The 72,089-nt window shown below is 38.5% G+C and overlaps 1 protein-coding gene across 2 annotated transcripts; it reads left to right on the forward strand.

The window, feature by feature from the left end:
• The first annotated feature begins 11,269 nt into the window (after positions 1-11,269).
• On the forward strand, positions 11,270-41,112 carry KLHL31 (kelch like family member 31). 2 transcript variants are annotated; one of them, XM_020993969.2, is made up of 4 exons: positions 11,270-11,498; positions 16,606-16,726; positions 28,519-29,722; positions 32,113-41,112. In XM_020993969.2, exons 3-4 carry the CDS (start codon positions 28,551-28,553, stop codon positions 32,843-32,845), a joined length of 1,905 nt encoding a protein of 634 aa, XP_020849628.1. In that variant the 5' UTR covers positions 11,270-11,498; positions 16,606-16,726; positions 28,519-28,550; the 3' UTR covers positions 32,846-41,112. The 2 variants fall into 2 exon arrangements, with proteins under 2 accessions (XP_020849628.1, XP_020849627.1); XM_020993968.2 differs by lacking the exon at positions 16,606-16,726.
• The last annotated feature ends 30,977 nt before the right edge of the window (positions 41,113-72,089 follow it).

The raw sequence follows: 72,089 nt of genomic DNA on the forward strand, positions 1-72,089 counted from the left end.
AAGCAAAGTAAGAGTCGAAAAGAGACTGAATCAGGGTGGTAAGGAAAAGATGGATGAGAGAGAGAAAGAAAGAGAGAGAGAGAGAGAGAGAGAGAGAGAGAGAAGAGAGAGAGAGAGAGAGAGAGAGAGAGAGAGAGACAGCACATGGAGTTAGAATTTTAGAATTAGCAGGACTCAGTAACTGATTTCTTTTCTCCATATATCCAAAGTGGACTTCGAGGTTTCAAGCCATCCACAGAATAAGGAAATCAGAAGGAAAGCCTATGTATTAAAGGGGAAAAAAGAATAGCAACTGAGGAAACCTGCTTGATCTGAGCTACCATAGGTAAGGCCTCCATCACGTTTAGGAATTCTTATAAATACTCAATAGATTGAGTATTTATACTTATTCCCCAAAGGCTGACAAAGTTATGTTTGCTGTAATACATTTTTTTCAAAGGCAATTGGGGCTAAGTGACTTGCCCAGGGTCAAACAGCTAGTAAGTGTCAAGTGTTTGATCTGAGGCCAGATTTGAACTCAGGTCCTCTTCACTTCAGGCCTGGTGCTCTATCCACTGCACCACCTAGCTGCCCTCAGGAGGCTAATTCCAAAGCCATGACCAATATTTGCCAGTTGAAATACTTTAGCTGTAAGACAGTCAAACATGAAGTGTCTACTAGGACTACGCATAAGACCCTAGGACAAATAGACATGTGCCCTGCTTATGATCTAGTAAGGGAGACAAGCCCTTATATAAATAGCTAATATAAAACAGAATGATGAATACACTAGAGGTAGGCCAAAGTGCAATGAAAGTTCAGTTCAATATTTTTTTAATTTGGACTTTCCTCAAGAAATAATTTGCTTCAACTATCTGTCATTTTTTGTATAAAAGCACTAAACAAAAACTTTCACTAAAATCCATGAAGGCTATCAAAATGACAGAGTTGTTTGCTTTTTTTCTTTTATTAAAATAGCTCAAAAATCTCCAGACACAAGCATTTGTTATTTCTTAAGCTGTTAACAAGCTGTGAAGTTGAAGCATGTTGTGAATGGAAGATAGTTCTTTAATTCTAGATGGGAATCTAGAGTACCTGGAAATTTTGGCAACTTTTACCCCTGACTTATTACATAATGTACTGTCCATGGAATAATCCTAGTTTCTATTATTTTCACTAGCCTTTAAAATGGTACCATATTAAATTTTCTTTGGCTTGCTATTCTTTTTATATTAGCATGATGTTGTTTTGAGGTTTTCTCTCTCTTTTTTTCTCAATTATATGTAAAAAATTCAATAGTCTTTTTTAAAATGTTGAGTTTTAAATTCTTTCCCTTTTTCCCATCCCTCTCCCTCATGGAAAAGGCAAGCAATTTGATATAGATTATACAATTATGCAGAACATATTTCCATATTTGCAAAAGAAAATAAACCCCCTCAAAAAAAACCAAAAAAATAAATAAAGGGGCTCACATTCCTAAAATCTAGCCACTGCTCAGATTCTTAGAATCTAGCCAATACTTGAAGACTCCTAGATTCCTCAAGGGTCTGGCAATATGACGGATCTTTAATAAACCTTGTTTTTGGCAGGAAAAAAAAAAACCAATTAAATAAATAAATAAAGGGGAAAAACGGATGCTTCAATCTGCATTCAAACTCCATCAGTTATTTCTCTGGTGATGGATAGTATTTTTCATCATAAATCCTTTGGAATTGTCTTCAACCATTATATTGCTAAGAATAGCTAAATCATTCACAGTTGATCTGTGTACAATATTGCTGTTACTGTGTACAATATTCTCCTGGTTCTGCTCACTTCACTTTGCATGAGTTCATATAAGTCTTCCCAGGCTTCTCTGAAAGCATCCTATTTGTCATTTCTTATAGCACAATAGCATTCCATCATAATCATATGCCACAATCTCTTCAGCCTTTTCCCAACTGATGGGCATCCCCTCAATTTCCAATTCTTTGCCAGCACAAAAAGAGCTGCTATGAAGATTTTTGTACATATAGGTCCTCTTCCTTTTCCTTTGATCTCTTTGGGATTCAGAGATAGTAGTGATATTACTAGGTCAAAAGGCATGCGCAGTTTTATAGCCCCTTGGGCATAGTTCCAAATCGCTCTTCGGAATGGTTGGATCAGTTCCAACTGAAACAGCAGTGCATTAGGGTCTGAATTTTTCCACAACTCCAACATTTGCCATTTTTCTTTTCTGTCATATTAGCCAACCTGATAGATATGAGTTGGTACCTCAGAGTTGTTTTAGCTTGCATTTCTCTAAAAAATAGTGATTGAGAGCATTTTAATATGACTGTAGATTCATTTATTTATTTATTTTTCTGAAACTGCTTGTTCTTATCCTTTGGCCATATTTCAGTTGAGGAATGATTTGTCTTCTAAATCTGACTCAGTTTTCTATGGATTTGAGAAATGGGGCCTCTATCCATTTTATATCCTGTAATGTTCTCTATCTCTTGTATGGTCATAAATTCTTCCCTTATCCATAGATCTGACAGGTAAAATTTCCATGCTCCCCTAATTTGCTTATATCACCCTTTATGTCTAAATTATGTACCCATTTTGACCTTATCTTGGTATACAGTGTGAGATGTTGGTCCATACCTAGTTTTTGCCAAACTGCTTTCCAGTTTTTTCAGAAATTTTTGTCCAATAGTGAGTGCTTATCCCAAAAGTTTGGATCTTTGGGTTTATTTAACACTAGATTACTATCATTTACTACTATGTATAGTGTACCTAATCCATTCCACTGATCCACCATTCTATTTCTTAGCCATTACCACATTGTTTTGATGATTACTACTTTGAAATTCAGTTTCAGGGGCAGCTAGGTCATGCATTGGATAGAGCACTGGCCCTGAAGTCAGGAGGACCGGAGTTCAAATACTGCCTCAGACCAAACACTTGACATTAGCTGTGTGACCCTGGGCAAGTCACTTAACCCCAATTGCCCCCCCCAAAAAAAGAAATTCCATTTCAGATCTGGTACTGCTAGGTACTGCCACCTTCCTTCACTTTTCTTTTCATTGATGCCCTTGATACTCTTGACCTTTTGCTCTTCTGTAATTTTGTTATTATTATTTCTAGCTCTATAAAATAATTTTTGGTTAGTTTGAGTGGCATGGCACTGAATAAGTAAATTAATTTAGGTAGAATTGTTGTTTGTATTGTCTCAGCCTATGCATGAGCAATTAATATTTCTCCAGTTGTTCAGATGTGACTTTATTTGTGTGAAAAATGTTTTGTAATTGTGTTCATATAGTTCCTAGATTTGTCTTGGCAGGTAGACTCTCAAATATTTTATATTATCTGCAGTTATTTTAAATGGAATTTCTCTTTCTACCTCTTCTTGCTGGACTTTATTAGTAATATGTAGAAATGCTGATGATTTATGTGGATTTATTTTATATCTTGCAACATTGTTTAATTATTTCAACTAGTTTTTTTATTTGAGTCTTTAGGATTCTTTTTACTATCATTTTGTCTGCAAAGAGTGATAGTTTTTTTTTCATTGCTTATTGTAATACCTTCAATTTATTTTTCTTCTCTTACTGCTATACCTAGCATTTCTAGTACAATATTGAATAACAGTGGTAATAATGGTCATCCTTGCTTTACCCTTTCTCTAATTGGGAAGGATTCGAGCTTATCTCCATTACAGATAGTGATTGATAATGGTTTTAGATACATATTACTTATCATTTTAAGGAATGCTCCATTTATTCCTATGTTTCCTAGTATTTTAAACAGGAATGAGTTTTTATTTTGTTTTTTAAAAAAGCTTTTTCTGCATCTGTTAAAATAATCATATGATTTTTGTTGTTCTTGATGTAGGCAATTATGCTAATAACTTTCCTAATATTGAAGCAGCCCTGCATTCCTGATATAAACCCCACCTGGTCATAATGTATGATCTTTGTGACATATTGCTGTAATTACTGTAATCTCCTTGCTAATATTTTATTTAAAATTTTTACATCAACTTTCAATAAAAAACACCAAATTGAGAATCCTGAAACTCAAAGGAGAGATCAATAAAGTTGAAAGTAAGAAAAGCATTCAACTAATTAATAAAACTGGGATTCAAAAAAATGAAACAAAGGAAAAAAACAATAAAATAGATAAACCGTTGGCTAATTAGATTTTGGGAGATTTTTAATTAGTTCTTTTTCTAGTTTTTTTAATTGCATACCCAATTCTTTGATCTTCTATTTCCCTATTTTATTGATGTAAGTATTTAGAGATATAAATTTTCCTCTAAGTACTGTTTTGGCTGCATCTCATAAATTTTTTCTATAATTTATTATTTGACCTACTCATTCTTTAGGATTTGATTATATAGCTTCCAATTAATTTTAATATATGTTTCCATGGCCCTTTATTGAATATAATTTTATTGCATTATGGTACGAAAAGGATGCATTTAATATTTCTGCTTTTCTGCATTGGGTTTTGAGGTTTTATGCCCTAATACATGACCAATTCTTGTGAAAGTGCCATATGCAGCTGAGAAAAAGGTATACTCATTTCTGTTCCCATTCAATTTTCTTCAGAGATCAATCATATCTCACTTTTATAAAATTCTGTTCATCTCCTTAACTTCTTTCTTATTTATTTTATGGTGAGATTTATCTAATTCTGAGAAAAGAAAGGTGAGGTCCCCTTCTAGTATAGTTTTACTGTCTATTTCCTCCTGTAACTCATTTAACTGTTTAACTTTAACTGTTAACTTTAAGAATTTGGATGCTTTGCCATTTATTGCAGATATGTTTAATATTGATATTACTTCATTGTTTATGGTACCCTCCAGCAAAATGTAGTTTCCCTTCTCCCTTTTAAGTGGGTTTATTTTTGCTTTTGCTTTGTCTGAGATCAAGATTGCTACCATTGCTTTTTGACCTCAGCTGAAGCACAATAGATTCTGCTCCGGTCCCTTATTTTTACTCTGTCTGTGTCTCTGTGTTTCAAGTGTGTTTTTTGTAAACAACATGTTGTTGGATTCTGGTTTTTAATCCATTCTGCTATATGCTTCAATTTTATGGGTGAGTTAACATGATGTTTTTAATAGAACAGTTAAATATCAATACAAAAAATTGGTAAAGGCAGGCTGGTACAACGGGAGGAAAATAAGTGATGAACTTGAGTCAAAGGACTTGGGCTCAGTCTTGGCTCTGCCACTTATTACATGGGTTTTTGTTTGTTTTGGTCAACAGCTTTGGTAACATCCCCCAAATTTTGGTCTATAGACTCATTGTTATTATTTATTGTTCCTATGAATTTTTTCCCTTTAACCCACATAAGATTAGGTTATTTTAGTTTCTAGTTGATTTTAATACTTTTTTCAGTAGCCTTTTAACATAATTTCTGTTGCATTATGGTCAGCAAAGGATTTGTATAATATTTCTGCTTTTCTGCAGAGTTTGTGAGGTTTTTATGTTCTAAGACATGATCAATGGCTGTAAAGGTTGCCACTTACTATTTACACAACTTTGAACAAGTCACTTAACCACTCTGGGCCTCTTTTGTAAAATGAGAGGGTTAGATTAAATGACCACTGAGGTCTCTTCCAGTTCTAGATATATGATCTTATGGATTAAATTTAGTAACTATTTATATTTAAATGAATTTCAATCTATAATCTATTATAACTTTTTATTGTTCTAAGTCACCATCAGAATTCTTTGTCTGTTCTTATTCCCTATAGATTATGTATATGTCATTCTTTTGATTCTGTGTTCCATTTTTAACTTTGCATTATTTTATAAAAGTTCTTCTAGATTTCTCTGTATTCTTCATATTTGTCCATCTTAAATATGTTATAGTAATCCATTAATATACCACAACTTAACCATCCCATATTGTCAGACATGTAGATTACTTCAATATTTTTTGTTTTGAAATTACATATAAAGCTTTCATGAACATTTTTGAATAACTCTTTTGTTTACCAATACTTTCAAGTTTCATATAGTCCTAACAACATAATTATTCCATCAAAAAGTCAAGTGATTTCTTGAGTATACAACATCTGCACATGTTTGGCAAGAGATTGGCAAACTTTCCTATAAAAGTATTGAAATAGCTAACAATAATGGTTCCCATCAGTACTGTAGATCCCTGTATTTTAAAAGATTAGCCTTGGAGCAAAATTTAAAGAAACTCAGAGCATGTACTTATGATTTGTTACCACAGCTGATTTTCAGGGCTCCAAATAAATGAGGTAGTCTAATACTAAGCTGTTTTCTGAAAGAATTCATAAGGCTTTAAAAAATTTATTAGAATACAACTTTAACAATTATTTCTGAGGGATTTCTGAAGGAAAATAGTTTTCAATTTTCATTAGGGTTCATTTAAACAGTTGTGGGCTTTTTAAATTTTTGCTTTGGTTTTTAGAAGGATGTAGGTATTCTTGATGATCTCTTTTCTAATTAGGGCAGAATACTAGAAACCATTGTACTTTCAAGAGTACAACAGCACTAACCCTTTTTTTAAAAAAATAAGAACATGGTAGAAAAAAAGAATAATGATTGAAACATTATTGAAATTATTATTTCATTATTGAAAAATTATTGAAACACATTATTCCTTTTGCCTTTTAGAAGTAATTCCTGATACAAAGCATTGCTCATGGCAAAAATAGAGGACTATTTTGTTCATCTCAAAATCTAGCTGACAAAAAACTAGATTAGCTCTCAAGAACTGGAGAAAAAGATTATTTTTAGGTGGAAAATGGAAAAGACTAAGATATAATATTAAGAAGGGATGACTAGGAGATCTTTTGGATAATGGAAACACAGAGATATTTAGTCAAGCCCATAATTTAAGGGAACTAGAAAAGAAACATTGGGGGCAAATAGGCAGCTGTACAGAAAGGAGGCAGCAATTCAAACATGAAAGACCTAAAGATTTACTCATTCTCCCAAAGAAGAAAAAGGAAGACTCCAAGGAGGTGACTAAAAGTCAGAAGTTATATCATATCTGCTTGATACACAAGGAATGTGTGGTTGCTTAAAATCTAACACTATCATAAATCAAAGAACTTTGCTCACCAAGTAAGTCCTCAGTATAGAAGGAAAGCAGAGAGCTTCCTCCAAGCATTACTACATCCCATACATCAAGCAAGTTTAATTGTTCATTTTCAAAGAAGAGTTTAGCTCCAGATGGGATCTTGGAGAGCTAATTCAAAAAAAAATTTTTTACAGAAGAGGAAACTGAGGCCCAGAGCATTTATAACTGGCCCAAACAAAGGTAAATAGTGAAAGAACAGTTATCACTAACAATTTTGATAGCCAAAGTAAGATCCACTTGAGATAAATTCTATTGAGGGTGAAGTGGGAAAGAGACAGGACCCAGGCACAGGACTTCAAAGGAAGCAAGAAATCCTAGGATACCAGTCATGGTCGGTATAGATCCAGGTAGACTGAAAATATAAAGGGAAGAAACCCACTACCTGTTAACTTCCTATTATACTAATTATTCTTGCTACCTAGGTGTTCAGCTTAATTGTTTTGCTACTAAAGGATGGTAAATGCTATTAATTCCCTTCAAGTATCAGTGTCCTGGGAAAGAGCCTCTGTGACCTAACCCTAGTCAGGACTACCTTGACTAGTTAGAGCTACCCAAGTCTCCTCATTCACAATCCAGGGGAGTTTTCATTATGCCACATTGCCTCCTTGCACATGTAGTTAATATTTAACATTAACACCATCTAAAATTTATAATATTAATAACAACCAATATTGATAACAGTGATTTAAGGTTTGTAAAGCTATATAACATATTTATCATTTGATAAACACAATACTGTTAAACAGGTGCTATTATCATTCCAATTTGAATATGCTAAGTATTTGGGGAAACTGTACACTTGACATTCAAATAAATTTGATACAGATTCAGCACGTTTATCCTATCCCTTCCTGCTTGGGTTAAATAATAATAATAATAATAATAATAATAATAATAATAATAAAATCTTCAGGAAGAAACTTACAAGTGGGTAAATACACTTATGAAAACCTAATAGCATTCAACATGGACATAATACAGTACTGACTGGCTCCATTTGGAGATGTTATATGAAAAATTGAGTGAGTTATAATTTCTACAAAGCTGACAGATTTGTTAGTTGGCTTCATTTAGTTTTCAAAACTAAAAGAGTGACTGGTGCATTGGAAGCATCTGCGATGTGTATGTGCCTGAAAATGGTAAGCATAGATGACCTTTATCAATCATAGGATTCAGACCTAAGAGGGACCTTGTATATCATCCAATAAGACACCTTTATTTCATTGGTGAGGTTAAAGACCAGAAGAGGGTAACATTTTTCCTAAAAGTGTAAAGTTTAACACAGAAAATTCAAACGAAGCAATGTCAATCTGATATTGACTAAGATGCTATCCTATTAAAAATAATTCCTTGGTACAGATACTCTGATAGAATGTAAGCTCCCTGAGGGCATGGACTATTTCGTTTTTTTCCCCTAGTATCCCCAGAACTTAGCACAGTGCCTGGCACATGCTTAATAAATGCTGATTAATTGATTAATTAGGTTAATTCCCATAACTAATGCAGGTGGTTTTGTATAATCATAATTGCTTTTCCATCCAATGATCCCCAAAATTCAAAATTTTTATTTATACTTTCATATACAATGCCCCACTGGCACTTTTCAATATTGGCTCCATACCCCAACTCCATAGAACTCTTTCTTTTTTCCTGGATTCATTCCAGAGAACTCCCAAGTGAGGAAATGTCCTCTGTCACCACAGGCTGGCACCTGCTCAGTAGCTTATAGTCTGAGAGACCTTCCTTTCTTATAAAAAAGAAAAACCATTAAACAAAATAAATTGTAAATTATTTCTCCTGGCTTCACTCTCCATCTGTTCCATACTGGCTTCTTTCAAGTTCAGTACTGACGCTGCACCTCATGATCTGCGGTACATATCCTACGGTACAATCCTCCCCACCCTCAATATGCTATTTCAAAGAAGAAAAAAAGGGAAAAGTATAATACTTATAGCTCTTATTAATATAGCACTCTAGAATACGCAATGCACTTATAAATATTATCGCATTTGATTCTCACAACAACCTTTGAAGTAGCAGCTATTATTAGCCCCATTCTGATATGCAGCATATTTTTGGGAACTATATGCTTTATATTCTAAGCAAGCTGAATACAGGTTCTGTGCATTCATTCTCCTCTCCACCTGTTCTGGACCTAAATTAGTTCGGCACACACATCCCAGCCCTAAAGACTTATTACATCGTAGCCTATACCCAGCCTGGGTTCTCTGAACGGCTCTTCAAAGATTAATGGTAAATTAAGGAAAAGAGTATCAACCTCATTCTTTAATAGGCGCCTAGCATCTCCCACACCAACACCACCCCTCCTCTCCTCTTCGCCACTCCCCGAATAGATCTAGGGATGTATCTGAGCTGTGGAAACTTCAATGTCCACAGTGAAACACTTTGCATAGACCGATCCCACACAGAATGCTGTTTTCTAGTCGTCATTTAAAAAGTAACTTTAAGCTTGTTTTCTCAAACTGAAGACCATTAGTTGTTCCCATAATTTGAGGTCACGACTAGACAGCCGTGGTTAACTGTCTAACAAAATACCCGAGACCATTCTGAACCGAACATCCTTCCTCCTCCCCCACTGTAGTCGAATAAAGCACAATAGTTGGCACATAATAGGTGCTTACATGCTTGATGACAGACTGATCAAAGTAGTTTCAATACCGCAAACCTTACCCGCGGCTCTAACCATTTACTTATCTGGGCTTACACGGTCACCTCCCTGGGGAGATTTCAGATTGCCAACATGAAACCAAAAAGAAAACAGCTTTCTGGGAATGACATTATTAAAATACATCCTGTACATTTCTCACCTCTATCTCCTTCATCTTCTCCTAATAATTTAGCTTGCCAACAAACTTCCCCTAAGGGTCCAGACAGCATTCAGGATTACTCCACCAATTTCTTCATCCACCCAAAGCTACCCCCAAACCTCTTCAATACCACTCTGCTTATTAGAATTATAGAATCACAGACTTAGAGCTAGAAGGGACCTCCAAGACTCATATAACAATGAGTTGCTGGAGCTTAATGCTACTTGCTTCTTGTATGTTGTCTCTCCGTTAGAATGTAAGCTCCTTGAGGTAAGGGCTAGCACAATGGATAGAGCCCTTGTTCTGGAGACCTGAGGTCAAATATGGCTGCAGAAAGTTATTAGCTTTGTGACCCTGGGCAAGTCACCTAACTGCTGCCAGTTGCCTCAACTGTGAAATGGGGATAATGACACCTATTTAACAAGATTATCGTGAAGATTAAATTTGTAAAGCACTCAGCACAGTGCCAGGCACTTAATGATTGCTTTGTTTTGAGTTTTTTTTCCCTTTGAACCCTTAGTGCTTAGCACAGTGCATTGTATGTCAATCAACAAACATTTATTAAGAGTGTTCATGTACAGGCACCATACTAAATTCTGAGGATGCGAAGAAAAGCAAACTCACTGTTCCTGACTTCAGGTAGTTCGCATTCTATTAGGACAGAGAATATGCAAATAATAATATATATTCAAAATATATACAGTGTAAATGGGAGGTAATCCTGGCACATAGGAAGTGCCTAATAAATGCACTTCAATATTAAAATATAAAATAATAAAAATTAAAGCTAGCACTTTAAAGTTTGCAAATATTATTTCATTTTATCCTCACAATGACCCTGAAGTTCCAAAAGATAGGTGCTATTCTTACTGCCATTTTCTTTAGATGGGGAAACTAAGTCTGATAGAAGTTAAATGACTTGCCCAAGGTCACACAACTAGAGTCTGAGGCAGGATTTGAACTCAGGTCTTCCTGACTCCAAGTCCAGTGATCTATCCATTATGTCACCCAGCTGCCTGGTGACTAATGACAAAATGCCATGGAACCAGTAAACATCAACTATTCTCCTAGGTCTGTCTAATCTAATTTATGACAGATAATATCTTCCCAAAGAGCTTGGGGTGATCATTTTGTATATCTCTGAAAAGCAATTTTTTTTAATCCATGGGCCATCCCTCCCCACCTCCCACTGTCCACCCCTGTCCTGAAACCTCCACATCCCCCTAAAATGTATTCTTATCGACAACTGAAGTCAATTGATCCCTTGACTTTTAAAAGTTGGACAGGCAGAGAAATCCAACTCCTTCCTACCAGGCCCAGTCCCTCCCTCTGGCCCTGGGTGGCCAGGAGGGGTCATGTTCACTGTCCCAGCACGCAGTCTCCAGGCTCCCTTCTTCAGAGTGACAGGAAAGAGTCACACTGGAAATCGCTGCAGCTGGGGCTTGTCAGGTGGCTGTTGGCAGCTCAGGGTGGGATTTTCCTTGTTCCCTCTTTCCTTCTTTCTCTCTCTCTCTCTTCCACTTTCCCTCTATCTCTCTCAGGTTGCACACGAAGAAGAGTTCAGTGCAGAGGCTTCGTTTTGAAACCCTGGGCCAGTACTTGGTAAGAGCTGGGGCTGCCCTCTTAGGGGGTCTGCCTCTTGTGTTCTGGGTGTGTGCCTAGATGGGGTTAGGACATACGAAGAAGTTTCACGTTTTGTTTTTTGTTTTAATTCTATGGAGGGGAGACTACAGCTGGTGCAAATTAGTCATATCCGAGATCTTAAGCTACTGTTCAAGCCGGAGGATTGTTTCATGTAAAGTCTCAGGAATCCGAAAATTTTCAGGAAACATGAAAGGTGTTGAAATGCAAGCTGGTTGTTATTTGAAAGACCAAAACTAATTGTGATAGCATGGAGACGGGGAGGGAGGAGAGAAAGAACGGTATTTTAGGGCATTTTTTTTAATCCCACATTTATCATCTAGTTTGAAATTCCTGTGTTTGTTCATGGTGAATTTTTCTTCATGGTTTAATAGGAGAGAAAAATAGACCACCATTCTATTCACCCCCAAAGTATAGAATCCTTACCTCTATTTAGCAGAAAGCAGAGTTTATGTTTAATATATACAGCTAGATATAGATATCTCAGAATGCAACTAATAGAGTACCACAGGACTCACACTTTGGATGACTGTCAAAAGCACCCTTATCAAAATGGAGAACAACCCAACTCCTTGGTTCAACATTTATAAAACATATTGTCTTTGAATTATCATATCGTCTTGTGCCTATGTAGGTTCCTTAATTTAAAGTGTGAAGACACACTGCAAAGAGGTACACGAGACGTGTAAGAAGCAAATGCACCTTCAATGGAACCTAACTTAAAATGGCAAGCTGGGCCAGGCCCCTCCTGTCTGTTACTATTCCTGGAGCTAAGTCTGATAGGCTTCAACAGATGCAGCCATTGGAATGTGGAAGGGAGGGGGCAGAGGGAGCAGCTGATTCACCTCTCCAGCCATAAGACATTTTGGGCACCCAGCTAGCTCAAGCTTGGGAATGACACTGACACTTTAGCACACGTGGCTTTTTTATCTTGCCCTGAGAGGAGTCCTATCCCAAGGGGCCTCTCCTTCTTCTCTCTTTCCCCCCCCCAAAAAAAAGCCTAAAGGTAAACTAATAATCCCTTCCACTAATGACTAGAAATAAATACAGGCATGTGAGTTCATGCAGAATAATGTAATGGACAGGAAGTTGTCCAGGAAGACCTAAATTCAAATCCTGCTTTGGATCACTATTGGCTGAATGACTTCAGCAAGTCATGTAACCTTTTAGTGCTCTAGCATCTCCTTAAGACTATGAACTGGAAAGAAGGTATGGACTTGCATTGATCTCGGAAGGAGTTTCCTCACATGGGAGTTCCCTATCTCAATTAAATCACAGATCTACTCTCTCTCCCAGAAATAGACAAGAGATTTTTTTGTTGTTGTTGTTGTTTGGAGTCATTTCAGTCATATTTGACTCTCCACGACCCCATCTGGGGTTTTCTTGGCAACGATACTGGAGTGGTTTACCATTTCCTTCTCCAGCCCATTTTACAGATGAGGAAACTGAGGCAAACCAGGTTAAGTGACTTGCCCAGGATCATACAAGTAGGAAGTGTCTGAGGCCAGATTTAAACTCAGAAAGAAGAGTCTTCCTGACTCCAAGCCCAGCCCTCTCTCTATCTAGCTGCTCATAGAGTGCTACATAGATGCATAGAAACATAGACAGATGAACAGACATATTCCAAAAGCCTTTACTGCTATTAAAGCTTAGAACTGTTCCAATATTTTTGGGACACCTTATATATAGGGGTACCTATGTGAAACATCATAGTGTAGTGGATAGAGAGCTGATCTCAGAGTTAGACAGAATGGGGTTCAGGTCCCACCTCTCCAGCTTATTGGCTATATGATCCTGGGCAAATCACTTAACTTCTCAGTGCCCTGCGGGCAGCTCTCTAAGACTCTAATGTTCAGAAAAGTTGCAGATCTGCATAGGTCTTCATTTCCAAAACTGATGAAACCACAGATTGTTAGGATTCTAGATCTAGAGTTGGAAGAAATCTTAAAACACCATCTAGTCCAACCTGGCACATACTAAATACTAAATAAATGCTTGCTTATTGATTGGTAAGGAAACTGAGGCTCACAGAGAGTGTGACTTGGCAATTACTTTGCTAGGTTTCAGACCCTTCCAAAAGGCACCATGTGTTACTAGAGTTACGATAATACTAAGAGCTATTATCAGAAATGTGTTTAAAAAGGGAAACTGTAACACGCACAGTAGCTACACTCTGATAAAATCATCTTGGCTAAACTAGGTTGAGGGTAACCAACAGGCCTCAAACCCATCATCAGGTTAGAGGGATGTCTACCCCAACCAGGCAAAGACTTCCCCTGGTGGAATGGGTGAATGAGAACAATTTGTTCCAATGACCATTAATGACTGTGAGGTGCTTAAAGCTCCATCAGACAACAGATGCCAAGTCATTGACTGCATCCCAAGCCATTACCAGCAGTCTTGACTTTTGTCTTGCCACTGGACTCCTATGACTCTGGAAGAGTGAAGCTGGTAACTTGGTGCAGCTCTGCCTCACTTAAATCCAATTCAAGCACAAGTCGAGACATCATTCTGTGATGTCATTGGTCCTCTACAAAAATGAAGGACAAACAACAACAACAAAGAGGGGGCAACTTGGCTTAGGTGGGATATATGAATGTTGACCATTCATTTAAGCGTGAAAACTAGAAAAACTCATTTTTTTTTGCAGGGTGATCTTCTAGGACTACTAAGTCATACTTATGATAATTCCCTTCAGTTTCACATCCTAAGGATACTAAGAGCTCGTATTTATACATAGCACTTTAAAAGGTTAGCAAAGCACAAGAGCCTTCCCTTTACTGGGCCTCAGTTTCCTCACCTGTAAAATGATCAAGGTAGACTAGGTGGTCTCTCAGGTCCCTTCCAGCACCTAAATCCTTGGATCCTTTCCCATAATATGTCTATTATTATCACCATTTTATTTCTCTTCTCTAAAATATCTGGAGTTCATGAGTATGTAGATGTTTTCTCCACTGGTACAGATAGCAACCTCTCCATGACTTAACAGATGATCTTCATGACCTGTTGTGGCAAATAAAAAGATACATAGACAAATAAGCAAATAACCAGAGAAGTAAATGAATAAATAAACCAGTAGACAGATAGATAGATGAATGGATAGACAAGTAAATAAGCAAATACATTGAACAGACAAATAAATGAATAAAGTAGATAAATGAATAGGTAGATAGACAATTAAATAAGCAAATACATTAAGCAGAAGTAAATGAATAAACAGATAAATGGATGGATGAATAGATAGACAAGCATATATAAGACAAGTAAATGAGCAAAGAAATAAGTAGATAAATAGATGGAGGGAGAGAGAGAGAAAGAGAGAGAGAGAAAGAGAGAGAGAGAGAGAGAGAGAGAGAGAGAGAGAGAGAGAGAGAGAGAGAGAGAGAGAGAGAAAATCACTTTGAGACCAATCTTTTTGAGACCTGCTTCTTCCAACTTGGGCTGGTCCTCCGATAAGCATATAGTCAGTCATAGTAACATGTCAGTCCAAGCCTTTTGGGGGAGGGATGCAGAAGACACTGCATTTCCTCCTTATCTTGCCCAGACTGCAAGTGCAGCTCAAGGCCCAGTCCTACTACTGATCAGCACAGGAGTTTTAATCTTCTCTGTTTATTGTCTGGACCAAGGCATTCCCTGCTCCTTGGGCAGCCTGATTGCCTCCACTCCCGGGGGCTCACCATATTGGTGCTGGACTTAGTATGGAGACCTGATCGCTTTAGCCCTTCTGCAGGTCAGAGCTCCCTAACTTCAGTGATCCAGCAACTTCAGCCTCCCCAGAAGCAGGGTCTATAAATGGGCCACGAGCCCCAGCTTTTCTGAGCACTTTTTCTGCTCTGGACTGCCTCCTTAAGCTTATCTTAAGCCTACTTATGGTTTCATCCTGGACAACCCCTAGGAGTTATATACATTAACTTCTCCTGAAAGAACTATTTCTTTTTATTTGTGCAAGGACATTTATAGTGTTCTCTTAGTCTCATATTGTGAGATCTGGGTAAAAGGTTCATTTACCTTACCCACATCCTTCATGATATTATAGACTTTGGTGAGAGTCCTCTCATTCTCTAGCTTTCCATATTGATGAGCCTTAATCTCTTTAAAGGAATGGAGGAAACATTTCATCCAAGGGATAACTTGCTGTATCAAATTACATCTAGGACACAAGTGTTAGCATAAATTCAATCTCAGTGATTTATCTTTGGGGAGTTCACTGGGAAAAGACAATGAATTGTGGTCAGTGATCAAACCAAGTAATCTTAACAATGTGACAATATATGTAAAGTCATGTCTTTCATTGGGGTTTCTAATATATTGTGATGCTAATAGAGCTGTAAATGTTAGAAACAAGGCCAAAATGTCTCTATGGCCTACAGCAGGGATTCATGACCTTTTGTGCACTATGGACTCCTTTTGGCAGTCTGATGAAACCTAGGCATTGCTTCTCAAAATAAAACTTTTAATTGCATAAAAATAAAATAAATGAATAATATAATATATTATGAATATTCATATAAATGTAAATAATAGAAAATAAATAAATTATAAAGGAAACAATTATATTGAAATATAGTTATAAAAAATTTAAAACAAGTTCATCCCCCCTGCTCTCCCCAGGAAGAACTAGAGTGAATTTGGCCTGTAGGCAATGAAGCAAAAATCAGCGAGTGAAATGATGTCTCATCTATGCCATGTATGCCTGATATCCAACAGGCTCTATTTTATATGATCATAGAATTAGAGCTGGAAGGACCTTTAGTGGTCATCTAGGCCAAGGCTTCTTGAAACTGTGGGTCTCGACCCCATGTCCTGACCCACAGTTGAAGAAGCACTGAAGGGTTCGTGAGTGGAAAAAGTACAAGAAGTCCTGATCTAGGCCTACCTCCTCATTATATGGAGGAGGCCAAGCAGAAGAGTCAGGATTCAAGCCCCAAACGAGGATTCTTTCCACTGAATCCATGTTGTCTCAAATAGAATCCACATCTCCTTCATTGAAAGACTTTAAGCACTGGATAAATCATACAGTTTATGTCAATGTAGAGATTTGATTGAGTCCAGCCCTTTTATCTTACAGTTGGGAAAACCAAAGCTCAGAGATGGAAGATCACACCAGCTAATCTGGGAGTGGTAAAGCAGAAAAGGGAGAAATTACAAATGGTCACAGACCTGTGAAGAAAAGCACTTTGTATGCACAGGTATGGAGCAGCCCTTCAACACAGAACTCCTTCTGTGCAAACCCTGTTCTGGTAGCCCAGACATGCACGTGTTGGAGTTGCTCCACAAGCATCAAGCAGTCCTTGACATACATCTACAAACAGCAGCTACGGCCACTGTAAAGACTCCCTTTACCACATTTCCTCTACCATTTTTGGAGTTGTGTAATAAATGTGGGCAGCAAAGTGGCACAGCGGATAGAGTGAGGGGTCTGGCACCAGGAAGACTGATCTTCCTGAGTTCAAATCCAGTCTCAGACACTTATGAGCTGGATGACCCTGGGCAAGTCACTTAACCCTGTTTACCTCAGTTTCCATATTTATAAAATGAGCTGGAGAAGGAAATGGCAAATTACTCCAGTATCTCTGCCAAGAAAACCCTAAATAGGGTTACAAAGCATCAGACACTACTGAAACCAGTAAATGTGGATGGCTCAAAGTCATAGTAGCTATTTATTATGAGGATCTGGTTCCTTAAAAATAAAACTGAGGGGACTGATCTGTAGCTTCGTTGGTAGAGGAAGCTCCCAGCTGCAAGTCAGTCTCAGTGAGTTACCTGGGACACCAAGAACTTAGGTGATTTAACCAGTCACATAACTAGCACTATGTCACAGGTCAAACTTGAACCCAGGTCTCCCTGACTCAAGGTACACTGTCCTACCTCTCTTTTAATTAAATTATTTTATGTTATAAATTACATAATTTTAGTATAAACATAGTAACCTTAAAATGACATGAAATGAGGAATAAGATCCTACGTTGTGATAGTTGCTATTTTTGTAGCATTTTATATATATTGTACCTCGTTGAGCCCCCATAACAGCCAAAGGAGGCAAGGATAGGTGTTATCCCCATTTTACTAATGAGGAAACTAAGACCCAGACAAACAAAACCCTATACAATAGCTGACATCTTTATAGTTTTGAATGGACAGTAGCCCATTCAAGCCTCACATCGACCCTATGGGGCAATAACTACAGGTGTTATCATCCCTACTTTACAGATGAAGAAACTGAGGATGGGACAAATAAGATTATAAGGAATCAAGCCAATAAATGTGGCTCCCATTTATGTAGCACTGAATAAACATTAGCTCATTTGAGCCTTGTGCTGACCCTGGGTAGTGGGTGTTATGGAGAGAGAAATGACTTTTCCAAAGTTGTACAGCTATTAAATATCACAGGCAGTGATATTTTAACTATTTTTAACATAGCACTTAAAGCCCTTTACAAACATTATCTTTTTTTTTCCTTCATAACAACCCTGGAAGGTGGGTGCTGTTATTATCCCCATTTTACAGATGAGTAAACTGAAGCAGACAGAGGTTAAGTGACTTTCCCAGGGTTCAGACAGCTAGGACATGTCTGAGGCTGGATTTGAACTTAGGTCTTCCTGACTTCAGGTCAAAACCCTAGTCCAAAGCCAGGTCTTTCCCTCCCCAAGTCCAGCACTCAAACTATTATGCCAGACTGCCTCTCAATCTTACAGACTTCAAAGCACTTGCAGTTTGTTAAAAGGAAAAATATACATGGAAGCTTTAAAAATATCCCACTTGTTTTTGCACTCTCTTCCAATATCTTTTTTTTTTTAAATATGCTTTGTCAGTTGCTGTTGCTGTTAGGGGTCTGAGTCTAAACATTGGAAGCACACTGCTGGAGCCTTCCTGAGGGTAGAAGAGAATCCCAACCCTATTGTGCTTTAGAAAATGAGCTTCTGGACATCTATCATGGATAAAGATGTCCCTTTAATCCCCCTCTTTTTTAAAGTTTTGTTGATACTCAATGACTACAGTCATTTCCCAGTATGCATATTCTATGCCCTGCACTGATACCTCTCTCCTAGCAAAGAAAAATGCTAAGTAAAAATGACCACAGTTGACAGTGTATTTAACATTCCATTCCCATAGTAAGCTACCTGCCTACTCAGAGGAAGGAAATGTGATGAAGGAAAAGTTTGAGAGACATAGTTTTGAAGTAATTAATCATTTTTATTGATTATTGTTAGTGGATAATTAATAAAAGGGTCATTTCACTGTCTCTCCTAAACGAAAGATCCCTCATGAAACCCACTCAATGCTTAAGTGTCCTTGGAAGAGTGGGTGTTCCTGAGGGTGGAAATCAACTCTGATTGGTTAACAAGGAATGAGAGAATGAATATTAAAATGAGAGGTGAGCTTACTCTAAAGAGGGGCTAAGGGAAGTAACTGATCCTTAGTCTTGGTCAAACAGACTGTTTAGGGTAATCAATACAAAAGGGGAAATCCACTTTCACCCAAACCTGTCTGACTAAAACACAATGGATCAGTATCTACCAATTCACCTAAATTAGAATTTCTTTACTTTTTTATCAGATCTGAGTTTTCCCATTTCATTTTATCATGAACCTTGCCCTTCAAAGGCCAACTAGATAACCTACAGAGGCTGATTTCTGAATGAGGAAATAAGAAGGGGAAAAACCTTAGTCCTAATTCAATAATTGGTTATCAATATAAACGAGAAATAATCATTTTTCTCAGAGGTATGTGTGATCTTCATTTCTCTGGTTGCAACCAAGAGTAGTCATTGAAATTCATCTGAATTTGCCTGCTTTTTAGTATTGTTTTCACCTATATTATTGTAGTCATCATATATTTTCTTCCTTCCTTCTTTTCTTCCTTCCTTTCTTTCTTCCTTCCTCCCTCCCTTTCTTTCTCTTTCTTTCTTTCTTTCTTTCTTTCTTCCTTCCTTCCTTCCTTCCTTTCTTCCTTCTTTCTTCCTTTCTTTCTTCCTTTCTTCCTTTCTTTCTTTCTTTCTTTCTTTCTTTCTTTCTTTCTTTCTTTCTTTCTTTCTTTCTTTCTTCCTTTCTTTCTTTCTTTTCTTCTTTCTTTTGTAAAGAACTTTGATCTCCTAGTAGAGAGCTCATTTCTTCTACCCAACCAGACCAACAACTTTTCTGTAACCTCTAGTCTGAGAGAATTGCCTGGGACCCTGAGAGGTCAAGTGAATTGCCTGGAATCACAGAGCCAGTAGATGCAGGAGACAAGATCTCTTTACTTTAAAAAAGTACAAAAGGTATATGGGATCTAGCCTGAGATCAGGGGTGTTTCTAAAGTCCACTCAATTGAGGCAACTGTCTTGGACTGCATCCTTTGGGAAGCTTGAGTTACAGCTGGTCAGTAACTCAAGGAGGAAGCCAGCTGGTGCTTAAAAAAGAGGAGAGGCTGATATGTATGCATATAATCAGTCCATAAAACCCAACAGCCTCGCTGGTGCTAAGCAAGGAAATGCCACTCTCCTCTTTCATACACCTCTCTTGGGCTGCCCTTCTGTGACTGCTTTTCCCTTCCAAAGCTGCCCTTAGTATTCACGTCTGATTTCATCCATATACAAATGTTCTGGCATTATTATTTGTATATATGGAGGTGTTGGGAATGGCAGGGAGGGCAGGGTTATTTTTTGCTTGTTTGAGTCTGTATTCCTAGGCATGGACTTATTTAAGGTAATTAGACAACCAGAAAGCTAACAAGTCCTACCCATCCTATATGGACAGAGGTCTCTGATTTTGTTTTTACCAGAACTTCTGATCCCTCAGGTAAACAGGGAGTCCCCACTGCTGACCCTGGCCCACTGAGAGGCCCTCTGGCTTCCTTGGCCTGTTGCCTGATTGAATTGAGCAAGGCCATGGGATGAGGACAGGGGAAGTACTAAGATGATGCAGGTGATGGGAAATGAGGGGAGAGCAGGGGTAAGAGGAAAGGAAAGGAAAGCAGAGAAGGCTGTAACAACCATTCAAGAACAAAAATATGCATCAGGGCTCAGTGCAGGAAATTTTGTACTTCATGGGCAAAAACAGTTATAGGGCATATGGTAATGACTAGAGAAGAGACCATTTCTCTTTTCCTACAAATATCATAAGTGAAGGAAAACCTGAAGCTAAAGGATTTAGAGCTAAAAGGGAGCTTAGTGTCTACCCCCCTTATTTTACAGATGAGGAAACTGAGGCTCAGGAGGGTTAAGTGACTTGGTCTGGGTCACACATATGGTAATGCTATTATCTAGTATTTATATGGCACTCTAAGATTTGCAAAGCTCTGTACAAATATTATCTCATTTGATCCTTACAACAACCTTAGGAATTAGGTTATTATTATTATTGTAATCATCATCATCATTATCATCCTTCAATATTATGCTCATTTTACATATGAGGAAACTGAGGCAGACTGTGTTAGGTGAGTCACCCAGGGTCACACAGCAACTGAGGTTGGATTTGAACTCAGGCTTTAAATCTTTTCTTAAACCTCTTTATTTAAATTTCTTTAATTACCTACTTATTTAACCTGTAATCTCCTTATTTTAAAAATTAGGACACTGAAGCCTAAAATGGTTAAGGAAATTGCTCAAGCTCACACAAGTGAGTGGAAGAGTAAATTCTGATCCTCTGATTCCCAGCCCAACTGTGCTCCTCAAATATCCCAGCATAGTTAATAATAATAGTGATAGGAGACTGGGCCTCTATGCCACCTCGATGCTTCCATTCCAGCTATCAGTTAAGGAAAGTGAGGTAAAATGACTTGCCCAGGGTCACACAGCTAGGAAGTCTGAAGTCATATTTGAACTCAGGTCTTCCTTTCTCCAGGCCTGGTGGTCTATTCACTGCACCACCAGATGTCTCTGCCATACTGTTTAATAAACACTTGAACTATCTAAGGTTTGTAAAACACTCTACATTCATTCTCTTTTTGAAGCTTTGTGAGGAAACTGAAGCTCAGCTACCACACTGTGTGTGCGCACGCGTGTGTGTGTGTGTGTGTGTGTTGTGTGTGTGTGTGTGTGTGTGTCCAGCTTTACAAAGAGAGGCCCTTTATGGTTTGTAGTAGCCTCCATCCTTTCATTGGGTGAGAAGGGAGAGGAATAGATGAGAACTCCCAAATACCTCTGTAGGTATGAACAGGCAGCCAGGAGGTTGTTACACAGTTGACTTGTGCTGGGATTTTGTGGCTGATCCAGGTAGAGAAGAGCTGGACTAATTAAAGGTTGTGTCTAAGATACTCAGACATCTAATGAACTAGCTTCCAAGTTCTAATTGCAAGAATTCCATTAGTTTTTCTCTCTCTAGGATTGACCTTAAAATTGATGTGGACAATTGAATAGGTTATCATAACAGCTAACATTTAAGTAACACTTACTATGTGCCAGGCACTGTGTTAAGCACTCTAATTTATCATCTTATTTGATTCTCACAACAACTCTGGGAGGTAGGTGATATCATTATCCCCATTTTACAAGTGAGGAAACTGAGGCAAACAGAGATTAAGTGACTTGCCCAGGGTCACACAGCTCAGATGTGTCTGAGGCTGGATTTGAACTCAGGTCTTCCCGACTCCAGTCCTGGCACTCTACCCACTTCATCACCTAGTTTAATGACCAGCTGCTAGGTGGTTTACCTAGCCCTAAAACATCTCCCCAACAGCCACTTAAGATTCTTTGAGTCACTTATAAATTCACACATCTCCATTTCAAGAGGGGACTAATCTGAAGGGGTTAATAAAATTACCATTAGTTAATTAGTTAATTAATTAGCTAACAAATTACCATTAGTCTGGATTAATTTATCAAATTAGTCAGCCAGTCTTCTAGGAGGACTCTGAGAAAAGGAGCATAGGGCTGATAATTTTTATTTGGGGGAAAAGATGAGGTAGGGTTGGGAGTCTGGGTTCCCTGCTAAAAAGGGGAGTCTAGAACACAATGTTTCAGCAGGGATTCTTGGGCAATTATTGTGTTGTTGTGTTGTTGTTGTCGTTTTTCTTCTTCTCCTCCTCCTCCTTCTTCTTCTTCTTCTTCATCCTTCATTCTTAAAGAGGACCAATGACATCACAAGGGTGACATCTTGACTTGTTCATGAATTGGATTTAAGTGAGGCAGAGCTACCCAAAGTTGTCAGCCTCCATCTCCTCCAGAGTCATCAAAAGTCCAGTGGCAAGACAAAGGTCAAGATGACTGGTGATGGTCCAGGATTCAGTGAGTGACCTTGGCCTTTATAAATTAAGGTCTTTCTCAGGTCTTAATTTGTCTGAGGCCAGGCATGGCCTCATCAGTTAAAGATTCTTGAGTGCACTCCTCCAAAATGCATATATTTGATCACTTCTGTGCTAATAATTCTGTATATTATAAAACACACACCAAATATTCATTTTAAAAGGATAAGTTAAAGATGAAATAATAATCAATCCTAGAGTCAATCAGGAGCCGCTAGAGTTTATTGAGTTGGGGAGTAAAGTGGACAGACATTTACTTTAAGAAAATCACTTCTGCAGCAAGTAGGAAGATGGATTAGAGTGGGAAGAAACAGAAGAAGAGGAAGAAGAAGAAAGACCAAATAGGAAGCTGTTGCCCTGGTTTACGTGAGAGGTGACAAAGGCTTGAACTGGGATGGTGGTTGTGTGGGTACAGAGTAGTGAATGGATGTACCCTTTGACTCCCAGTTCAAACTCATAACTTTTCAGCCTTAATTCCCTTATCTATAAAATGAGAAGCATAGGACTTAATGGTCTCTAAGGTGCCTTCTATCTAGAAACCTATGATACTATGAAAAACTATTTTTTCCTTCAAAGCTTCATGTGTCTTCTATAAAGACTTCCCATACTAAGATCTCTCCCATGTGATGTTTCCCTTATTTCACCTTTCTATCATCAGAGTATATCATAAGGTAGCATGGTATGATGGATGGCAGGGCTTGACATTGGAGTCAGGAAGACCTGGTTTCAAATCCTGCCACACTTATAAGCTGTGTAGCCATAAGGCATTTAACCTATCTGAACCTCAGTTTCCTCATCTATGTCGTTATTGTTGTTCAGTCATTTCAGTAGTGTCTGACTCTTTGTATTCCCATTTAGGGTTTTTGTGACAAAGATACATTTCCCTCTCCAGCTCATTTTACAGATGAGGAAACTGAGACAAGCAGAGTGAAGTGACTTGCCCAGGGTCACACAGCTAGCAAGTATCTGAGGCTGGTTTTGAACTCAAGCCTTCCTGACTCCAGGACTGGTGCTCTATGCACTGCACCACCTAGCTGCCCTCCCCTTCTATAAAATGGGACTAATAACAGCATTTATCTCTCAGGGATTTGTGAGCATCTAAGGAAAGAATTATGGCTTGTGCTTTGCAACCTTTAAAGCACCATATAAATGGAAGCCATTATAGCTATCTTTATTAAGTTGCACCACATAATCTTATCTTCTCTTACTTTATAATTAGGATGAATATATTTTCTAAAGCAACAATCAAAACAGGTAGTCTGCCAAAGGATCATCCCTTTACAAAGCCTTGGAGCTGTCCTGGCAAATCAGGGACTTATGATTACAAACTTTTACTATTTTCAAGTAATTGTCTAAAAGTGGACGTTGTCTCTCAAGGAGTCATAGTGTGGTGAAAAGAACAGTAGACTTTGAGTTAGGGAAGACTTTGCTTTGCATATCACACCTCCAACACTTACTTACCCGTGTCATGGGCAAGTCGCTTGCAGCAATCTGAGCTTCAGTTTTCTCAGTTACAAAGTATAGATACTATTACCTGTAATGGAGGCAGCTAAGTGACCCAGTGGTAAGAGAGCTAGGCCTGAAGTCAGGAAGGCCTGAGTTCAAATCCAGCCTGAGACACTTAGTACCTATGTGACCCTGGGTAAGTCACTTCCCCCTGTCTACCTATGCTTCCTCATCTGTAAAATGAGCTAGAGAAGGAAATGGAAAGCCACTCAAGCATCTCTGCCAAAAAAAAAAAAGGAAGAAAAACCAAACAAACAAAAAACCCTATATGAGTCATGAAGAGTAGGAAACAACTGAACAACATTAAGATTTACAAAGTGCTTTATAAGTTATCCCATTTGATCTTCCCAATGACCCTGTAAAGCAGGTGCTATTAACATCCCCCATTATACAATTAAGGAAACTGAAGCTGAGAGAGGTTAGTGGGTTGCCAAAGGTCAGATAGCTAGTTAAGTGCCTGAGGGAGGATTTGAATTCAGGTTTTCCTAACTCCTCGTCTAGCACTCTATTCCCTGTACCACCTAGCTGCCTCTAAGTGGGTCTTATTGGAATTAATTTTTTTAAAGCAGATTTTCTATTATAGTTATTTGAAAAATATTTAGGTTAATTTATCGACACATTTTCACATTAAATATCAAATGCAATGAAATTCTGCTACAGACTTTCCTAATAGAGGATGAAACTGATTTTTAAATTAAAATATTCATTATTCCTGACTGTAAGATTTGCAGCAACCTCCATAGTCACAGGCAAGTTTGGAAGAGGAGTGGGTTATGGGGGAAAGATGTGACCTGTCTTCTTGCCCTCTAATAAGTTGAATACTTCTTTCTTAGAGTAAGGCCCTGGCTTCAGGTCTCACTCCCCTCCTACCCCCTTCCCTACTTTGGAGACCACTAGTCACTGTGACTATAGTAAATAGTAAAGCACCTCAACAAGCCTAGTGGTTCATGCCTGTAATTCCTGCTGCTGGAGAAGCTGTGGCTGGCGGGATTGTTTGAGCTTGGGGGTTGTGAGTTATAGTTGGGATTAAAGTCCATCATGTATCTGAACTAAGTCTAGTACCGATATAATGAACCCCTAGGAGCAGAGGGCCACCAGATACCTAAAGAGGAGCGGTAAAATGGCATAGGTCAGAAACTGAGCAAGTCAAAACTTCCCGGTCATCAGGAGCGGGATCAGGCTGGTGAAGGGACATTGTATTCCCAGATTGGGTAAGATTAGGAGACCAAGACTCAAAAACTAATTCAAAAAAACAATGTATATTCTGAAAATGAAAGGGATCTAATGACATTATAGTTGTTTTATGGCTGAATTTGGGGGTGGGGAATGGAATTGCCCTTATGTTACAATTGCTCAATAACGCTCATTTTTTAAAAATATCAAAGGATCATATATTTTAGAGTTAGACTATAGGGACCATCTGTTTTAATGCTCTCATTTTATAGATAAATAAACTGAAGACCATAGAAGGAGAGTGATATACCCCAGGTAGAAGAGGAATTCTGACTCCAAAGTCAGTGATTCTTCTATCACTCCTCAAACTTCAAAATTTCTTTAGTAACATCCTAGATGTTAATGTCCAGCAGAGTGCACCAGGGATATGTGACTCGAGGCTGGTTAATATTTTTATCAATATTTTGGTTGGAGGCTGAATGGCAGGAGTATCAGATGTACAGAAAACACAAAGCTTGAGGGGCAGTGGGGGACATGAGAGGAGCAGCTGGTACAGAGAGCTAACACAATGGATGCCAAAGCCAGGAACAGGAATGGAAAAGCATTTGACCAGCTAGACTGCTGGGCTAAATCTAATTAAATGAAATTCAATAGGGATAAATTTCTTAAACTTGGGTTCAAAAAATAGACTCGACAAATACAAGACAGTGGAAGCATGACTAGATATTAGTTTATCTGAAAAATATCTGGGATTTTAGTAGATTGTAAGCTCAAAATGAATCAGTATGAATAGACTCCAAAAAGTAACTATGAGCTTGGACTCCATTGAGATGCATAGCTCCCAGAAATGAGGCTGTTACTATACTCCGACCCAGTTAGACCACATCTCTACTAGTATGTTCATTTCCAGAGGACACAGGCAGAATACATTTATAAACTGGAGAACATCCACAGGACGGCAACCAAAATTGGGAAAAACATCAATTCTTGCCATATGAAAATTTGTTGAAGGAAATGGGAGTGTCTAATCTAAAGAAGAAAAAGAACACAAGAGCTATGTTCACTTATATGAAGGGCTGCCATGTCGAAGAAGGATTAATCTTGTTCTGTTTGGCACCAGGTGACAGAGATAGGAACAATCCATGGCAAGTTACAGAGACAAATTTAGGCTCAATAAGAGAGAAAAAAAAATTCTTAAGTGATTAGAGATGCCACAAAGTGGAAGGGGCTACCTTGAGGTAGTGGGTTTCCCCTTATCCTAGCTCTTCACTCAGGGGCTGGATCTACCACCTAAAGGAATATTTGTAATACGGCTTTCTTTGGGGGGAAGGGTGGGACTGGATGGCCATTGAGGTCCCTTTCAACTTTGAAATCTATGATTCTGTAATTGAAATGGGCAACTAAGTGGTGCAGTAGGTAGAGTGCCAAAGGGGCAGCTAAATGGTGCAGTAGGTAGAGTGCCAGGACTAGAGTCAGGAAGACCTGAGTTCAAATCGAGCCTCAGATACTTCTGAGCTTTGTGACTCTGGGGAAGTCACTTAACCTCTATTTGCCTCGGTTTCCTCATCTGTAAAATGGGAATAATAATAGTACCTCCCTCCCAAGGTTGTTATGAGGATCAAATGAGATCATAATTATAAAGCACTTAGCACAATTCCTGGCACATAGTAAGCCCTGCATAAATGTTAGCTGTTATTATGATTATAGAATCTTAGTGCTAAGAGATCACAGCAATTATCTAGTCCCCCTGTGGCCATCACAGCCTGTTGGGGCCCAAAGCAGCTCCATTGACCTTGAAAGATGGCCTTCATTATTCTATTAGTCACACACACACACACACACACACACACACACACACACACAACACACACACACACACAGGTTTTTACCTGATCAGCCAGCCTGCATGAACTAACAATAGGTCAGTAGGGTCTAACAAAGTCCCCAGTGCTCCTATTCTGTGACTGCTACCAGGTGTCTTGCCAGCAGGATCAGAACAGTCAATAGTTCTAATTGAAGTGGGATGTAATTTAATTATATGCTTAAATTCATTTGACCCACCCACAGGCATGTAGCCCAGGCCTTCTTCTGTTTCATGGTCCTGTTGGGATATTTGACTATTAAAATTCATAGCTTTGAACCCCCACTGATATATCTCTCTATACTTCATCAAGCCAGATAATATCTATTTTCAAAGCAAAGACATTTAATTAAAAGAGAATGGCATGGTATTAATAAAGATTAGGTATTAAATGGTCTCTGCAACCATTCCCAAACAAGACCATACCTTTACCAGTAATAGACACAGTCACTAGAAGAGCTGGGGCTAGAACTAGGCCATAACTGGGGTGGGGAAACAGAGCTTTGGCCTAGGGCACTGAAATTTAAATTGCTCTGAAATTTAGAATGCACTGATTACACTCACCTCCTTCAGCAGCACAATTGTAGGAAACTAGTCAACGCCCCATCATCCTTTATGTCTCCCTAATGCAGTGGTAAAGGGTTAATTCATGGAAAGATATTAAGGAAATCTGTCCCAGCAGAAGTATTGGTAATGCTGTTTTCTTGGCACAGCAACTAGAAAGCATTGTTGTTAACTTCTCTCAGTATTACAATCACTTCTATTGTCTGTGCTAATGGTCTTGATGTGGCTGTTATTTTTCTTCTGTCTCTCATCTTCCTCATACCCACTTTTTTTGAAAGACTCATATGCTTTTAAACTGTGAACACCAGAAGCATATCTACCCAATCTGAGTCCACGCAGGGTGATTTTGCCATGTTTCAAAGTCCACGTACAGGTTTTTTTCAGGTATATTTCAAAGAGAATTTCCTCCCATAAGTAGGGGTCTCTCAGCACCATGCTTTGCTTCCTACCTCTTCCCAATCAATACAAAATTGACAGTTACTACAAATCATACTAGGTGCCCAGGTACATCGGTAAACTTAAACCATAAATACTCATAAACTGGTATATAACATAGTAAAAATGTTATTGCATTATCTGAAAGTGAAAGTTTTGATTACTGAACTGAATCCATGCATTTTATTGTATTTGGTTTTTGTTCGCTTGTTTGTTTAGCAAGCTCTTGCCTGTGACATCGTGTTGCAGTCATGGCGCCCAAAAAGAAGACTGTCAAAAAGAACAAAGGAGAGGTCAATGAGATGACAATAATTGTAGAAGACAGCCCACTCAACAAACTGAATGCTTTAAACAGTTTCCTAGAAGGAGGCAATGGATTGAACTGTATCTCATCAGAAGTGACTGATGCCTCATATGGACCCAACCTCTTGGAAGGTTTAAGCAAAATGAGGCAGGAGAACTTCCTCTGTGACTTAGTAATTGGCACCAAAACCAAATCCTTCAACGTTCACAAGTCAGTGATGGCCTCCTGTAGTGACTATTTTTACAACACTTTAAAGAAGGACCCCGCCACTCAAAGAGTGGATCTCAATGATGTGTCACCAGTTGGCCTGGCTACTGTGATTGCGTATGCCTATACTGGAAAGCTGACTCTTTCCTTGTATACAATAGGAAGCATCATTTCTGCGGCTGCCTACCTTCAGATCCACACTCTTGTGAAGATGTGCAGTGACTTTCTGATACGAGAAATCAGTGTTGAGAATTGTATGTATGTTGCTAACATAGCAGAAACCTATAACCTAAAAACCACTAAAGCAGCCGCCCAGAAATTTATCCGGGATAACTTCATTGAGTTTTCAGAAACTGACCAGTTCCTAAAACTTACTTTTGAGCAGATCAATGAACTACTGGTAGATGATGACCTGCAGCTGCCTTCTGAAGTAGTCGCATTCCAGATCGCAACCAAATGGTTAGAATTCGACCAAAAGAGAGTGAAGTATGCTGCTGATCTCTTGAGCAATATTCGCTTTGGTACCATCTCTGCTCAAGACCTAGTGAACTATGTTCAGTCTGTACCCAGGATGATGCAAGACGCAGACTGTCATAAGCTTCTTGTGGATGCCATGAACTATCACCTACTTCCCTACCACCAAAACACGTTGCAGTCTAGGCGCACAAGAATCCGAGGGGGCTTTCGAGTTCTAGTCACTGTTGGGGGGCGGCCTGCCCTCACTGAAAAGTCCCTTAGCAGAGATGTCTTGTACAGGGACCCTGAGAATGGATGGAGCAAGCTGACTGAAATGCCTGCCAAGAGTTTTAATCAGTGTGTGACTGTGATGGATGGATTTCTGTATGTGGCTGGTGGAGAGGACCAGAACGATGCAAGGAACCAAGCCAAGCATGCAGTCAGCAATTTCTGCAGGTAAATGATCTCTCATTATGAAATGAAAAGGTTAATATCATAGAGAAATAGTCTTTGCATAGGAGTATGCTAGCCGTGCCTGGCTTACCTCAGTTCATGGAATCGGAGAATGAAAGCAATCGGTCCAGGGCTAAGAGAACAGGTTGGTTTTGTTGGGAAAGACAGAGATGAATACATACCTTAACGCATTAGGAAGTTAACTCCAGACACTGTTGTTTTTGTTGTTTTAAATGACAGCCTCTCAATCCGTCAGATACATAACTGATGCATCCAACATTTAGCAAAGTGCCTAGCACAGGACAGCTGCTTACTAAATGCTTTTTGAATGATTGATTAATGACAGGGAAAAAAGATGGAATAATTGACATCTAAGTTGATTTCTAAGATTTATATGAAGGGCTCAATAAATTGGAGCAAAACTGTAGAGCACAGATCTCTTATAGGCTTCCAGTTATTTCACAAATGTCATTGTAGTTACATGGTTATTGAGAGAGCAGAGACAAATGTCTTCTCATTATCCTTTCACTTAAATCACATGTATAACAAATCATGCGTGAACAATGGTGCTTTTTAAAATCAAAAGGCATTATTGAAAGAAAAATAAAGCAAGAGAGGAGGAAAGGGTTTCCAAACAGACACACCCTGCTCAGTATAGGAAACAAGCATGAGAAGTCAGTGTTTCACATGCTGGGTGAGCACACTGGGGACAGTTGGAAGTGTTTGTAACCTGAGCTCTTGCAGTTGGAGGCTGTTGGTGACCACACCAATGGAGATTCTTCCAAAGAAAAATACTGATTGCATCAGTTAAGTAATAGGAGAGAATAGGTAGTAACTTTAGGCACAGAGTATCAATGTGGTTCTAAGGGTATGGGAATTCCCAGGTCCTAACCCTATTGTGCAAGTTTTGTAGCTTCCTACGGGTTCAGCCAGTATGTTCTCTTAGGGGTCCCATTGGTTTTGTATGACTGGGGTTGAGGGACTGACAGAGGGACCCCATGGGAGAGGAAGAAGGTACGGTCACGGACAAGGCCGATATCATTTGCTTGGACTACCAGAGAAAATGAATCACTCTTCAGGCCTAGTCAGCATGTACAAGAAGTATCTTTGCTGATCTGTTCTCCTTCCCATATGGTAGCAACTGCAAAAGAAGAAACCATTTTCTTTGAAAATCTCTCTCTTTCTTATTTTAATGAACAGTTGTACTTTTTGTATTCAGGGTTTTATAATGGGATTGTATGGGGCAAAGATGAATATTAAAATGTGAATAAGTAATTTCTATATCTATACTAATTTTGTGCCAGCCAGTCCTACACGGCTGTCCAAAAAAGGGATTTTTGATGTCTCACTCTATTGTCTTTTCCTGATGCATATTATTCAGTACAATTACATATTTGCCCCTCTGAATCATTGATTAAATGACCAGAAAGGGTATCTAAAATCAAAATGAACATACTAATGAATAAAAGAAGTAACATTTAATTCTCTCTTTTTAAGGTTTATGGCAGCAAAATCAAACTAGCTGAAAGACTAGGGCACTGTGAGGTGCACAGGAAGGATGCAAAATTCTGAGACTGAGAAATGATATACCCCAAGCGACAGTCTTCCCTCTTGATGGGAGGGGAGGGTCAATAATTAGCTGTGTTTGGAGGGATGTTTGTGGGGACACAAGGTTGAGGGTGAAGGTAGGAGATTTGTCTTCCTTCTTTCCACTGCCCATAAATATCCAGTATCTTCCTGAAACCTCACAAACATCCCTGTCCTGGGTAGCCTGAATTGTCAGAGACACTGTAAATGAAGGTGAACTGACCATTTACTTTTGTCAGGGCTCTTCTCCCAGATGTCTGTGGACCTGTGGACGGCAGGGCTCCGTTGGCAGCCAACGAGGGAAGAGGTCTGCTGAGTAAAACCACTAAGTCTGAGGTTATATCAAAAAAATGCGTGTCTCATACCTAGTTATTAATGAAATAGATAAAGCACTGAATTAATAGTAAAAGATTGTTGTTATTGAATTGTTTTTTATTGTGTTGGACTCTTTGGGACCCGATTTGGTGTTTTCTTAGCAAAGATACTAGAATGGTTTGCTATTTCCTTCAGCTAGTAGAAGCAGTTGGGTTCAAATATCAGATCTGCTACTTACTACATTTGTGACTTTAGGAAAGTTAACTTCTCCGGCCTCACTTTCTTCATCTATAAAATGTGGGGATTGGATTACATTATATCTGAGGTACCTTGCTGCTCTAAATCCCATGAAGATTTTTGTTTGTTGTTATCTTTTTCTGACATCACAATTTGTTTTTAATGGTGTGGCATTAGCACAGAAATGTTTTAAAATTAGTTTAAATTCCTCAGGAACGACAGAGAAGAGTAATACACTTCTTTAATATTTTCAGATATGACCCCCGTTTCAACACTTGGATACACCTGGCAAACATGAATCAGAAACGCACCCATTTCAGCCTCAATGTTTTCAACGGGCTCCTTTTTGCAGTAGGCGGCCGCAACTCGGAAGGCTGTCTGTCTTCCATTGAATGCTACGTGCCTTCCACGAACCAGTGGCAGATGAAGAAGTCTCTGGAGGTGGCAAGGTGTTGCCACGCCAGTGCAGTCGTCGATGGCAAGATCCTAGTGACAGGAGGCTACATCAATAGCGCCTATTCCCGTTCAGTGTGTATGTATGACCCTGCTAACGATGACTGGCACGATAAGTCTATCCTTAGCACGCCACGAGGCTGGCACTGCGCCATCTCTCTCAGCGAGAGGGTCTATGTGATGGGGGGAAGCCAGGTAGGGCCCAGAGGGGAAAGGGTGGACGTGATCCCCGTCGAGTGCTACAACCCGTACACAGGTCAGTGGAGTTATGTGGCTCCTCTTCAGACGGGCGTCAGCACTGCCGGGGCTTCGACACTCAATGGGAGGATTTACTTGGTGGGAGGATGGAACGAAATAGAAAAGAAATACAAGAAGTGCATCCAATGCTTCAATCCCGACCTTAATGAATGGATTGAGGACGATGAGTTGCCTGAAGCCACTGTGGGAGTGTCATGCTGCACTATTTCTATGCCTAACAATATGGCCCGGGAATCCAGAGCTAGTTCAGTGTCCTCCGTACCAGTCAGCATTTAAATGTAGTGAGAATGAAGAGAAAAGATGCATTCGTATAGCTATGTAATTAACCCTTTGGCCACTTAAAAAAAATAACCCCAAAGGACAGGGAATAAACTTCCCCTACCACGACTGTATTTTAAAATATAATAGTGAGCCATGTAGGAGGCAGAGCAGTGGGAAGAGTCAGGCCACTGAGTTCACAACCTAGCTTTGCCACTTACCTGCCTGTGTGACCTTGGGAGAGTCATTGAATTCCCTGAGATCTGGGTCTCATTTTCCTCATCTGCAAAATGATGGGGTCTGGGTAAGAACGGGGGAAGGGAATGAGTACCTACAATGTGCCAGGCCCTGTGCTTTGCGTTTTATAAAAATTTTCTTATTTGAGATTCAGTTCAATTCAATAAACATTTATTAAGTACCTGCTATGTGCCAGGCACGGTGATATGCGCTTTACAAATGTCATTTTATTTGAGATTCAATTCTATTCTGTTCAATAAACACTTATTAAGAACCTGCTATGTGCTAGGCACTGCTATGTGCTGGGGATACAAAAAGATACAAAGACAGTCCCTGCCCTCTTACTATCTAATGGATAATAACAATGACCTGCAATTCTCATGCCATGATGTTTAAAATCTCGAATGTCACTTAATCTACTGTGGTGACTGGCCTCCGGACCTCATTCACAATTGGAATTTGAACAAAAAACCAGCGTTTCAGCCAAATAAGGAGGCAGCAGTTCCCAAAATGGCCACTGGGTGGCAGATATGTTTGGATTTGTTGTTTTCTGGAACTGTATGAATTATCCAATTCAGTTCTGACTTTACATTAAAATTTAAGAATAATTTTGCTCACACATACCTGCATAGAATTGGTCTAGTTCTATAATATTTTTAAATACTTCGTTTATTTTATGCATATTTTATATTATCACTCAATACTTTGTTGCACATTAGATACAAAACAAATGCTTATAATCACAGGACTCCCATGGAAGCAAGGAATTCATTCCTCCACAAAAGTTACTCTGGGATTTTTTTCCCTTTATTCTAAGCAATTTCAGTTTTGCATATGGAACTTACAAGTTCATTTTTGGGGGGAAAGATTGATGTGCCCCCTTACCTACCTACCTCCCATCTGCTTCCCAGCTATCTATTTCTGGAAAGACTTGAGGCAACTTGATCATAATTTAACAATGTAATTTCATTTTCTTAGTTAGGGCTAAGTAATGGATATCCCGAGGCAGTCTACGTGTAAAAAAAAAAACGCAAACACAAATTGGCTCCATTACCCATCCCTCAAAATGGGGTCTGTTAGGAAAAGAGCAAAGATCCTTTATCAAGACTATAACCCAGACAAAATGGTAGATAAGTTTTGACTTTAATGTTCCTGCATTTGTCTTTATGGGCCCTTTCCTCCATTTGGTAGCCTGTGGCACCACTTCTTCCTCCCCAATTCAGGCAAGTACAGTCTTCTCAACTATCAAAACCTGCTCTCAGAAAAAGGATCTAACATCGGCCAGTTATGCCTCAGTATGAATTTGTCAAAGAAGCAATGTGGGATAGTGGATAGAGAGCCAGACTTAGACCCAGAAAGCCTGGGTTCAATTTTTTTAAAATTAATTAATTTATTTTTAGTTTTCAACATTCACTTCCACAAGATTTTGAGTTCCAAATTTTCCGCCCCATCTCATCCTTCCCCCCAACCCAAGATGGCGTGCATTCTAAATACCCCTAATTCCCCTAAATCCCCTTCCTTCTATCTCCCCCTTTCTCCTATCCCCTTCCCCTTTATTTTCCTATAGGGCAGGATAGATTTCTATACTGGGTTAAAATTTCACCTCTGAAATACCCTGGGTATGTCAGCCTGGGGAAGCCACTTAAATTCTCAGAGTTCTAGTCCACTCTCCAACTCTATAAGTTCTAGAGAAGGTACTGACTTACACTGATAGAAGATCCTTCACCATGGAGTTTCCCATAGCAATGAAATGGCAAGTCCAATCCCTGTCCCTATGAATTTGACAGTAAAAAACCTCTAATTATAGAACAAGAGGTTTTTCTATTTATTCATAAGACAAAATTTGATGAGTCATAAATACTGATCTTAAACTCCTAACATGAAGGCAGTCCCTCTAGTTATTCTTTGGCAAATTGATCACTTGTAATCCTGGAGTTATACATGATAGTGTCTATAATCTGAAACATTAGTGCATCTCTGGCCCAAATAAGATTAAATTGAACTTCAGTCCAGTATTATCATTCCCTAGTCTTCTCAGGGAATGCTAAGAGGCTATTTTTCCATAAAGGCCCCAAACCTCCCATGCTTCCTTTTGAATTCTGCCCATTAGAGCTAGGCCAAGGCTTCTATACTCCAGAATAAAGTTTAAAAAGCATGTCCACTATGTTACTGCCCACTGGAGTGCAAAAGCTTAACAACTGATACAACTTGACTTACCACTTATAGATCCTGGGCTGCACGGGGTTTTTAGTATTATAAACACATGTATTTATAAGAAATAATATGTTAAAGTGTCATTCACTGTATTCCTACATTCTGTATCACATACAGCTGCCAACTTTGCTACCCCTAGTTTGTAAGATGGCAAGACACTAAATCACATGATTACTGAGTCTTAAAAAACTTTTAAATTAACTACTTAAATGAAAATTTCTTCACTTTATGGGTTTTTTTCCTTTTGCTATTATCCTTTTGAATCATATTAACCTGTCTTTTACGTATGTGAAAAATGAATACAAATTCTATGCTGCTTTGGTTTTTGATGCATAAAGCTTAGCCACTCAGGATTTCCATATGAATTACAGAATTTGAGAATTGGAAGGGCCTCAGCAGCCATCTGGGCTAACCTATAACCAGAAGGAATTACCAGATAATATAACTGACAGGTGGTCATCTAGTCTCTGGTCAAAGACCACATGAGGCAACCCATACCTCTTTTAGACAGCTCTAATTGCTGGAAAGTTTTTTCTTGACATCAATCTTAAATTTTCCTTTCTGTAACTTCTCCCTATTGCTTCTGTTTCTGCCTTCTGGGGCAAAGAAGAACAATTCTAATTCCTTTCCAAATAGGTCAACCCTACAAATATTTTAAACACAGCTATCACTGTTCCCCTGAGTCTTCTCTTCTCCAAACTAAATATCCCAAGGTCCATTGACCAATTATCATAAGATATGAATTCAAGGCCCTTCACAATCTTTCTTGTCCTGCTCTAGACACTCCAGCTTACATGGTGCCATTCTTAAATTTTGGCTTTAGCAGTGAGATGTTATCTTTTCCTTTTTGAATCTCCAGTTAAGCTGCTCCATTTGTCTTCTGAATAAAAAGACAGACATGATATTTTATAAAGAAATATTAAAACTATCTTTATCCATCTTAAAACATCTCCCTAGTTATCTCTGGCCCAAATTTGTTTTGTGAATCAAGATAAAAACTGTCTGTTGTATACCATCCCATTTTCTTATACAGTTGTCAAACTCTAAATCACCCAAGGGACAAATTGTTGTCAATTGATACACATTTTCCTATTGTTCATCATTCAGGTTGGAATGTGCTCAGAATTCTACTTTCATTGTTTTGGAAAGAAAGTGTTCTCATCAATTAAAAGCTGTATGTAATTAAAAAAAAAAGAAATACTTAAAGGGTTAAATGTGAGGTATATGAAAAATTATAATTGTGTTTTCATTCATCCTTGGCCCACCTTGTATTGGATTATTGCTGGAAATTGTGGCATTTCTGGTATATTTTTTAAAATTTCATTGAACTAGGAAAACAGGTTTATACTTTGCATTTTCATAGGTCATTTTTATAATGTTGTCCCTTTATGGCATTCTAATCTCTCAACATTTAATTATAACACCTGAAGAGGGGTCTGTGCTTTTAAAAATAAGTCTAAATTCAGAAAGGATGTCACCAACTAAGCAGACTGTCTCTTGTTCTCCCCTCCTATATAGCAGCCCTGGGAAACCTCTCCAAACATAATTCCCCTTGACTTCAAAGAGAGCTCTGCTCCCTTGGTAACTTGGCTGCCAGGGCTGAGTTATAAAACAACACAAGAATCAGGCCTGTTGAGTGAGCTAAGTATCTAAAATGCTTTAAAATCACAGATGGCTCGCCCTATATCAACATTTCTTCTTAGCAATAATGGCAACAGTGGAGGAAATGGGGCTTTTATGAAGTTAGCACAATGGCCGGCATGCTGTAGAACTTGAAACAATGGGACATTAAAATAATGACATCCCACAACTGTGGTTCCTAAGCAGCAGTTTATAAATGGTCAGTAGAGGGAATTGTGAGTACTCTATAATAGAGAAGAAATAGCAATGGCCTGAGCAGCAGTGTTTCCAAATTCCACAAAGGTACATGAATTCTTCTCACAGAAGATAGGACATATTTCAATAAACCATTATTGGTGCAAGAATATCTAGCATTTATATAGTGTTTTAAAGTGCTTTGTACATGTTATCTGATTTGATCCTCACAACAACATTAAGGTAAGTGTTATTATTATTCCCATTTTATAAATGAGGAAGCTAAGGCTCAGAGAGGTAAAAGGACTTGTCCAGGGTCACAAAAATAGTAAATGTCTGAGGCAGAATTTGAACTCGGGTCTGCACTGTGCCACCTTGCATCACAGTTATAGGAGACTAAAATACTGCCAACATACAGAGACAGTGCAGTACAATGGAAAGAGTGCAGGCTCCAGTGTTAGAAGACTTTCCCCTGATGCTTATTGAATGACATCTTTGGGTAAGTTCATTAACCTATGTGGGCCTCAGTTTCCTCATCTGTAAAATGAGAGGATTGGACTAGATGGCTTCCTTCCAGCTCTAGACTTGGGATTCTCTGAATTAGGGATAGACACCAAATATGTGATTTCATTGGTATAAGAAGCTCCCACATGAGAAAATTCCCTCTACCACTGTAGGTAGGCACCTTCCCTGCAACTTTGAGTCACTGAGAGAGAACTGAGGGGATACATGACTTACCCAGAGCCACGTAGCCAGAATGTGTCAGAGGTGGAATTTGTACCCAAGTCCTCCTGGCTTCAAGGCCAGATCCCTATCCATGATGATACACTGCCTCACAATCCTACAAATTAGATTGGAAAATATGTCCTTTCTATCCTTATGTGCAACCCTTGCTGAAGAAATAATTTCAAAGCATCACGAGATGGCTACATAGGCCTAAGTTCACCTCATAGAAGGAAATATCACTGATGATAGCTTTTAGCAGCTATATGAGGCCAGACCACCCTGTGTGTGAATGAGGCCAAAGCAATCAAATAAAACAGAAGGAAATTCAATCTAAGGACCTCTAGGCATTGCTGTGGACCTGTTCAGCTTGCCCTTGGGAATTCTGGACCTTGCCATCCGCCCTGCAGCTTGACATGCTACTTCCTTCATTTAGAAAGGGGATTCCTTGAGAGCAGGGGCTGTCTATTTTTTTCTATTTGCACCCCTCAGAACTTAGCACAGTTGTTTGGCACACAGTGAATGTCTGATCAATGCTTTTTCAATCATTCATTCGATCAGTCAAGTGGGTCATTAAGCATCCCGAAGCTCCAGCACAGGTTTCTTACCTAGACCCCCTCTTCATAAACAGCCCCTTCAAAAGATCTTAGAAGGGAAGAAACCATAAAATCAATGATATGGTGCTTCTTAAGAGAGCCCTAATAAAGCCCATCTTAATCTAGCCTAGTTGACCTCCATCTCTTCAGTCAACAAGCATTTATTAAGCCCCTACTACCTGCCAAGACACTGTACTAGGTGCTAGAGATACAAATACCCTACCTTCACTCTAATTTTCACTCCCATCCTCCTTGTCAGCTAATGCCTGATTGGATAAGTGGTTGGAATTTATTGTCAAATGTTCAGGATCACCCCTCAGATGAATATAGTGGAAATACAGTGATCCACTTTAAGCCCCCCCAAACACTATAACTTACTCAGAGCCCAAGGAATTTGGACCACAAATATTTTTTCTTGAAAAATATTCATATTAGTTTAGCATCACAAACAAGTACTTCACTCAGATATTTTCAATCAGTGGCTTCCCATATAACACTATAGATTTTAGTTTCCCAATACGTTGTTTCAATGTGACCCATGATGGCTTTTGTGAGGAGACTATATTGTTTATCCTAGAATTTCTAGTGGATCCAATGACAGGTATTTAAGTAAAACCTAAGTGTACTGCTGACATACTCAAAGGTGATAGATAGCATTCTTGTGAAGATAGGAAAAGCTGCTAAACACTGGCATGCTAAGAGGATTCCCTAGTGCCAATAGGGACAGATCCTACTGACTTGTAGGGATCCTTGCATGCAGAAGAGGCTCATGGGCTTGGAATAATACAAGAGGCATGTCTTGTAAGGTTGTCAGCATCTTAGAAGGGGATAAAGAGAGATGGTGAAAGTGGAGTTCTTTCACTTATAAATGTATGATAATGGATTAGTTCGTGGGAAAGAACTGGTAGTTGGTTTCTGTGGTGAAAACTGAGATACATTTGAGTTAGATAAGCCATATTAAAGTACTAATCTCCCAATTTACAAATTGCCAGTATGAAGACTGAGAAAGCATCCATAGTTTGTACTTTTCTGTTTCCCAGTGTATTATTATCCTGTATCTTGCTTCAACAAGTAGGTTGCTGAAATCAAGACAATTATGAATTGGAATGCTGTAACAACTGACTTAATTCACTCAGAGCAAGCAGGAAATTATGTAAATTGAACGTTCAGGTTTTGAAAGCTGTAACACAAAATCCCTTAGGAGGAAGTAGGTTGGCATTTACTATTGTTTCTTTCTGACCTGTTTTTTGAAAGATATATGAAGATGTAGATCAGAAAAGGTATGTGTTTTATTTATTAGATGATAAGTGAAAAAAACCTTACATATTTTTGGTATAATGCTTTTCAGGATGATTTGGGAGGTTCTCTTTGAAATGTCTTTTATTTTCTTTTTTTAAATTTCCCAACTGAAAATTGCTTCATTTTATTTATGACCCAACCCTTCATTCAGTTATGTTGTCATATGTTAAGGGGCCAATCAGTCAAGGACTTCCTTTTACTCTTCCTCATGACAAATACTTGCTTATATCTTGGGAAAACTGGCAGTTTATGTTAGGAAGGCTATTTGAGTAAAGTACATAGAAATTAATATTATTTGACATACATAGGATAAAATTCAAGCTTTCCTTTCTCTGACTAGGTGGGAAATAGAAAAGAGAAGCTACCAACCTGAAGCATGGGAAATTACTAGAATCAAAGAACTAATGGATTCCATACATTGTTAGTAATACTATTTAATATCTAGGTACTTTCCTTGGATCAACTTGATTCCACAAAATTTATTAAGCAGCCAAACTATGGGGATATAAGTAAGTGAGATGCCAGAAGGAGGGAGAATATTGAGGGTTAGGTATGTGAAAAGATAAAGCTAAATCCTTACCCTCAAGGATCTTACCATCTAATTAGGGAGATGAAATGGGTACATACGTGGTTAACCAAGTAGAATAGGATGTGCACAAGGTGTTACATGGGATTCCAAGAGAAAGAGAAAGATTTGATGCTGAGCCTTTTTTCTTCTTAAGAAATGGAAGGTATTGGCCAAAGTCATTGAATGTAGTGTTTCTGTTTTGTTTTGTTTCGTCTACTGCATTAAAGAATGGGTTGTGAGTTGTGATGTGGTCAGTGATTTCAGAGTCACTTCATTTTAGGTTCTGATTAGGAAATGGTACAATGATATAAGCTGATTGAGGTTATAAGAAGATAAGGGATGATAGTAAAAGCTGTGTGAATTAATGCTAGCAAATGCATTTGTAAATATGAGTGTAAATAAATAATTCCCTGAAAATGTGGAAGCATAAACATATCAATTCTTTACTTTCTGTACTGCCCAATTACTCCTTTAAAACTCAGAAAAGTGCCTAGATGGAAGAAACTTAAGCCATTTCAACTGTATGTATTTTTTTCTAGCTATAACTAAATTAATTAATGTAACCTCCTTTTTGAATGTGCCTAGGCTTAGAGGAATAAAAGTCTCTGCTAGACTAATAAAGTTTACCAAACTCCAGGATAATTATGAATGACCTTCCAAAATGTTAGATGGGTATGCCTGAAATAAAATTAACTTATTTGGTAAATTTTCACAAAAATGTCTATTTTTATATGACTCTGGTACTACAAAATAAAACTTATGCAGTGTTATGTAACCTTTTCATCATCATTAAAGGTGTGTTCAATAAGAACTGAATAAATGTATTCAGATCATTCTGATTCTATTTATTTATTTGGTAATGAGGGATTTTGTCTCTGGTATCATTGAAAATGAAGCAGAAAAAAAAGCCCATAAGAATTCAGGAGTAATCAAAGTGTTGCAATAGAGGCTGGGAAAGTCTAGCAAACAGTGTATAAAGTTTGAAAAGTAAATAAGTTACTGAGTGGGTGACCCTGTCACTCAAACTCTCAGTGCCCTAGACAGCTCTCTGAAAATAGAAATCACATGCCAGATGCACATTGGGACTGGTAATAGATCTTCAACCAAGATCTGCCTACGGGTCTGAAAACACAAGTCCATTTCAAATAAAGCGTCAACAGTAACTTGCTATGGAAATATCAAGCAAAGCATGTCATTGGAAACATCTGATGGGATTGTCTTCTACAAGTGATAAGATTCAGTTCTCAACTCCACGGTGATCATGACCTGTGGGGTGTAATAAAACAAGTACTGCATTTGAAGTCAGAAGACCAGGTCTGCCACGCTATCTCTGTGACCTTGACCAAATCACCTGGCTTCTCTGGAACTCATTTTCCTTGTCTATAAAATGAGCAGATGGGACTATATGGTCTCTATCATCCCTTCTGGGGCAGTTTCATGGTGTAGTGGATAGAATGCCAGCTCTGGAGTCAGGAAGACCTGAGTTCAAAGCTGGCCTCAGACACTTACTAGCTGTGTGACTCTAGGCAAATCACTTAACCCTATTTGCCTCAGTTTCCTCATTTATAAAATAAGCCAGAGAAGGAAACAGCAAACATTTCAGTATCTTTGCCAAGAAAATCTAAATGGGGTCATCAAGAAAAACAACTGAACAACAAAATCATCTCTTTTATATCAAAATCTACAAATATTTACAATGGACTCTCAATTTCCAAAAGGATAATTTTATTCATATATAAGATCATAAATCAAGAGCTAGAAGGGAACTTGTCATGTAAATCATAAATGGCAGAGATGTAATTTGAACCCAGGTCTTCTGAACCTAGATCCATAATGCTTTCTACTCCACCACCTTATCTCCTACATCAAGTCCTCAGACAAATTCCTTCAGTCAATCAACAAGCATTTATTAAGTCTCTGTTATGTACCAGGCTGTCCTAGGAGCTGGGGTTGTTACAAAGACAAAAATGAAACAGACCCTGCCTTCAACGAGCTTACATTCTAAAAGAGGAGACGACAAGCTGTGTGCATGTATGCATGCATGTATGTACATACACATGTGTGTATATAAAATAAAGTCAAGGTTATATTTTGTTGGGGAAGGCACTGGCATCAAAGAAATCTTTGTGTAGAAGGTAGCCAGTGAGCTGAGCTTAATCCATGAATTCAAGAGAAAGGGAGGGGGGAAAGGGAAAGGGAAAAAATAGGCATTTATATTTCATGTGCCAAGCACTGTGCTATGCACTTTTACAAATATCCTCTTTTGATCCTCACAACAACCCTGAGAGGTAGGTGCTATTAGTATTATTCCTATTTTTACAGTTGAGGAAACTGAGGCAAACAGAGGTTTAATGATTTGCACAGCTAATAAGTATCTGAGTCTAGATTTCAACTCAGTTCTTCCTGATTCCAGGCCAAGTGCCCTGCCCACCAGCTGCCTCTGTGTGAAACGTGTGACCTTGAGGAAGTCATTTCTCCTCCAGCCTCAGTTTCCTTATCTGTGTAGCACAAGCTCTGGATGATTATCCAGATCCTCACTCTTATTCATGAGCTGGATCCCTGGAGCATAGTTAGCCTCGAGGGATGGAGAGTAACTTTTTTAGCACTATAGCTTAGATGCTTCCACCAGAATCTTCTCCTCATGATTATTAGTTAATATAAATTAGTCAGGCAAATTTAAGTAGCTTTTACAGAGGAATATTTACTAACAGGGTAGAGTAAGAAGACGGTTGAAAACACCATGAAAACATGAAACACCCTGGTAGTACCGTATTGGGGCTGGAGTCAGGAAGACCTGAGTTCAAATCCAGACTTTTTTCCAAATCCCCATTTACTAGCTGGGTGACCCTGGGCAAGTCACTTAACCTCCATTTACCTCAGTTTCTTAATAATAGCACCTACTTCCTAAGTTTGCTGCGAGGATCAAATTAGATAATATTTGTAAAAATGCTTAGTACAGAGCCTGGCATGTAGTCAGTGGTGATGGTGATGACTGTCATTTGTTTTCAAAGAGGGTCAACGGTATCATGGAGTGATGTCTGGGCATATACATAAATTGGCGTTAAGTGAGGGAGAGTTGCACAAAGTCCTCAGCCTCCCTTTCTCTTCTCAAGTCATCGAAGTCCAGTGGCAAGACAAAAGTCAAGAAGACTGGTGATGGCTCAGGATGCAATGGATGACGCTGGTGTCTTCAATGTCTGACCAAGGCTCTAAGCTTTCCACGGCATCTGCTGCCACCACCTTCGTGGCTATTGGAACAAATTGTTCTCATCTGTCCATTCTTCTGGGGGGAAGCCTTCACATGCATATTGTAGCTTTTCTTCTGGGCTGTCTGTAGAGTCATAAAGTTGCCTTCCCTCAATGTATCTAGTTTGTCCTTGGCCTCCAATACAATCATTGGAAACCAGCTATTCTAGGATGCTGCTAGGACTGGAACGTTGATGGGGAAATCTAAATCCACTGATCTTCCAAAGTTTATGTGGTACTTCTGCAGCTAAGGGAGGGGAATCATACAGATGCTGAGGCCAAGGTGCTTTCTCTCCAAAATGACTTCTTCTTAGGGAGATGATTACAGTAAATAAGAGAGTTCCACTCCCCCATTACTGTATGCATTGATTATGAGAGAATTTTCCAGAAAATAAATGGAAAGAAAATAGATATACTAAAAATAGCACCAGATGGCATAATGATCAAGAAGTTCAATAAACAACTATAGTAAGTGATTTCATTCACCTCAGAACTGCACGAAAAGTCAGCCAGAAGTCCACAGGCAATAGGAAAGGGAACCTGCCAGATTGCTATTGTCCACATTCAGGCAAACAACTTAGCTTTGTCAATACAGCTGTGTTTTCCCAACAGGCAGCTATATTTAGGGAAGTTAGTGGAACTCCTTTTTCCACAGCTGATTTGAGCCTAGATCTTCTGTAGATGATGACATGTATTTCATGGCCATGGCAAACGGTTCAAATGGGGACTTATGATTCAAACATATAAAGGCAGGAGTTATACCGTATTTACTTATCAAGCTCCCTTTATATCAGTAATCCTTGGATTCCTTGCTTCAAACTTTTGAATGTCATATTAAATCCATTTAATAAATGGGTTAATTAATTGGTTTTAAGAATAAAAAAAATTAGGATCAGAGATTTAAAGCTAGAGGGAAAACCCCTAAAAATAGCACTAGATGGAATAACAGTTCAATAAACAACTATAGTAAGTTATTTCATTCACCTCAGAACTGTACAAAAAGTCACCAGAAGTTCACAGGCAATAGGAAAAGGAACCTGACATAGAAGCTACTGTCCAGACCCAAGCAAACAAGCTAGTAACTTCTTAGTACAACAGAGACAGATAAGGCCTTAAAGGGTCAGAAGCACAGAGAGATTTCCTGAGAAAAACTTTGGGGTGGTCTGAAATCCTCAACATGGACCTTAGAAGCAATTAGGAGAGGTACTGACCATTGTGATGTAGTTGTTTTGATGCAGTGCTCACACCAGGACAGCCCAGCCCCTGGGCTCCCAAATCCCCAGTAGTCTCTTCTGAGACATCAATATATAGGCCCTGAAGATTCAGCGTTTGAACCTGAAAGATTCAATGGGGCTTAACCATGGGAGGTAGGGGTCAGTTTGTGACCTAGGTCCAAACCAAACCACCTCACCCAAAGTATAAGAGGGATTGAACCTGGAACTGGAACAAAGCCACAAGGCTGTAGATAAGGGTAAACCAAAGGAGACAATGTAAAGAATTATTATAAATCCAAAGATACCCCAAAATCTAACTAGAAGAAGAAAGTAACTCAATAACAACTGTAAAAAGATACTCAAAGGGGAAAAATGAATTTTCTACAAGAACTACAAGTTCTTAAAAGAAAATAAAGTGAGCCAAAACCAAACAAACAGAAAAACTCCATAGGAAATAATTGGAAAGACAATACACAACTTAGAATGGAAATTAGTAAACCTTATCCAAGTAATAGACTCCTAGAAATTTAGAATGGACCAAAAAGAAATCAATAGTTCATGAGATGCCTTAGAACAAAATAAAAAAATTTTACAAAGAATAGGAAATTATAAATGAAAATAGAAAGAGGTCGAAGTAAAACCTAGAAAGAATCTACCAATTGCCACCTGAAAGAAACCTTCCCATAAGGAAAAGTTCAAGGAATGTCACAGCCAAAATCCAGAGCTTCCATGTCGAAGAAAGAATACAGCAAATATTTGGTACCAAGGCAGTATACTGACAGTCAGTATCACAGAAGACTTGGTTTCTTGTTCTGTAAATGAGAGGAAACCTTGGAATACAATATTCCAAAAGACAAAAGAGATAGGCTTAAAACCAAGAATTAATTACTCAGCAAAACTGAGTGCAATTCTCTGGGTGGTATGAGGAGATGGTAGAATGGACCTTTAATGGAATAGAGAATGTTCAAGCATTTCTGACAAAAAAAAAGACCACTTGAAATACAAATGAACTTGAAATACAAATGAAACCCAGAATGGTAAATTTATTTGAACAGTTGAAAGAGGTTATATGATGATATAGTGTTGACATTCTATGAGGGACAGAAGAAACAAGTGTATCTTCAGAACCCTAATGTTCTCAAAGAGTATTGAGGGAGTTAAATCAGAAAAACAGAGGCCTTGGGAATGGACTGGTTTTGTTCTGAGAGTCTGAGAAGCTGAAAGAGAAGAGAGTATAAATACAAAAATATGTTAGTATAAAAAGTATCTGAAAGGGACAAAGAAGAGAGACGGGGAGAGAGAGAGAGAGAGAGAGAGAGAGAGAGAGAGAGAGAGAGAGAGAGAGAGAGAGAGAGAGAGAGAGATATTAGCATAGAAATATACAAAATTCAACAGAGAAACAAGTAGGAATGGGAGTGAGGATAATACTAGGAAGAGAATCATCGCAAGAAAAACAAATTTCCTAATTTTGAAGAAGGAGCTAGTGATGGAGACATTAAATGTGAACCCGACAGAGCCAGGATTTGAGCTCGAATCCTTTAACTCCAAAAATCAATACTCCTATAATTATATCCCACAGTTATATTCATAACCATGTGAAATGTGCTGCGAGAGATACAAATTTTACATAAGATATAATCCTCCATGGAAATTACAATCTAGTTACAGAGATTCTTAAGCTTTTTTGTGACATGGCTTCCTTTGGCAGTTTGGTGAAGCCTGTGGATCCCTTTCAAGAATAATGTTTTTAAATAGATAAAATAAAATACATAGAATTACAAAGTAAGTCAATTATAATGAAATATAGTTACCAAAATATTTTTAAATTAGTTTGCAGACCCCAGGTTAAGAACCCTTGGTTAGGGTCATAAACCACAGGATTTTCTACTTAGACCTGGAAGCCACCTCTAGAGTTCATCTAGTCTATCCCAACCCCTCTTTTTTTTTTTTTACAGATCAGGAAACAAGGGGTAAAATGATTTGCTGAAGGTCACACAGGTAATAATTGGCAAAACTGGGATTTGAACCCAGTTCCCTCGGATCTGAAATATGATTCTTTTTCCCTTCCATCACCTCTAGTAAGAGGTGAAAGAACAAACTCAAATAATTATGATATGCCATATTACACAAATGGGGTACAGGTGGCATAGTAGATAGAGTACTAGACCTGGAATCAAGAAGACTCATCTTCCTGAGTTCAAATCTGACCTCAGACACTTACTAGCTGCATGACCCTAGGCATTTCACTTAACCCTGTTTGCCTCAGTTTCCTTAACTGTAAAATGAGTTGGAGAAGGAAATGACAAACTAGTATTTTTGCCAAAAAAAAAAATCCCAAATGGGATCATAAAGAGTCAGACACGACTAAAAATGTGACTGAAATATTACATAAATGCATGAAAGAGCAACAAAAGAAAAAAATTGTAAAAATTCTGAGTGGGAAGATAGTTAATAACCAGGTGAATCAGCAAAGTAAATTCGACCTGCGCTTCAAGAAGGCTTACAAGCAGGAGTTCTTATCCTGCAGTCTGTGAACTTATTTTTAAATGAACCCCTTGACTCAGAAAAGGTTAAGACACTCTGCTTTAAAGGATGGATTGGAATTCAGCATTCCTTATGTTGAGCATCTGAATGTTAAATCAAAATTTCCAGCATTTATCTCCAATTTGTTTCTTCATATCTGAACAGGAATCAACTATGATAAGCATTTAATGCAAGAAGCATTGGCTACCTTTCAGAAGGGGCAGCCAAGTCCTCATTTAGTCAGTCTGATTTAAGTGCCAGTAACATAGCATTCAGATTGCTTCTCTCCATATTTAACTTAATTACTGCTGCATGTAATGAGGCAGATTTTTAAAAAGTGCTTAAAGAGTATCATCTAAAATAAAACTAAAATCAAAATTGTACTAGTTAGTGTATTCCTTGCCCTTATTTATGCTTTTGGGGGGTCTAGGCAGCAAAAGAGGAGTAGAAAGGACTCCCTTCAGGGCTGAAGGAGGTGACAACAGCAATGAGGGTAATGAAGGAGTCATAAAGCTAGAGCCCGGGAGGTTTTATCCTCAGAGATGAAACTCAGCTCCCAAGACATCCCAAAAAGAAGACTTCCTGGCTAGGGGCTGTCACTGACATTTCTTACATGCCAACTTTCCGCCATCAACACTTGAGAATGAGGTTCTATGTCATATCAAATAAGATGATGTAATTAAAATATTTTGGAAACATAAAGTCCTATAGTGACATGAATTACAAGAATGCTCATGTTTCAATCCACGATCTTACCCCTTTCTCCACCCCAACCCCCCCCCATTTCCACAAAACCCTATACTCATATCATCCTCTCTAATGTAGCATATTCACATATGCTACAGCATATTCTTATATGCTACAGCATATTCACACCTATTGTGAAGTACAGACACTCTTTGATGACAGTATTAGGGAATCTCATAGTATATTAGAAAGAAGACTAGATTTAGAGTAACAGAAAACCTAGGTTCAAATCCCATCATTACTGTTTAATTAATGTGTGGCTCCAAGAAGCTATAGCCACAGCCAGTGACCACAACTTAGCTAAAACCATCTCAGCAATTGGGCTAAACCAGTTTGAGAGTAACCAATGAGCCTCAGATCTATTGGTGAGTTAGGGGAGTATCTATCCCAAGCATGTGAAGATTCCCCCACCTCCCTACCCCCAGCAGAATGGGCAGATGAGAACAATTTGTTACAACAGCCAGGAAGGCAGCTGAAGCAGGCATTGTGAAGTGCTCAGAGCTTGGTCAGACATCGAAGACAAGGTCATTCACTGTATCCTGGTCCATCACCAGTCTTCTTGACTTTTGTCTTGCCACTGGATTTTGATGACTCTGGAAGAGAAAGTGAGGCTAACTACTTTGCACAGCTCTGCCTTACTTAAATCCAATTCATGTGTAAGTCAAGACATCACCCCATGATGTCACTGGTCCTCTTTGAAAAGGAAAGACAGACAACAACAAAAACAGAGTGGCTTTGAGCATGTCATTTTAAAATATTTTGTTGGAGTTCTCGGAGCTGAGGATGTTTATAGGCAGCTTGGTTCCCTCCGGTTCTTTGACCTCCAGGGCTTGCAACTCTAGAAGCTACTGAGAGTAGACTTCTCCTGAGTGAGACCGTTCACTTTTTCTCTCCTGGTTTGAGTTGAAATCTTATCTCATTCACAGATGAAGAGCTCACTTAAACCTGTAGGTTCTTTGATATTTTCTAATCTACAGAATTTATTTGATTACTATTTGCTATTGTGTTTGGATAAATGGGTTTGTTAGCTATTTGTGATGGTCTTTTGTATAACCAGTATTTTGGGGGAAGGGACTAAGCTGGAAAGGGTAATAATAATACTAATAATATTAACACTTAGATAGATGTGCCACGCGCTGTCCTAAGCACTCTATAATTATTTTCTCATTTGATCCTCACAGCAACTCTGTGAGGTAGGTGCTGTTATTACCCCCATTTTGCAGATGATGAAACAGATACAAAAAAAGGTTAAGTGACTTGCCCAGGGTCACCAGTCAGTAAAGGTCTAAGTCTGGATATGAACTCAAACCTTCTTGACACCAAATAGGCATTTTATCCACTGTACCACCTAGCTGTGCCTAGGTGGCTATCCTCCTTCATAAGAGTAATCAGAGAAGTGGTTTTCATTCTAAAAATTAAACCCCTGGTCTAGAAAGACCCAAGGAGATGGAAGGTAGATATAATTCTAGCCCTATACCCCTCTTAGAGATAGGACAGCTCTTCCAGCCCTTGCAGATCCTAGATCCAGCTTGCCTATCCCCACCAGTAAGGCTAGGTCACAATTATTGCAAATAATAAATTCCCTAAAGTGGTCGCACGTATTCATATTCACACTATTTGAAGCTATAGTTATGTAATATATGGTCATTGGTTCTAGCCCAATGGAAACATATGGTGTGAATTCAAATTATATGTCTGGGGAACCATTATTTCCACTCATAAGGACCTAGGTGTATAACCATACCTTCCTCCTGCTTTCCACAGAGGTGGGCTAGACTCAGATCATATCTAGACATTCCACTGCAAGCTTCATTTATATATTTATATTATATATGTGCATATGTCTATATACACTATATTTTACCCTTGCTTTTCTGAACTGGGGCTGCACAGGAGAGCAGGGCTCTTGTTCTAGCTGCAGAAATTCAGGAAAATGTTGTCATCGCTATCCTACCCCTCCAGTGTTATTAAATGAGGATCCAGTGTCATTCACATAGCCCTGATACTAGCTTTGAGGGACAAGATAGAAAGTGAAAGGAATGTATTCACTCCAACCTAAACATCAAGCCTGGAAGATTTCTGCTGATGGAAAACTCAAAGTCAATAAAAAATACAGACTAGACCTGAGGGATTTTTATTGTGCTAGGTGGGTGTGACTATTGGATTGACTTTCAGAAGATCTGAAATAATCCTAAAGCTATGGGTTGGCTCCAGAAGGAACCAACCCAAAATATAAACATCCTTTTGAGGAGGGAAAACTGCCTATCTCTTGCTATTCACCTGAGGCAACAGACAGCAAAAGCAGCTTATCACTAAAGCTGCCAAAGGCCGGTCAGTTTAAAAAAAAAGAGTCTGAAGGTGACAACAGCAGGTCTCCGAACAACCAGCATATGGCAAACTCAGAGTGAGAAAAGTGTTCCAACTGGGACAGGACTCAGGAATGGAAGTTGCCTGGGCTATGAATATTCCTTTTCCCACTGAAAGTATGGCAGTTTGTGGCAGAGTGTGTGTATGGGAGCGGAGGCAAATTTTTTTTTCCCCTCATTGTTGTTCTTCAGTTGTGTCTGACTCTTCACGACCCCCATTTAGGGTTTTCTTGGCAGAGACACTGAAGTGATTTGCCATTTCCTTCTCCAGCTCACTTTATAGATGAGGAAACCGAGGCAAAAAAAAGGGTCAAGTGACTTGCCCAGGGTCACACAGCTAAAGAGGCCAGATCTGAACTCTGACTCCAGGCCTGGCACTCTATCTGCTGTGATTACCTTATAATATATTTTAAATAAATGTTCTTTGATTTATTATAATGTCATCTGTGCTATCAAAGTGATTATCCTAAACTGTAGGTTTAACCGTGTCACCTATACCCTCCCCCCCCAGCCCATTTGATAAACTCCATTGGCTCTAGGATCAAATATAAAATCTCCTCTTTGGCTTTTAGAGCTCTTTACAAATTGCCTCCCTCTCACCTTTCCAGTCTTCTTACACCTTACTCTTCTCCATACAGTCTAAGATCCATTCATTGACTCTGACCTCCTTATTGTTCTTCTGCATCCTGGGCCATCTCCAATCATCCTGATCTACATCTGGTCACTGGACCCAGAAGGCTCTGGAGGAGAAAGTGAGGCTGTTGACTTTGCACAGGCCTCCCTCACTGAAATCCAATTCAATTGCAAGTCATGCCATCATTTTCCTTATGTCCTGGTCTTCTTCGAGAACAAAGGAGAAACCACACACAAAACAAGATATCCCATATCCCAGGTCAATGCATATTTACTGGCTATCCTTCATGCCTGGAATACTCTCCCTCCTTATTTTACAGGGATTATTGGTGTGTTTTTAAATTTAAAAAAATAGTTACTAACCACCCACTCAGAGTACTGTAGCAGGTACTGAGGGAGATACAAAATTGAAATAAAACACTACCTTCATGGAGCTTACAGTCTAGTAGGAGGGAAAGATACAAACACAGATAACTAGGGGAATTCATCTCATGTTGCAATCTGTAAATTATTCATGTAAAAGGCTGGTTGTTAGTATTATTTTTCCCAGGTCTATCCTTGAAACATTTTGTGAGAAATAAGTATAATACTGAAAAATTACTTGTAACCTATAAAGTACTACATAAATGTACAGGAAAATAATAATACTATAAAAAATTTTCAAATAATACTTTAGTCAGCAAGCAAGAGAACCACAAACCAGACAAAATTAAAATGATTTACTCAAATTCAACATTTTTCTTTCTTTTTATTGGACTTATGATTTCATTAGTCTCAGAAATCTCCCAATAAGGACATTCCCTCCATCAATGCAAATAGTCTTGAAGAATCACTTAGAGCACTAAAAGTATTTTAAATTGGGATAGAGGTATAGTCCTTGTGCATGGGTAGTTTACAGTCATTGTACAGGGGGTTCTTAACCTTTTTTGTTTTGGTATAATGGGTAAGAGCTCTAGACTTGGAGTCAAGAAAACCTCGGTTCAAATCCTGCCTCAGATACTTACTAGCTGTGTGACCCTAAACAAGTCACTTAATCTCTCCAGTTTCAGTTTCCTTATCTCTTCAGTTTCAGTATAGAGAGGATAACAGTAATAAATATCTCACAAGGTTGTTGTGATGATCAAATGAGGAAATATACGTATAGTGCTTTGCAAACTTTAAAGCACTATATAAGTGCTAATTATGATGATGATGGTGATGATGATGATGATGATGATGATGAGGGTAGTGTTGATGATGATGATAGACCTCCTTTGGCAGTCTGGTGAAACCTATTGACTTCTTCTCAGAATAATGTTTTGAAAGCATCAAATAAAATGTGTGAGACTACAAATGAAACCAATTATATTGAAATATAGTTATCAAAACGCTAAAAAAAAAATTTAAATTCACTGACCCCTGAAATCTACATGGACTCCAGCTAGTCTAGTAGAAAGAAGTAAACAAGACAGAAAACTGCATCAACACAAGATTCTAGACTATACCCTAATATCAATAAGACATTGAAGGTAAGATTTGCTTCAGTAATCAAATGGAGAGTTGATTTCATGCCACTAATAATGGAATAATGATAATTATTAATGGTTATTCAGCCATAAACTTTCCACAGTGCTCAGCATCTCAAAGGGTTTAAATCAAAAGTGACAAAGGTAGATTGTTCAAATTTGCAAGGGAAAAAAAAAACCCTAAGCTGAATCACAGTGCTTCATGTTATACATACTGGTTCAATTCCCATCTAAATTGGCCACAGGATTTGAGTTGTGTTTAAAAAAAAAAAGTTCAGTTAAGTCTAATTGACTGCAGAAAAATCTCCTGAAAAACAACAACAAAAAGAAAACCTTGTGAATAATCAGCATTTTCTCTTCACATTTTATATAACTGGGACACATCTAAATGAAATCCCCTTAATTGAAGCTAAGACTATTATTTTCCATATTAAACTCACAAAGAGGATAACCCCTTCAAGAATTAAAGTAATAACTACAAGATCCTGGCATCCACCATGAAGTATGGCTGCCCATCTGACCCCAGATGATCTTCCTGAAATTTTCAGCAATTTTTAAAAACAAATTTAGCTAGGACATAAGAACCATGACAGCATAACTAACCTCCTCACAAGTACCATGAGTACGCCTGACCACTGCCAGAAACAATACCACCAAAGCTGAATGAAGACTGCCCTTTTGAAGATCTCACTGAAGGTCTTCCCCAATCTGGGATGTTGTCAAAGATGTTGACAAAGATGTCAGTCATGGTTGGACCAGATGATATCTGAGTTCTCTTCCAACTCTTCAATCTATGATCCTTTGATTTAAATGCTGGCTCTCCCTCTTTACAATATATTTGACCTCTCTGATTTTGCAAATCACTTAACCTCTCTGAGTCTGAGTTTCCTTCACAGTAAAATAAGAGACATTGACTAAGATGACCTCAAAGGTCCCTTCTATCTCTAAATCTATGATCCTATGAGCCCACAATTCTGTGATTAAACATTTATGGAAAGCTTCAAATACTTGGCCAAATTTCCAAGATATTCAAGAAGATTTGACAAATACATTGGCACAAAAAATACTTAAATTTTTTAGTTTTTAGTTCTGTAATCTTAGAAAAAGGAAATAATACCAACCAGGAATCAGGATAAAAGCCCTTAGGACCAGAATAGTATGGTCAAAAATAAAATTATTTCCCACCCTACCAGCCTTAAGGAATCAGAACTTCCTTGAGGTAGACTTTAAAATAAAAGTGTTTTTCTAATCATGCCCCAAGGATCAAGGTGTTAGAGGTGGGACTTAGCCAAGCTGGTACCCGTTTAGTTTAGATTAGATTTGGGGATGAAATGAGGCCTGAAATACTCACGGGTTGTCAACAGTTAGTGAAAGGAGATTTGATAAGCCACAGCATAGGAAGGATATTCAACAAGGACACTACAGTATATAGAGACATGGCTTGCTAGCAGAGGAGGGAGTGGTAACTTACCAGGTCTTGGAACATTTGCCAAGTCTGAATAGCCTTACCTCTTACTCATCAGGAAGCCATATCAATATGGCCAAAAGCTACCAGGAAGCTGCCAAGATGTGTAGATAGAGCTTAGGCTTAGCCCTATAGGACAATTAAGAACTGATACAGCTTTGTGGCCTTTCTGGAGCAGTGGGAGAGAGAATCTGGTGGATAGGGGTCATATCACGCAAGACATCCAAGTTTTTAATAGTGGGTCACATGATTAGAAACTCCTACAAATCGAAGACTTCATGAACAATTCATGATTTTGTTCTACTTCAATAACTAACTCAAAGCCTTTTAGCATAACTCCTGGTAGTAATGAGGCACATAGCTATAGTTGTCAGAAAGTGGTTACACTCTGCGTTTTCTAAAAATCTCAATCTAACTCCTGAAGTCAGTTGGACTGTCTAGAAGCCAAGCCCTTTGATCATCTCGGTAATTCTCCAGTTCATTGTTTGGCTTTAAAGGTTTTACCAGCCCGGCCAGTTTTACCTTTCCTCTCTTCTATTTTCTTCCTTTCCCAGAACTCTATGATCCAGCCATACTAGTTACTTGCTGTTCCTCACACACAACATTGCCTTTCTAGGTTTCGGGTCTTTGTAGGAATGTTCTTCCTCCTCACTTCCACTTCTTAGAATGCTTGTCTTCCTTCAAGACTCCACTCAACTCAGTCAGTTAGTTAACAAGCGTTTGTTAAGCGCTGTGCTATGCATTGGGGATACAAAGAAAGGGACATATATTCTAATGGGGACAATAGCATGTAAACATCTAGATATATACACATACAGGGTATACGAAGGCAATCTAAAAAGGGAAAATATTAGCAGTTGTGGGTGGTGAGGGGTGGGATAAAAAGGGCAGGAAAGACCTACTGCAGAAAGTGAGACCTGAATTGTCTTGGAATTAGTCGTGGAAACTAAGAGGCAGAAATGAGGGGGCAAAGCATGAATGACAAGCAGTGCAAAAAGTTCAGAAATAAGAGATGGTGTGTTAGGGTGGAGGAATTGCAAGTTGGCTACTCTAGCTGGGTTATAGAATGCATGAAAGGGGCTAAGATGTAAGCTGGCTAGAAAGGTCAAAAGAGGAAGCTCACAAACCATGTTTTACAGGTCTTTTCCAGTCCCCTTAGCTGCTAGAGCCATCTGCTTTGTACATATCTTATAGGTACAAATTTCATATATATGCATATGCACATATATATTGATATGTTGAGATATATCTATAGCTATATATATATATATGTCATCTTCCCCCATTAGAAGATAAGCTCCTTGAGGGCAGGGGTTGTTTTTGCTTTTCTTTGCATCCTTGGTTCTTACCACAGTGCTTTAGCACAGATTAAGTGCTTAATAGTCATCGACTGATTTACTGAAGGAAGGAGATCATCTTCACCTTGAGCCTAATATTGATCAGAATAACAACAATGTTCTGGTTAAGCTGCTAGGAACTGTGCTGATACAGTGAAAAGCAATAAAGCTTCATGACTTGGGACACGGGGTCAACTCAACTACACCCCTTTCTCATATTAAAAAAAAAACTGTACTGGGTGGAAGCTCTTCCATGATTCCCTCAGTATATAAGGCCATCCAACTTCAGCCTGGACAAAATGTGTCCCTTTCAACACATGACCCATCAAAATTCTCTAGGGAGGGATAGCTAGGTGGCACAGTGGATAGAGCACTGGCCCTGGAGTCAGGAGGACCTTAGTTCAAATTCGGCTTCAGACACTTGACGCTTATTAGCTGTGTAACCCTGGGCAAGTCACTTAACCCCAATTGCCTAAAAATAAAAAAATAAAATAAAATAAAAAATAAGCAATCCCTATTGACATCCAGATAAATTTCCTCTGGGTCCTTATTCCAAAGGTCAGCTGAAATTCCCCTTTGTGTCCCTGACACTTCCAAGTATAAACCTAACAGAATTGCAAACTCACTATCAGAACAAGACAACTAGGTTCAATTAGAGGAGTAAAGAATATCAGCTACCTATGGATTTTAGGCACAGCCATCCTTAGAAGTTCTAAGGCACTTTGCTCTCACAGAAGAGAATTAGTACAGATCTATTTAAATACAAAAAGAACAATATGGGGGACAGCTATGGGTGTTATCTGTGGAGCAGAGGCCCTGGAGACTGGAGGACCTGAGTTCAAACAGGGACTCAGATACCTACTAGCTTTGTGACCCTGGGCAAGTCCCTTAATCCCAACTGCCTAAAAAAAAACAAAAAAAACCAATATGAATATTTCTACTAAGTAATATAATATTCTAGCGATGTAAACTCCTGATTTCTCACATTAAATTCAATATCAATCTTTATACATGATTCAGTAATACAGAAAGTACTGGTATTTAAACAGTCCAGCAATTGACAAATGAAAAGTTTACAAAATTACATCAGTGTGGAACTGTCTTGTGAAGGAGCACACACTGGAAAAAAAGTAATTAACTATACATTTATAGCCTAAAAATGAATTCTGCCAATTTTTTTAGGATCTTAAAGTCTTTGTTATCTAAAATTAAAAGTCTGGGTCAGAGAATCTCTTTAAGAGTCTCCACAAATGTAAAGGGTCCAATTTTATCCCAAAAAGGGCCCAACATGTGACAAGGACAACCTGGGCTCTCACTGCCTAAAGGCTGGGCACATTACATCTCACTCCTCCCCCAGGATTTTCCAATAACCTTAAGGAGGGTTGAGGTAGCTAGGCTTTCTACCATTGGCATCAATCCCCACAAGTGATATTCCCCCAATTGTACAGGGTTCCCCTACATTCCAGTTTCATTTAACCACTTAACAGTAGGATTAACTTTTCCAAAGGAATATTTACTTCAAAGCTATAAGAAAAAAATATATGTAAACATATGACCGAACATGTGTGGGACATACCCCTTCCCATGTACCACTTCATACTCTTGGGAGTGGGAAAGGAATTAGGTTTACAATTTAGCTCAGTTCCTATGTAGCACAGTCCCAAGGTCGAAGTCCAAAGCCCACCTTGAGATCAAGTCCCAGGCACCCTGGTTTCTTAAGGCTTCTCTTCCAGGCTAATTAGCTACAATATCCAGTCTGGAATCCTGGCTTCAAGACTGCCATGGCTCAATTTGAAAAGGACAATTGAAACAGAACAAAACAAAACAAAACTACAACCCCAAGCCCATTTGTTGTGGCCACTGGGTAAAAGGGTAGAAGAGGAGAAAGAAACCCTTCCTCCCTTACTAGCTCAGTTCATGGCATTCGTGCTATTGAGTGAATTTAGACCTTCACCTTTTCTGGATGTCACAGGAAAAAAGCCAGTCCGTGATTTTGAAGATGCTGCTTGTTCCAACTATATAGTCAATGGGAAGTGGCTACTCCCACCTATAGGGTAAGGAAACATAGGATGTCTTCTCCCAGAAGCAGAGTGTCACCATCTTAGGTGATCTGGACATGCAAAAAGCCAAGCCAAGCTCCAATTACATTTGTAAAAGGATCAGGAAAGGAGGTTAAGGTTTAGTTATGGCAATAGATTTTTCCTTGGTCATGAATACAGTGAGAGTATAAAAATAGAATTACTCCTGAGGAAGAAGTTCCAGAAGAGAGAGTGGCACTTAGATCAGAGGTCTTGTTGTTGAAAAGATAGTCAGTCTTAGGGCCCACACTCAGAGGGAGCCAACCTGGGGAAATTTCCCCTTTGTCACAGGATAAGGGCACTAATTGTTTCTGAAGAGCCTAGCAATGTCCTTAGCCAAAGATTTCAGTTTAGGCAAAAGTTGAAGGCTAAAAAGACTCTAGCCAAATAATAAAGTTGTGTGTACTTTAGAGAGCAGGTCTAGTGAGTACAGCAGATGTCTAGCCAAGACATCTCTCCAAGTAAGACAAAACATGAGGATCACAAGAAGGCATTAGGAGACTGTACTACAAGAGATTTGAGTTGTCCCTGCACACATATTCCTCTCTCATATGGATCTCTCATGTAGAACCTCTGTCCTTGATCTTTCTCCTTACTGATGATGGTGTTTATGTTTGTAGGAGACCACGGTGTAAATATGGGAGATGCAGTTTTCTATTCTAAATCTTCTTACTATAGTATTCTAATAAATGCCTTTGCTTTGAGCTAATTCCATTCTATTGCTTACTATTGAAAGGCAGGCACTTTGGTGGGGGCATAAGCCATCATTTTAGGAGTGCTGACCCACAGATTATTTTAAATTTGGGGTAGGCATTTGCTGGTGAACCTGCCTTCTACTTGAGAGGATTCCAAATGGGCACTATTTTACTACATGAAGAAATCCATGAACCTGGGGGTAGTATAAGTGGGAGAGGAAAGAGGAGATATTGGGTCAAACCCAATATAGAGAATCACAGAAATTATATCATGAGGATAATATGTGGCAGACCATCTGATCCAAAGAAAGAGAAGACGATAAATTTGGAAATAAATCACAAACTTTGAATGGAGGTAGTGGTAAAGGACTTCAACACTCTGGATGTTAGCACTACAGTTGATAAAATTCTAGATTTACCTCAAAGATAAGTTATTCTTCAAAAGCTAGAAGAAAATAATGCCAAGAACTATTATTCTTGCCAAAAAGGAGGAACTGTCAAAGTAGAGTTAGAATTTTGAACTGGTATAGTGACAACCAAGATAAACAAGGTGTTACAAGATGTGAATAAGAGTACTTTGCTCTCAATGAATTCAGATTACCTGACTGAGATGAACCACATTATAGGGCTCAGAAAGAAATGAGGGATAGACGTTGAACAATTTTCAACTGTTTTTTTTCACACACAAATCTAATAAAACTAAGATTAAAAGGTAAGCAATTAAGCAGGAAGAAATTTTACAGTAAATTTTTCTAACAAAGATCTCATTTTCAAGATAGAGAAGAAACCATTCCAAATTTATAATTTAAAGCTATTTTCCAACTGATAAATGGTTCTATATGCAGCCATATTTAAAAATTGACTAAATTGCTACAAATTAAGGAAATGTAAATCAAAGCAATTCTCAGATTCTACCTCATACCCATTTGAATATTTAAGATGACATCTTGGAGGGAGTGTGAAAGAAACAGGGAAATTGAAGTGCTATAGGTAGAACTGTGAGTGGGCATTACCATTCCGGAAAGCAATTAGAATTATACACAAAAAGTTTCTAAACAGTATGTGCCCTTTGACCTGCCACTGTTAAGGGTATAGCCAGAAGAGATTTAAGAAAGCAGAAAGGGTCTTTTATTTACAAAATATTTATAGCAGTACTTTTTGTAGAGATGAAAAACTGAGAACTAAGGGGCCATCCATCCATTGAGGAATGACTGAATAAACTGTAGTGTATAATAAATGTGATGCTATACTGTTATACTGTTAAGAAAAATGAGGAAATGGATTATTTCAAAGACATCAAAAGATGTATGTGAACTGATGCAGAGTGAAGGGAGCAAAACCGAAATAACAATTGGTGCTAAAACATAAAAATTATAAAAATAAATGATCTTGAGGACTTTTAGAAGCTTATGAAGAATGGAATGAGCAGAACCAAGAGAATAATTTACAGCAGCAACACTGCAAAAACAACTTTGAAAGCTGAGAGGACTATGACCAAGACAATGACCACTCATGATTCCAGATTACCAGTGGTAAAATACACTATCCATTACAGAGAGGTGATGGATTTAGGATGCAGAATACTTTCGTATACTGCCACTGAGGGAATTTGTTTTGCTTAATTATGCTTATTTGTCACAAGAAACTTGTGTTTCTTTTCTTTTTTTCAATAGGGTAGGGAATAGGGAGAGAGAGAAAACAGCTTTTCTGTTAACTTTAAAAAATAGATAGGTGGGGGGGTACTACAGATATGAAATGTTGCATCAACTTTCATATGAGGTTATTGTATTATTAGTTTTACTTAACTGTTTTATTTTGTTACAAGAGACCACTCATGAAATAATTTGTAAATGTTTGTAATATTAAAATAATTTTTCATTAATTAATTTATTTTTAGTCTCCCCCAGACAGTGCAATCTGATATAGCCTATACACATACATTCATATTAAACATATTTTCACATTAGTCGTGTTGTAAAGAAGAATTAGAACCAATGGGAGAAACCACGAGAAAGAAGAAACGAAAGAGAGAGAGAGAGAGAGAGAGAGCAAATAGTATGCTTCCATCTGCATTCAGACTCCAAAGTTCTTTTTCTGGATGTGTACAGCATTTTCCATCATGAATCTTTTGGAGCTGGCTTAGATCCTTGCATTGCTGAGAAGAGCCAAGTTTATCAAAGTTAGTCATCACACATTGTGGCTGTTACTGTGTACAAAGTTTTCCTGGTTTTGCTCACTTCACTTAGCATCAATTTATGTAAGTCTTTCCAAGTTTTTCTGAAATCTGCCTGCTCATCATTTCTTATAGAACAATAGTATTCCATTACATTCATATACCACAACTTGTTCAGTCATTCCCCAATTGATGGGGATCCCCTCAGTTTCCAATTCTTTGCTACCACAAAAAGAGCTGTTATAAATAATTTTGTACATGTGGGTTCTTTTCCCATTTTTATGATCTCCTTGGGATATAGACTTAGAAGTGGTATTGCTGGGTCAAAGGGCATGCACACTTTTATAGCCTTTTGGGCATAGTTCCAAACTGCTCTCCAGAATGGTTGAATCAGTTCACAACTCCACCAACAATGCATTAGTGTTCCAATTTTCTCCAACATTTATGATTTTCCTGTTTTGTCATGTTAGCCAATCTGATAGGTGTGATGTGGTACCTCAGAGTTGTTTTGATTCTCATTTCTCTAATCGATAGTGATTTGGAACATTTTTTCATATGACTATAGATAGCTTTAATTTTTTTCCTCTGAAAACTGCCTATTCATATCCTTTGACCATTTATCAATTGGGGAATGACTTACATTCCTTTTTTAATTTTTTTATTTTTAGGCAACTGGGGTTAAGTGACTTGCCCAGGGTCACACAGCTAGTAAGAGTCCAACTAGCTGCCCCTATGACTTATATTCTTAAAAATTTGACTCAGTTCTATATTTTAGAAATGAGGCCTTTATCAGAGACACTGGTTGTAAAAATGTTTCCCAGCTTTCTGCTTCCCTTCTAACCTTGGTTGCATTGACTTTGTGCAAAAACTTTTCAATTTAATATAATAAAAATTATCCATTTTGCATTTAATAATGTTCTCTATCTTTTGTTTGGTCACAAAATCTTCCATTCTCCATAAATCTGACAGGTAAACCGTTGTTTACTTCCCTAATTTGCTCATGATATCAGCTTTTATATCTAAATCGTGTACCCATTTTGACTTTATCTTGGTATAGCCTGTAAAATATTGGTCTATGCCTAGTTTCTGCCATACTATTTTCCAGTTTTCCCAGCAGTTTTTGTCAAATAGTGAGTTCTTATCCCAGAAGCTGGAGTCTTTGGGTTTATCAAACAGTAGATTACTATAGTCGTGGACTTCTGTGCCTTGTATACCTAACGTTCCATTGATCCACCATTTTATTTCTTAGCCAGTACCAAGTAGTTTTGATGATTGCTGCTTTATAATACAATTTAAGACCTGATATGGCTAGGCCACCTACCCTTGTATTTCTTTTCATTCATTTCCTTTATATTCTGGACCTAAAAACAAAATTTCAATAAATCTTTTTAAAAAGATGTAATTAGATGGTTCAGAATTCAGAATAGTGATTAATGAATCAATGTTAACCCAGTTGAAGCTCTCTGAAAGAGGACTTCATTAATGTGCCCTTAGTCTTATTCTATTAAAGCTAGGCTACTGAGTTGTGAATGAGTTAATTAAAAAAATTCTGTCTTAAGAATTAAACTTAAAGCATTGCTCAAAGAAATGTTTTGCAAATACCTCTGCCTTGTTCTCTATTGAATAAATCCAATATAATATTTTTTCAACATTCATCCATCTATCCATCTGTAAGTCCAACATCCATCCAACAAATATTTAAATACTTTTGCCCTACCCTAATATTACACTAGAGGGCAGCAGAATAGAATCTATAGCCCAGTTTAATACTAAGACTGCTCCAACCTAGCCAGAATAAGAAAAATTAATTCTTCTTACTGGAAAATAAACATGGGAGGGAGTTGTGCAATAAAACCTTACACATAAAATACTGATAATATCTTGGAAGTTATTTCCCTATTGAAAAAAAAATTACACGTTTTCTTTTAACTGACATGGCTCTGAAAACAGGCTTCGACAAGTTCCAGCTTTCTTTCTTCCCTTCTATCAACTCAACAAATATTTGTTAAGCATTTACTATGTTCAGATATTAAGACAGGTGTGGAAGATACAAAGACAAAAAAAAAAAACCAAATTAGTCTCTGCCTTCAAGAATCTTTCTTTTTTCTTTTCTTCCTTCTTTCCTTTTCTCCCCTCCTCATTCCTTTTCTCCCTTCCTCCTTACCCTCCTCCTCTTCCTTGCCTCCCTCCTGTCTTCATTCCTTTCTCCTTTCCTTCCTTCCTTCCTTCTTTCCTTCCTTCCTTCCTTCATTTCATCCTGCCTGCCTTCTTTCCTTCCTTCCTCCCTTCTTTCCTTCATTCCTTTCTCTCTTTCTTTCTCCCTTCCTTCCTTACTCCCTCCCATTCTTCCTCCCTTCCCATCCTTTTTCCCTTTGGTGTTCCTGCCTCCCATCCACTTTTTCTTTCTTTCTTCCTTTCTTCCTTCTTTTCTTTCTTTCTCCCTTCCTTCCTTCTTTCTTTCCTTCCTTCCTTTCTTATCCTTTCTCCCTTTGGTCCGTCCTTCCTCCCATCCATCCCTTCTTTCTTTCCTTCCTATCCTCCCTCATTTCAAAGTTCATTCTTCCATTTAATAAACATCTGCCAATTACAAGAAATTAATAATTATTTTTATTCCAGAGATCAACTACATCCAAGTCTGAAATAAAGACACAGGAAAAAACAAATGAATAATCCAGTATCCAATGTTTGTATCCTGAGATGACTCTTCATCTTATTTTTATCACCTAGGCTTAAAAATAGCATCATTCATGCAGTTATCACCCAGTGATTATCCTAGATGGATAGTCTCAAAGGGCAATCAGGCATTTGCTAATGACTTATGAGCATTAACTTGTTTTTCCAAGTTAGAAGGGGAGCAGCAAATAGCCTGTTCTACCTCAAAACTTCCTAATGAATTGAGCACAGTAATAACTGCTCACATTTGTGTCCTTTTTTAACGGAAATGATATACTTTCCATATATTATTTTACTTAATCCCTATAACAACCCTATAAACCCTATAAAATAGATAATGCTATTATCCACATAAACAAACTGAAGGTCAGAGAATTCAGTGATTTGCCCAACCTCACACAGCTCAAATATGCAAATGGTTCTGTGATCTCATCAATTTGTGATGCAGGTTGAATTCTATCCATGCTTATCTATCCTGTGTCACTCTTGTATATCTCCTCCCAAAAGTTTACCAGAGGGAAGGAATTCTCCCAACTGCCTGAAGCCTTCTTACTTTTTCCTGGCATTAGCTCTGTATCAGTGGGATACCCTAAGCAGCTAGGTGGCACAATGGATAAAGCACTAGGTTTAGAAGCAGGAAGACTCATCTTCATGAATTCAAACCTGGCCTCAGACATTTAGTAGCTGTGTGACCCTGGGCAAGTCACTTAACCCTGTTTGCCTCTGTGTCCTCATCTGTAAAATGAGCTGGAGAAAGAAATGGCAAACCAGTGCAGTATCTTTGCCAAGAAAACCCCAAATGGGGTTACAAAGAGTCATACACAGCTGAAAAATGACCAAATGACAACAAAATGGGATATCCTGGTTGCCTTCCTCCTATCCTTCACCCTAGCACCAACCTATCTCTGCCTAGCGTACAATTCTTCAATGTGACATTTTACTTTTTTTTTTGGAGTTTCTTATTGGTTCTATGTTGCAGTCTGCTGACATCCACATGCACCTCTCCCATTTCTCTCTGTATGACATTTACTTTTAATTCTTCATATTGTATTCTATATCTTACTGTCTTACGGCAATATCAGCAGAATGGGTCTTTGCTCCCTTTATTAGAATGTAAGCTCCTTGAGAATACCAATGGTCTTGCTTTGGAATCCCCATGTCTTAGTAGACATGCACTTTGCACACAGTAAGTAAATGTTCTTTCATTCATTCATTTATTCACGGGAAGTTTGGTATCAGTTAGGAGCTTTACAATTTCCTGAAAGCAATCAAGATGATTCTCTTCCTCCCTTTCAACTCTGAGCCCAACTTTTTGTCCATCTGTCCCTTATACACATACTCCTGAACAAATTATAGAGGATATCTGTCCAAATGTGTGTTGAAACATGAGCAATAAACATTAGTTCCCTTGGTCTTTTCTTGTGTAGATGGACAGACTAAATTCCTTCGAGTGATTACAGATTTCTTTCAAGGGGCTCTGAAATGTCCTAAGACTTGACACAAGAGTGCAATGTCCTCCGAAAACAAAAATATACATACGACTTCATCATCCACAGGGAATCCCTCTTTGCTCTGAATCCTGCCCTGGATCTCCTCTATCAACTGTGAAAATACTTCCGCTGAATATAGGTCTGTTTTATGCCTTGCCTGACATTTATTATGAGAGAGCCATGGGATAGAGTTATTCTCAATACAATATATATCTTCCAATGTATCTTGAATGCTTCTGATGTATGTATAGGAGTCCTCTTGTTGTAAAAAGACTGTGTATAGCAGCATTTTCCCCCTACCAAACCAAATATTTTTTCATAATTAATAAGCATTAATTGCAATGGAATCTTACGATCTCTTCATCTTGGGAAATGGTGAATATGTGACATATTGTTGAGGATCTCTTGAAAAATTCTGCTTGTTCCCTGCTGTTACCCTCATTGAGGGTGCCCTTGTTCATGAATTTGTTGTTGTTCAGTTGTTTTTTAGTCATGTCCAACTCTGTGAACCCATTTGGAGTTTTCTTGGTAAAGATACTGGAGTAGTTTGCCGTTTCCTTCTCCAGCTCATTTTATAGATGAGGACACTAAGGCAAACAGGGTTAAGTGCCTTGCCCAGGGTCACACAGCTAGCAAGTTTCTGAGGCTGGATTTGAACTCACAAAGATAAGTCTTTCTGACTCCAGGCCTGGCACTCTACCTGCTGAGCCACCTAACTGCTCCATTGATCCTGAATGCCTTCTCATATATTTTTCTAGTCCTTACCTTTTCCCACCATTTCACTGAAATCATCAAGTAAGTCAGATATTTACTGACTAAGGTACATATGTTGATTTGATTTAGAGGGTCTTATCAAGTTCTTTGTAGAATTCCTCTACTGCTTCATCCTCAGCAATCAATATTGACACATAAATTGCAATTATTTTCATGGTGGTCTTTCTGCAAATACTTATCCTTAGTATTACATTATGTGATGATCAAATGTCCTGTGAAATGATGTTTCCTTTTTACCTCTGGGAATAAGCTAAAACCCACTCTGCCAGCTCCTTTTTTTGCCTTTCCAAGGAGTACCTGTGAGCCAGCCTTCACTTCAACTGCAACTTTATTCTTTCTTCTGGTCTTTTCTATAGCAAAAAAGTGATAAATCCACTTATTAATCATTGGATAAGATTCATATATTGAAAGTGCCAATAGTCAAGTTAAGTCAAATTAACAATTTAAAATCTTTGTAATTCTTCATACCCTCTGTCCACTTTCTGTGCACTCTGCCTCTGTCACTGTAGAAGTGGATGAGGGCCACATAGGCCTAATGGTCTCGTTTTAGTTTTCTGTGTTTCACAAGTTGCCATGGCAAAAACAAACAAACAAAAAGCAAAAACACAATAACACCATCATCAGGTGGTCAGACTGCTGCCGATGTGTCTCTATGTACTTAGCTAGGTTAGTCCTCAGAAACAGACTTGGTCTATTGCACAAGGGAATTCAGATAAAAAGCATCATCCCACACAGAAATAGCTTTGACAATCTTTATTGCTACTCATAAGGAAAGGAGGAGAACTAGCTGCTGGTAGGTACAATCACTGGGTGAGGCCTCCATATACACAGTGGCAGGGGCCAGCACGTGGAAGGGCAGGAGGTAGTATCCACGCTTGGGCTCAGCTTTAGATATCATTTTCAACAAAGAGCCAATATGATACAAATGGGAGATTGTCTTGTTATCTATAGGTCCAGTAAAATGAAAGATATTTCTAAGTTACTTAATAAGGAGATTAGAATGCAGAGCAAGAAGGTAGGAAAGTTAACCTTAATAGAATTATTCCAGCAGGAGGCTGAAATGGGAGTCTGGGACCCATGCCAGTCTATTTTCATTGACTCACTGACAATATGAAAAGCTTTACACTCCATAGGTGTAGCTTTAGTGGACCCAGGATCAGCTTCAAGCCACAAAAAGGCATCAAAATCAGATTTTGTGGAGCTATTGTGCTTTAAAAAACAACAACACGGCAGCTAGGTGGTGCAGTGGATAGAGCACCGGCCCTGGATTCAGGGGGACCTGAGTTCAAATCTGGCCTCAGACACATAACACTTACCAGCTGTGTGACTGTGGGCAAGTCACTTAACCCTATTGCCTAGCCAAAAGAAAAAAGAAAAAACAACAACAACAGGGTAGAATGTAAGCTCCTTGAAGGCAGGAATTGGTTGGGTTTGCTGTTGTTTTTCATTTTGTACTTTTTTATTTTGTGTCCTCAAGGCCTAGCAGAGTGCCTTGTATTTAATATATGCTTGCCATGAAAGCTATTGAGGAATTTAAATCCAGGGCTTCAGACTCCAAAGTCCTCCACTTATTCCAGTACACCAGGACCTTTAGAATTTATGTGATCTATTTTGTCCCTAGGAAGCATTAATGAAGCTTCAGTATCTTGTTGATATTTTATAAATGTACTTACATATTTAGAAATCCAAAGTGATAAAGTAGAGTGAGCAAGGGATGTGAAGTCAGAGGGTGTAGGCTCACATCCTGTCTCTGCCATTTATGGTTGGAAGACCTTGGACAAATCACTGGGCCTGAGTTTCTTCATCAATAAAATGGGGCAATTATGGTAGTTGGCCTCTAAAGTCTCTTCTGGATCTAAACCTCATGCATTGATTTAGGTGGATTTGAAGATATGTTCCAAACGTTGCACTGGACCCAGACGGCTTTGGAGGAGAAAGTGAGGCTGATGACTTTGCACAGTCCTCCCTCACTTAAATCTAATTTATTTGTAAGCCATGGCATCAGCTCCCTGATGTCATTGTCCTCTTCGAGAATGAAGGACAAACAACAACAGTAACCACCAGATGTCACAATGAAAAAGCTATCTGGAGGAACTAGAAAGGGAAGATTTGGTTGTTGCTGTTTAGTTACAGAGACAGTTGCATGGCTTCCCAAGATATTTTGACTGCCATGTATCTTGTTAAGAGAATTGCCAAATGTCTTCGTTGGGCACCCCCTTCTTTTGGCAATTCAGTTAGCTTCTTAAATACTTGCTACTGAACCCATGATTTCATCAGTGTAAGCACGCACTTCTGCAAAATCAAGTTATCCCTTAAAGGCTTAGAGCAGGATTCTTAATCTGGGGTCCGTGGACTGCCACATGTGCCCCACAGGGAGGGTCAGGTTTCAGAAATTCATGAACATGGATGGGGAAAAATGACATCTCTTTTCACTCACTTTTAACTGAAATTTAGCAAGTCAGTGAAGAATGCAGGCATTAAATAAAGCCCTATTAGCAACATTTGTGACTTCGTCTCCAGTAGAAATCACAGATATTTTCATAGCTGAGTGACCCTAGACAAGTTATTTAACCTCTTTCAGCCTTGGTTTCCTCAGCTATAAAATGGGGATAATAACAGCACCTGCCTCATAGTGTTGTTGGAAGGATTCATGAGATAGAATATGCAAAATGCAGTGTAAGACCTCAAAGCACTATATAAATGCTAGCTATCGTTTCACACTATACTTGTCTCAGGTATCTCAAATTATTGTTATCTGCTCATTACTACTTTGAAATTACTGTAGTTATTAGAGCTGCCAGTGGATTATTCATGATCACTGCCTTTCTGTCAATAAATTATATTAATTAAATTATATTTAATAATAATAGCTATAGTCTATAAATTATATTAATTTATATAGTCTATAAATTATATTAATTAACTAAATTATATTTAATAATAATAGCTACTACTATGTGCCAGGCACTGTGCTAAGTGCTTTGCAAATATTATCGCATTTGATCATAATAACAATAATAATAACTAACATTATTATATTGCTTACTATGTGCCAGGCACTGTTCTAGGAACCTTGCAAATATTAGCTCACTTAATCCTCACAACAACCCTGGAAAGTGTTATTGTTATCTTCATTTTATGGATGAGGAAATAAAGGTTACATGACTTGCCCAGGGTCACACAGCTAGTAAGTGTTTGAAGTCAAGATCAATATTATTGATTTCCTTAATATGGTTTGCATGACTTCACACATATAATGGGTATCATATTGCTTGCCTTCTTAATGGGTGGTGGAGGGACTGGAGAGAGGGAGAAAATTTGAAACTCAAATTTAACTCAAATGTTAACCAATTAAATCATTTTTAAAAATAATAACTGATTTGCCTTGTAATCATATGGACATTATTTTATGTAGTTAAAAGTATTATTCTAAGAAAGAAGCCATAGACTTCAGCAGCCTGCCAAAGAGGTCCATGACATACACAGAATAGGTTAGGAACCTCTGGTTTAGATATTTCTCTGGGCACTGAGAGGTTAAATGATTTGTCCAGGATGGCACATCAGGTTACAAAGAGAGCTGCAGTTTTCTAGACAGTGTCTATAAGGTCACCAAATCCCTAGGGCTTGAAGGGACCTCCCGAGTTTCATAGTGTTGAAGCAGAAAAGGATCCCAGACACCATTTGGTCCAGCTTCCTCTTTTCACAATTGAGTAAATTGAGGCCTGGACAGCTAGGTGGTGCAGTGGAGTCTAGACTTGGAGTCAGGAAGACTCATCTTCCTGAGTTCAAATCTGGGCTCAGACACTTACTAGGTGTGTGACCTTAGACAAGTCACTTAATTCTGTTTGCTTCAGTTTTTTTCATTTGTAAAACAAGCTAAACAAGGAGTCTTGTTGTTCAGTCGTTTTCAGTCACGTCCAACCTCTTCATGACCCCATTTGGAGTTTTCTTGGCAGAGACACTAGAGTGGTTTGCCATTTCCTTCTCATTTTACAGATGAGGAAACTGAGGCAAACAGGGTTAAGTAACTTGCCCGGGATCACACAGCTAGTAAGTATCTGAGGCCAGATTTGAACTCAGGAAGATGAGTTTTACTGACTGCGGACCCAGCATTCTATCCATTGTGCCACCTAGCCACCAATTGAACTGGACAGTAACTTAATAGAGATCATTACAGAGAGTGCAAAGACTGAAATGATCCATTTTCTGCCAGGAAAGCCAATAAAGAGACATTCAGACCCACTACGAGATAATTCTCCTTCCTGGGCAATATTCTCCTGCTTTTGGTTCCCAGAGACTCCAACTTGGGCCCTCCATGTTATCAGATGAACATCCCCAGCTTCAGCACCATTAAAAGAAATTGTACCCAACTGCCACTACCTTTTACCACTATCTCTGGTCACAACTTGCTTGCCAAGCTGTTCTTCGCATGGGGATTACTAACCACAGAAGCAAATTAGGGGGAGATTTTCCGAGGATGCCTAGAGAATGCTCCTCTAGCAACCACAGACCAGGGCAAAAGCACCTAGCTCATTTCTGAAGCCTGGCCATATTTTCAGAAGAATGGATTCAGTGAATGATGCTTTTGTTCTATCCCATTAGAACACAGTTCCCAGAGCAGCCAATATAGTGGCATAATAGCTGACATTTCAGGTTTTTTCTGTTAGGTTAACAGCTGCTGTTTGCATGCCAAACTGCCTTTGGCATTGGCTCACAGTTCACATGCCCTTCTGCCCTGCCTCAATGTCTGGACTTAACATTTCTGGGAACAAAAAAAAAAGAGAGAGTATTAAAAGCTGATGTTTCTAATTTGATCCTGAAATTCCTAAAGAATCTGAATGAAAGATGAACCAAAATAAAGTCAAAGATTAGGGCATAAAGACGAGAGACTGTACATTTCTATCTTCTTGGTAGAGAGGTGGGGCACTATGGGTACAGAATGTTGTATGCTTGGTTAGTAGGTTTTGCCTAATTCCTTTTCGTTGCTTCAAGGGAAAATCTATTGAAGAAAGATAGTTAATATTGGAATATGGCTATTTATGGATATACTACTTTGAACCTGCATGATCTCATCTGATGTTAGAAGCTAAGCAAGGACCGTCCTGGTTAACACTTGGATGGAATCTTAGCAGTAAAGTTTTTCCTTTTGGACAGCTAGGAAGTGCAGTGGATAGAGTGCCAGGCCTAGACTCAGCAAGACTCATCTTTCTGAATTTAATTCTGGCCTCAGACACTTAACTAGTTGTGTGATCCTGGGCAGGTCATTTAACCCCGTTTGCCTCTGTTTCCTGATTTATAAAATGAGCTAGAGAAGGAAATGGAAAACCACTCCAGTATCTTTGCCAAGAAAACTCCAAATGGGGTTATGAAGAGTCAGATACAACTAAAATGATTCAACAACAACATAGCTGTGGTGTCAAAAGCAAAAAGCATTAATAAAACTTAAATATATATGTATAGATATAGATAGATAGATAGATAGATAGATAGATAGATAGATAGATAATGAAAAAGATAAAGATAGCCAGTATTCAAGTATTTTACTATGTTGTTCTGTTATCAAGCAATTCAAATGGTTATGTGGGGAAAGTTTAAGGAAAGTATGTAAAAGGTGATCACATGGTTGTAGGTTTTTTTTTTAATTTAAGCAACTGGATAGCTAACTTGTATTTACCCATACAATGTCCAATCACATTAGCTTTGACTATCAGTCTAATAATCTAAATTCTTCAGCTCACATTTTCAACCCTTGAACTCTTTTTTTTTTTGCAAGAATAACCACCCACTATGTCATTGTTACAGTACAGCATGAAGTCTTCTGGAACACTAATCATCCCAATTCCATCTAATGAGCTTATCACAAACAAAATACTTTGCTAGGTGCCCCCAAAATATCAAGATGAGACTGGTTACTTTCGAAGAACTATTCTTGTTCCTTGGGTGATAGATAAATAAGGTTCAAAATCATCCCACAGAAGTCACTGAATATTTAGTGGGTTAAGTCAAGTGAATATGCATTTATTAAGTACCTACTATTTATACCAAGCACTGTACTAAGCCCTAGAAATACAAAGAAAAGTAAAAGACAGTCTCTGCTCTCAAGGAGCTCACAGTCTTAATGGGGAAGATACAAACAACTATGTTCAAACAAAATGTTGTTGTTCAGTTGTATCCAGCTCTTCATGATCCCATTTGGGGCCTTCTTGGCAAAGATACTAGTGGTTTGCCATTTCCTTCGCCACCTCATCTTACAGATGAGGAAACTGAGACAAACAGGATTAAGTGATTTGCCCAGGGTCACACAGCTAGTAAGTTTCTGAGGCCAGATTTGAACTCAGAAAAATGAGTCTTCTTGACACCTGACCTGGTACTCTATCCACTCTGCCAACTAGCTGCCCTTGTCTTTCATGCTTGAAGAAGACCAAACTGACATCATTATATTGGGATCAAGGTATAATGTGTCTGACTGTGGCTGATCAGACCAATACAGGCTTGGAAGGCTCTGCCACAGGTCAGGCACAAATAGCCCATATGAACATTTGGAATAGAGATGTCTCTAAATTTGTGCATCTCACCTTTCCTTTTCAGCTACTATAATTCCGCTTTGCTCACAGAGCTCAGCACCTTCTTTGATGTGGGCATACCATGTTGGACGGTTTTGTGCCAGTGTCTCCCATGTCTCACAATTGATTCCAAAGTTCTTCAGAGACCCTGAGAGCATCCTTGTATTGCTTCTTCTGACCTCCATGTGAGTACCTGCCTTATGTGAGTTCTCTGTAAAATAGCCTTTTATGCAAATATACACTTGGCATTTGAACAACATGGTCAATCTACTGGAGTTGCACTCTGTGCAGGAGTTTGAATGCTTGGCAGTTCAGTTCAAGAAAGGAC

This window comes from Phascolarctos cinereus, unplaced genomic scaffold (genome assembly GCF_003287225.1).
Source record: "Phascolarctos cinereus isolate Bilbo 61053 unplaced genomic scaffold, phaCin_HiC Scaffold_5;HRSCAF=322, whole genome shotgun sequence".
Lineage (NCBI taxonomy): Eukaryota > Metazoa > Chordata > Mammalia > Diprotodontia > Phascolarctidae > Phascolarctos > Phascolarctos cinereus.

Coding starts and splice junctions, on each gene's coding strand:
- KLHL31 (XM_020993969.2), top strand. CDS start 28,551: ATGGCGCCCAAAAAGAAGACTGTCAAAAAGAACAAAGGAGAGGTCAAT. Junction 29,723..32,112: donor GCAGTCAGCAATTTCTGCAG/GTAAATGATCTC, acceptor TAATATTTTCAG/ATATGACCCCCGTTTCAACA.